The 72,089-nt window shown below is 31.0% G+C and overlaps 4 protein-coding genes and 1 pseudogene across 9 annotated transcripts; 1 reads left to right on the forward strand and 4 right to left on the reverse strand.

Moving 5' to 3' along the window:
* Positions 1-3,268: 3,268 nt before the first annotated feature.
* On the reverse strand, positions 3,269-8,672 carry LOC111276757 (uncharacterized). 3 transcript variants are annotated; one of them, XM_089763500.1, is made up of 4 exons: positions 8,418-8,672; positions 7,791-7,856; positions 7,520-7,664; positions 3,269-6,178 (listed from the first exon to the last, which is right to left on the reverse strand). In XM_089763500.1, the coding sequence occupies exon 4, from the start codon at positions 6,169-6,171 to the stop codon at positions 3,463-3,465; it is 2,709 nt and encodes a 902-aa protein (XP_089619626.1). In that variant the 5' UTR covers positions 6,172-6,178; positions 7,520-7,664; positions 7,791-7,856; positions 8,418-8,672; the 3' UTR covers positions 3,269-3,462. The 3 variants fall into 3 exon arrangements, with proteins under 3 accessions (XP_089619626.1, XP_089619625.1, XP_022718275.2); XM_089763499.1 differs by lacking the exon at positions 7,791-7,856; XM_022862540.2 differs by lacking the exons at positions 7,520-7,664; positions 7,791-7,856.
* A 775-nt stretch (positions 8,673-9,447) lies between these two features.
* Positions 9,448-13,177, reverse strand: LOC111277665 (uncharacterized). Of its 2 annotated transcripts, none has more exons than XM_022864064.2 (2): positions 13,001-13,177; positions 9,448-10,005 (listed from the first exon to the last, which is right to left on the reverse strand). In XM_022864064.2, the coding sequence occupies exon 2, from the start codon at positions 9,975-9,977 to the stop codon at positions 9,660-9,662; it is 318 nt and encodes a 105-aa protein (XP_022719799.2). In that variant the 5' UTR covers positions 9,978-10,005; positions 13,001-13,177; the 3' UTR covers positions 9,448-9,659. The 2 variants fall into 2 exon arrangements, with proteins under 2 accessions (XP_022719799.2, XP_022719798.2); XM_022864063.2 differs by having other exon boundaries at positions 9,448-10,002; positions 13,001-13,169.
* Positions 13,178-16,930: 3,753 nt separating this feature from the next.
* On the forward strand, positions 16,931-20,070 carry LOC111277992 (uncharacterized; annotated as a pseudogene). The gene is made up of 3 exons (XR_016343463.1): positions 16,931-17,715; positions 18,440-19,427; positions 19,531-20,070. The product of XR_016343463.1 is annotated as an uncharacterized LOC111277992 (transcript).
* Positions 20,071-20,201: 131 nt separating this feature from the next.
* AGL87 (AGAMOUS-like 87) lies at positions 20,202-21,776 on the reverse strand. Its single transcript, XM_089763502.1, has one exon. The coding sequence runs from the start codon at positions 21,086-21,088 to the stop codon at positions 20,522-20,524; it is 567 nt and encodes a 188-aa protein (XP_089619628.1). The 5' UTR covers positions 21,089-21,776; the 3' UTR covers positions 20,202-20,521.
* On the reverse strand, positions 20,202-25,326 carry LOC111276758 (Tetratricopeptide repeat (TPR)-like superfamily protein). Of its 2 annotated transcripts, XM_089763501.1 has the most exons (4): positions 23,387-25,326; positions 21,977-22,933; positions 21,810-21,896; positions 20,202-20,954 (listed from the first exon to the last, which is right to left on the reverse strand). In XM_089763501.1, exons 1-2 carry the CDS (start codon positions 25,078-25,080, stop codon positions 22,570-22,572), a joined length of 2,058 nt encoding a protein of 685 aa, XP_089619627.1. In that variant the 5' UTR covers positions 25,081-25,326; the 3' UTR covers positions 20,202-20,954; positions 21,810-21,896; positions 21,977-22,569. The 2 variants fall into 2 exon arrangements, with proteins under 2 accessions (XP_089619627.1, XP_022718276.1); XM_022862541.2 differs by lacking the exon at positions 21,810-21,896 and having other exon boundaries at positions 20,820-20,954.
* Positions 25,327-72,089: the final 46,763 nt, after the last annotated feature.

Raw genomic sequence — 72,089 nt, forward strand, 5'->3', positions numbered from 1 at the left:
CAATTAAAAATAGTTGTTATTGTTGTGTTAGCTCAGGCATAAATATATAATCTAAAAGTAAGAGAATTCATTTAACTCCAAATCTTTGTAAAATTAAGTTTTAATGAATAGCACTGAGAAAATAGCAATAGATTGTAATTATTGTATACGATTATAGTAGAATAGGATATTATAATATTACGAATAAAATTAAATAAAATAATATCATCTATTTTTATGTTTGATGTATGAAATGATTAAGATATGATAATTTTATTTATTGATCAAAATTATTATTTTTTAAAATTTATACAATTAAAATAATTGATATAATTTTTAAATATATAATAAAACATATAAGTTCAATTCTATGAATTAAAAATAATCCTCTCAACTTTTGAAGGATTGAGTTATCTTATACTTAGAAGATAATTAATACATCTCGTAATCCTATCTTTTTTTTAGATACAAAATCAAACATGTTAAAAAATGATAATCATCTTATTCTATCAATCATCCTATACACCACACATAACCTATAATAATTATATATGAAATTTTAAAGGTAATATCATGAATGATCCTTAAATTATAATGAAATATTTAATATGGTACTTAAATTTAAAATTTTTTTAATGTAATATTTAAACTATGATTAATTATGTGGTATTCATCTTTAATGTTGCTAATTTTAAACGATGATACATAATAGACAAATAATCATATAAATACTATCTTAGTTAATAAATTTATAATTGATGTGTCATATTAAAAATTTTTAAAATTTAAATACTACATTAAAAATTTTATCATAATTTAAGAATAATTCATGACATTAACTTAAAATTTAAATGCAAATGAATTTAAAATTATAAAAAAAATGCTTAATTTAAGATTATCAGTTTAAAGTGATACTCATTTTAGTATCAAATATATATATTTTTATCTTAATAAAGATTAAAGGTTGTCTATTTGTAATATTTAATAATTTAAAGGAAAAAAATTGATGAAACGGACATGCCTTAAGATAGCATCATGGGTTTAATGTCATGTTGATATGACTTTTTCTTTTTTCCTGATTTGACTATCAATGTGAGATAAATATTTTTCTACTCGTTAAAACAAAAATTATGGCTTAATTTTTCATGTATTAAACATCTCTCACTCCTTGTTCAATTAGTTAAAAAGGAAAAAAAAATCATCGCTCACTCCTTGTTAATTTTTCAAATATTAACCACCGTTTACCCTCTTTCTATCTAACTTAAAAAGGAAGAAAAATCATATTTCAATGGCCAAAAAATAAATCCATTTCAGTGAAATTTGGTTTAATTAGTTATCGCCATGACGGTAGGCTCTCAATAATTTGGGTCAATTTCCCCATTTTGAAATTCTTTCCATACTTTTTGCTTTTGTCCCAGTTACCCATGAAACTTTTTAATCCAACGATTCCTATGTATCCTGCCGAATCTAACGGCTCGTGATGACAAGATCTCATTTGCATTAATGAGCCGTACGTACGGTTTGCGTAATAAAGATGAACCATCGGTCCGTTGATTGAACTGGTATTGAAAAATAAAAAACCAACTTAATCAGATTTTTTAAAGAATATAATAAAAATCAATATACATTTTTTTAATAATTAAAAATATCTAATCAACATAACAACAGTTAATTTGATCGATTTTGATGGATTTGATAGAAAAAAATTGATTTTTTTATCGTCAATTTTAAATAATAATTTTACAATAATTTTTACCAAGTGAAATTACTGACCTTATAACATTATATATATCATTTTTAAAACCAAATAAAAATATTTTTAAGACCTATTTTTCTATATTTTAAAAATTTTATTAAAAATATGGTTAAACCATTTTCTTTTAACTCATCATTATTTGAACTGAACCAATCAAACTGATTGAACTTCTTTTTCCACCTCAACTATGTTGGGGCCATGGGATTGGAAAACAGGTTAGGACTTAGGGCAGGGAAAGTGTGGACCATTGCCAACTCTAGGGTTTGATTTGTTGAGTTTTATTTAATGCGGCTTAGCCCAAGGTTTTCAATGAAGGGCATTAAAACGAGGGGTGGTTTAAAGCTCAAAGTCAATTAAATTAATCAAAGTTTTATGATTTCTACATGGCTCGGTCATTATTATTGTCAAACATTTACTTTAAAATCATTTGACAATATGCCAAAAAATTCGATTTAAATATAAAATCACAAAAAAATATAAAATTTAACATCACTTAAGAAGTATTTTTAGTAAACAACTGAAACAATTAAACAAGATAATTGAATAAATCTGAGTTTTAATATTAGGTTAAATTAATAACCTAAGTATTTAACTTAAAATTAAAAATTCGTAATTAAAAGATGTGAGTAATAGTACAAATTGAATATGAATGAAAATATGTTTAAAGTTTATTTATTTTTAAAATTATTTGGGATTGATTCGAATTTGATTAAAAAATATTTATTATGTTCGAATTTAATTTATTTAAATAATAAAATATTCACATTCAATTTATATTTGACTCATTTAAATTAAATAAATTCATTTGTAAATATGAAAATGATTCTCAAAAATCAAAAGAAAAAAAAATCCCCCTTCCAAGGAACTCAAAAGGCCCAAAGGCAGCCCAAGTTCTCCTTGCAAAATACATTTATACCAATTTCAACCGGTATCAAGAAAAGGTTTTAAATTTTTGTGGGTTTAGATTTAAGTCATATTGTTTAATTATATTTTAATTTATTAATTAATTATTCAATGATTTATTAGTTAATTATTTAATTGATTATATAAATATAATATTTGATTATATGAATCTATTTTTTTTAAAAAAAATTATATTCTAAAAAATTCTATGATATTGACAATTATTAAATATAATTAAATTCCTTTTTATCTAAACACTAATCTTATTATTAAATAAGAACTATAACAAACAAAAATTACTTTAAAATTGAAATTTAGAAATTTAATGAACAAAAATATCTATTTTTAATTTTAAAAGTAACAAAACTGGTAATTTAATTATCACCATAAATATGTAGACTACAAAAAATAATCTTAAATTTTAAACTAACAATGTTCTAAGCTCCAAGTTCTATCATTTGTACCATATAATAGTACCTAACTATCTTCATGCAAAAAACTTCATGTAAAATGACAATGCATATACGATCACAAATCACTATATCAATATTTTAGCATTAAAATGCGGAGATTCCCCAATATCAAATACCACCATTTAGTATGTACAAAAAATTTTATGGAATCTAACAGTAGAGAATTAAATGGTGTTCAAATTAAAACTGGGCAAAAGTTGATAAATGACATGTATTTCAACTCTGACTTCCTTAACTATTGTCATCAGGTTACACATTTGAACAAAAGCAGCATATCCAAAGCAAACCAAGTTATTTTCCTGACTAGGAAGCTCCAATTTGAAATGTGGATCTTGGATAAACCTAGTGCCATCACATAGCCTGTCTGTAGCCAAGCTGGCCAGGACGCCATCTTCCATCTGGTTTCCTTCTCTTCATGGGTGTGGCAGGCAAAGAAACTGGTTGAAAAGGCTTCATTTGCTCTTCCATCAGCGAATTTCCTGGAGGAACAAACTGTGGCCTTACATTTTCTCCCATGCTTCTATTCTCAAAAGTCACCCCATTATTAAGATCAAAACCAGGTCTTATGATTGCAATGCTGTTCGGCCTTGGCCCATCAGGAATCTGCAAGAAACTTGTGTACCCAGAAAAGGCAGGAAGAGTGCCTGAATCTACTAACTGCTGAAAGACAGTGGGTCTATTTTGGTCTGTTATGCATGGAATGACACCGGGAATCCTTCCAGCTGAGGATAAATAGTCACTAGGCTCAATGCAGCATCCATTACTGTATGGGAAAGCAAAAGTCGGTTGCAGTGGCGGATTTGTTCTACAAGATGCCCTGTCGTGAAGAGGAACTATCTCCTGCATTTGTTCAGCTGTGGGAAGCACATTGCTAACAGCCAAAAGAAATGGTCCAGCGTTACCGTGGCTAAAGACCTGCATGGGACCTGGATCAGACCGGTATGCTGATCCTAGGTTATTAAATCTCTGTTGCCCTGCATTTCCTAGGAAAGAAACAGCAGGAATATCTAAAGCTCGATCTCCTGATCCTAGGGTGCACTGACTTGGCTGGTCACTATTACTACATGCATCTTGACATGTAGGGTTATCATTCAAATCAAAATCCTGAATAGTGTTCCTTGATGATGTTGGTGGAGCCATTTGAAAACAATTGTCATCATATTCATTAGCAAAATTGAGGTCAATGTTCAACCTTTCTGCTTGAGTTAAACTAACCTCCACCAACGAAGTTTTAGAAGGCAAACTTGATTCTGGGACACATTTCTCTTGGAGCAATTCCATATCAAAATCGACTGTAGCAGCAGCAATGTTAAGGTCAAACCCTTTAACCTGTAAACCTTTTGACCAGTAGCCATTGTCATTAGCAGATGGTGCCTGAATCCCCTTAAAATTCTTAGAAAGAGAAGTTGGACTGAATGCACTTGTCGCAGAAGGTCCCTTCCAACCTACTGCATCTTCCAATTGAAATCGGGACAGAGGTAAATAGACAGGAATCCCAGATTTAGCCATTGCAGGTGTTGGCTTTGAGACATTGTATACATGATAAGTAGCAGTTTCATCAACCAACTGCTCGGTGCATTTAACTTCATCAGCCACAATATCTGCATTAAGATCGACTTGAAAGGGTTGAACAATTCTCTCATTGGCAGCTAGATCATCAGAGATAGCAATTATGCTAGATGATTCCTGTCTGCAATTAGCTGCACACGTTATTGTGGATCTTAAGTCAAGTGAGGACTCAACAATATCTAAGTGCATCTGTTGCTCTGCCATTAATGTTTCTTGATCCACTACCTCTTTATTGGAATGGAAACTATTGTAATTATCTCGTTCAGCACAGGACGGGATTTCACCTCCAGTTTTTGTAACATAATTTTCCTTATCTAGAGCCAGAGAATCAGCATTCAAATGAACAATTTCACAACTTCCCCCTAGCACACAAGATGAGTTTCTTGAGGCCTGCCTATCTAGCTCAACCTCTTGCTCCACTTCCCTTGCAACCCTCCTTGCTACCTCAAGTGCATCATCCAGCTCATAGCAATGCTCTGCCTTATCTTGATTAAGAGGACCTGCATACTCAGTCATAGGCAGACTGGATTTCAGAATATCATCTCTCTCTACAATGACAGACCTATGATCTGTGATTACTCCCAACAGCCTGTCACCACTTGCTCTAACATTGTCAGAAGCTTCTAGAACACTATCCAAATTGTTCATTTTTCCCGGTAAAAGAATGGTACCCAACACATCTCTACAACAATTTTGCATAGCCAAATCCAATGTGGAACTACTTGCTGCAGGCTCCTTTGATCTGCACTTTAAGCCGGTACAAATGGAAGTATCAGTGATATCAGTTTGGCAACATTTTGATGGCTTGTCATCCACTGATGTTTCCTCGCAGCTGTCATTTGAAGAAGCTGGAAAGATTGCACGTGTAAAGTTAGAGGAGGAAGACTCTGTTTTCAGCTGCTTGTTATGGTAAGTACCCTGCACAATGGACTTCAATCTATTTTCCTCAGCGTTTAGCCAAGCTGTCCTTCCATCTGACAACTCATTTTCATGCTTGTCAGGGGTTTCTCCAGCCTCAGAGCTAGTATCATTCTTCATGGAAATGTTATGCGAACAATTAATAGCTACCATGGAGTGTGAAGATATATCAGCATCCTTTGAATTTCTTTCATTTGCAAGAACATTACATGGAGACATCACCATCACAGTTCCTTTTGCGCAACTTTTATTCATGGAAGCTGAATCACTTACCCATGAAACAACAGAACATGGTGCATTCAAACCATCTGTATTTTGTCTGGCACATCCAGTGGCAGAACCATTATCATAACTCAAACACTTTCTTTCAGTCTCAGGCAACTTTGCAGCTTTGCAACTCTTAGTTTCATGATCATGATATGGCCTTTTCTTTTCAAATCTAGCAATTTCATCAGGAAATGTTCCAAGGCCAGATAAGCTACTTGCCCTCAGTTGAACGTCTTGCAGCGCAGAACACTTGAAGTGCTGGATATCCTTTTCAATTCCACATGCTTCTAGATCATTCTTGTCCATCAGTAGCCTAAAGAATACACAAACCAATTAATGTCACTGATAAATATCACCAAAGCAGTAGTTTAACAACCATTAACTTTAGCAGAAGTTAAATCAAACGATTATTGTCCAAAGAGAATTCAAACGCCAATATCAAAAGAGCCTTGAACAACCAAGCAACATGTCATAACAAGAAGCTGAAAACTAGTAGATTTGCTAGATATAATATTTCAAAGTCCGCAAATCTTTTTGTGGAGAGATCCATCTTAACAGCCCCTACAAAGGTCAGAAAGCTTTTCGGTTGTTTCAGTAGGCAATTAATTCCCAAAAAAGAATGCAACTCCAAATTAGTAATATTGAAAACAATTCAGTCATCTATAGACTAAATTCAAGTCATTTATCTAAAATCTATAGCTTTCAATTCAATGAATATATAGAGAACTTCATTTAGATAAATTAAGTGAAAGATGGCTAGAGGTAACGTGCTCAAAATGAAAACTACACACTTATCCCTTTAAGTAAAAGGTTAAGAAGAAGCACCATGCAACTAACAAATTCCACAGAAGGAGAAGCTGAAATCATTGACTACTTTAACTATCTTTAACATCGATGCACATACATAACTAAACAAGACAAGCACCTAAACTAATGGGCTAAGTTAAGACATTGTTTAACACCAAAAATGATCTAATCATATTTCCTAAAAGAACAATTAGAATCGCCCACATAAAGGCTTCCATCTTAAGATAGCACCCCAACAAGAAACAAAAGACAAAGCCTTTCTCCATAATGTTGGCCAGCTACAAGGATCAGATTACACAATCGTTGCTCCATTTAAGACCATATCCTGAGCAAGATCACTAGCAGCAAGGTCCATTTTTATTCTTTTGTGATGTCTTCTGTTGTCTCTAAGATAGCATTATACCAACTAGCAGTAAAATATTATTAATGTCCATTGCCTATTTATTATGACAATTGGATTTTACTAGAGAGAATGTCAATCAATTGCATTTAACTATGGCACTGTTTTAACATCAATAATTTCAAAGAAATTGATCCTCAATTTTACAGTTTAACATAATCATTCAACCAGGCCTCATTATAGGGTCTTTAGAAGATAAACTAACAAGATAATATAAATTGCTAAAACACTTTACAGCATTAAAAAAGTCAGAAACATTTCAAGAAACATGGATACTAATACGGAAAGTTCCCTTTCAAATACAATTTATATAAAGTAAAAAAAAATGATAACATAGTAAGAGATGTGGACTAATAGGGTAAAAATAACGTTTCAAATGTTCTGCAACAGCATACAAAGAATGCCATAAGATTAGAAAGATGGAATAACATACAGCAATAAGCATACCATCATTATTCTAAAAAATTTTCAGCTTATAGTTACAATAATGATAGACTATGGCCAAAAATGCTCTCCATAATTTATCCAAAAAGTCTCCTGCACAATCCAAATTGTCACCCTGGTTTTATTCTTGCATCTTGAATTTTGAGCTCTGTAGGATACAATAAAATCTCAATTAAACTCTCTCGCATAGGTTGAAGTTTCACATCTTAGAAACTAAAACACAAAGGATGAGAGTGAGACTCTATCCATCTACATTTCTCCATTTTCTTCGTACCAAAACAAAGCTAATGGGATAAACAATCACAAAACCATAGCCTGACGCCCCGTCATGACCTGCAAACTATAACTCTAACTAAGTAAAAATAGCAAAACATTCAATGTGAAAAGGAATTGCACCAAAGCCTGAATAAAGAACAGACAACAAACTTCAATATCAACAAAACTTTAAATCGCATTGTCACCAGTTTCAGAGGAAGAGAATAAAGCCACCATCATTGTCCTATGAGATTTTAAATGGAAAAAACTATCTAAAATGTTCAAAATAAATGATAATGCCATATTGTTACCAAGTCAATGCAACTCCAAGTTATAGATCTTACATCAGTAAAACCCAGGGAAAGAAACTAAAACTGAGAAAAGGGTCTAGGAAATTTCTTAAAAAAAAAGATGAAAAATGTCCATTAGACCAAAAAATCTACTACTTAACACCTTTTCCTCGATATTCTCGAGAACCAAACAGAAAGTCAGACCAAAAGCAAGTGAAAGATAGCCAACCCACGCATAAACCAACTGGAAACAAGCTCTTACCAATTCCGTATTAAGATTGAAGAACACAAAAACTCCAAAACCTTTTAAAGATGCAAGATATAAAGATTTACGAAAGCAAAGCAAACAAACCAACCTGGCGCTGTTGTTCAACGACAAGACCTAATCGTATTGGAAAGCTTTATGTGGAATAGTGAGGACAGGGTTTTTCATAGAAAGAAAGACCCATTAACAAGTGTCCCTTTCTCTCTGGAGCTTTGCTTTGCTCTCTTTCTCTTTCTCTTCTTCTCACTCAAAAGAGAAAAAAGAAAACAGAAGAAAAGAAGGACCAGCCAACCACCTCCAAAACGGATCCCCAGTTCTCTCTCTTCCCCCAACACATGAGAGATACAGTCACATGACACACCAAAAGAAAAATAAAAAAGGAGTGAGGAGAGAGATGGCCGGGCCAAGGGGGAGGACTGAGGAGGAGAGTAAGACAAAACAGACAAGAGGTTTGTAATGGGACCTCTGGTGATTGTGTCATTCTTCACTGATGAAGGTGGGCCCTACAATACCACAATGTCCAGCTGGGTCCCCCCTATCTGTCTATGGTTGCTGTCGCTTGCTCAGACTCCCCGAGTGTCGTTCATTCTTGTTATTTATTTTGTCCCCTCCCCTCCTTCGAAATTGTTTCCTACGTTCGTGGGAATAAATGTATGGTTTTTTTGTTTTAAAACAAATTAGAGGAGACATTTTAGTAGATGTAACATGTAAAATTTTAAATTTTGTATAATTATATTATATTTTATATAAAAATTAAGTATTATAATTTATATTAATATTAAAATATAAATTTTTTTTTAAAATATATATAATTATTATTAAAAATTTTACATTATATTATTTTAATATTTATTTTATGTATTATACTCATATCATATTATCTTATCATATATGAAATTATTAAATCTACTTTACCAAACCAAAGCAATTGTTAGATTTTTAAAAAAATTATATTACGTTTAGAAACCTTTTATCAAGATAAATTGTTGATAATAAAAATCATACTTAAAATTTATAAATTTGAGTTGAATTGACGAATTCATCTTATTAGTTAGCTTTTGACATTTTAGCATTATAAATGTTCATATTTTTTAAAACGATTCCATCAATCAATCAATGAATGGTTACCAGAAGCTAAGATTATAAATTAAAATTTTATTTTACAAAAAGCCTGATTTTGGTATCTGTCATCATAGATAAATAAAATTCAGCCTTCCACTGTAGGGGATTGTGTTTTAAAAGAATTGCAATTGAAATCCAACATGACAGAATCCTTGGTAATGCATTCCCATTCTGAATGTAATTGGAAAAGAAACTAAACTTAAGCATATAACTACTTGGGCGTTTTATCAGCAGATGTAGGAGCCTTTCTAACAGATGTAGCAGACTTTCCTGATTCCTCATTTTCAACAAGCTTGCGGAGTCTCTCTTGAAGAGCTCGCACTCTGTCCTCAGTTTTCCGAAGTTTTCTCCATCTATACATTGTCCAAAGTGCCAAACCACCATAAACAAGTGTATAGGATGCCCACACATAAGGATAAGTTTCAGCATGCTCCTTCATTTTCTGATATCGTTCCTGCACCAGTTCCAATAAGGTAGCTGGTGGAGTACTTGTGGTTTCCTGAGATCCTTCTCCTTGCTGAGTCGCCATTTTTGGCCTTTTATGCTATCAAAGCCTGCTAAGTGAGCAAATGGCAGAATGAAGGTTTTAGATGTTATGTAGCAAATACAATACGATAACATAAAAACAAAAGAACATGAAGAGAAAGCAGAACTTTTAACCTGGTTCCAGGAATTGGGGAGTTACAATGTTTAAAATAACCTGATATGGCATTTAAAATATACACATTCACAATCAAATGCATACTCTGTTATAATCAAGAGTTCAACAACTACTTGGCAGGATATCTTAACAACTTAAGAGAGAAAACTAGATGGCACATTTTAAGTACAGACTAGATATACAATCAAAACCAATAGAACCATTATAACTAAACTAATGACAACATCAAATCCCTTAAAGAAAACTAGATCAATTTAAAAATCTCTTTCAAGTTTTATTAGGTAAAGTCCATTCAGCGACACGTATAACATATTGCAGTTTACCAATGGAATGTCAAATACCAACAGCTGGAACATAAGTAATAGAGTGTGGACTCACCCTGCATTATGAATAAATTCTTTCTGAGTTGAAATTCCAAAATAAAAAAAGACTAAGGAGCGTTTGGTTTGCGGAATCTTGTATTCCAGGAGAAAGTGTAATACCCAGGAAATTTTGATATTCGAGGTTTTGTTTGATTTTTCAGGGCATCTTGTATTCAGATTCATTCATTTGGTTAGGAGGAATCCATGTTTATTAATTCACGTATAATTACTATAATCTCCTTGATAAGCTATAGGCAACCGTTTATTTTGTTTTAATAATAAATACCCAAAACAACAAATGATGCCTTTAGTAGCACAAGAAAACAAAGATTTTAATTGACAAGTTTTATAATTTATAATATAATTTATAAAACATCATCAATTAAGGTGTTTCTTAATATGAACACCTTAATTGACACGTTTTATAATTTATAAAATATCATCAAACAAGGCTTTTGTTAACAGGAATGCCTTAATTGACAGTTTTATATTCTTTAAAACATCATCAATTAAGACATTTGTTAATATGAACACCTTAATTGATACATTTCTTATCATTTATAAAACATGAGAAGACATTTGTTAACATGAATATCATCAATTAAGGCCTTTGTTAATATGAACGCCTTAATTGATCTTTTTTTTAATTTATAAAACATGATCAATTAAGGCGTTTCTTATTATGAATGCTTTAATTGATCTATTTTTATAATTTATAAAACATGATGTGTTTGTTAATATGAATGCCTTAATTGATGTATATATATTTTTTAAAACAAGATCAATAAAGGCTTTCATGAATGCCTTAATTGATATATATATATATATATATATATATTTAAAACATCATCAATTAAGGCATTTGTTAATATGAACGCCTTTTTTAAAACATAGATTAGACATTACAACATGGAAGAACAATTAGAGCACGGTCTTCAAAAGGGAATACAAATTTAAAAAATGTGGCAATTACGGAGTTTCATGGAAGAAACGCCGTAATTGATAATCAATTAAGGTGTTTTTCCAATGAAACACCCTAATAGCCCCATGAATCTATTTAATGCCTTAAGCACCAACTAAGACGTATGTAAAACAAAAGCGCCGTAATTGAATTAAAAAATAAAGTAAAACTGAGTTCCACACTTGCTTTTAAAAAAGGTAACACATCTGTGACAAAATTTCTATTCAGGTCAAATTTGAAAAGATGGGCAACTTTCCCCTTGGAATCTTAAAATACCATAGGGAAAAGTGGATTTCTGATTTTGAGACTTTGGGTATTGTTAGGAATATGATAGTTTCCCCCGTAATCGGATAACCCTAAACTAAACGTGGGAAACAAATACCCACCATCAAGATTCTAAAGAAAAATTTGTGGATTCCCCCGAAACAAATGCACTCTAAGAAATTAACACAGTAAAGCTGTGACAGCCACGTTCAGAGCAAATGAAGAACAAAAAGAAGTCAAATGGATAGATGATAGAGATGATTGTTGTATTAGTGGGACAATTAATTTGCAACCAAATACAGTTTAATGCTATAGTGGGGGGTTTTATGAGCTACGGGAAAAGGATAAGAAATTAGCTGAGTAAGGCTGTGACATATTCAAAGCAAAATAAGAAAAAAGAAAAAAAAAAGAACTTCGGACAGATGATTTTTGTATTAGTGAAACAATGCTTCATTATCAAATACGGTTTAATGCTATAATGAGGGGGCTTTATGTACCACAGACAAAGGCACAACATCCTAAATTCCTCAAATTGCACGAGGGATGATGCAAATACAGAAAAAATAAAGAGAACTGCATTACCTAATGTATTACAAAGATTATGCATAATCTAATATCTATCATAATTAATCAGAGTATCATCAAAGTTTCCTTCACTTTGGCTCTGAGTTTTTGTACATTTAACAGTAACACACGAATAGGATTTAATCTGCTGTACATTTGAACTGGTTAACATAAGCATAGCATCCATATGACTAGGAATGATAGGATATTTTGTTTTCAGTTCCTGTGGAAAGTGAAGAATCCTCAAGAGTTAATCAAACACAATTCCAAACTATCAAAACGACCCAATTAAAACCTCCCTAAAGTGGCAATGACATGTGCAGCATTCAAAGTCTCATTCTTTTTTTGTTTCTTTATTCGACTTTGGAAATTAATTTCCATTAACCATATCAGTTTCCTATCTCCATTTTCCAACGTTGTTCAGAAAATAGAGAAAAGGAAAACAAGTCCAGCAGAGTATTTTTGGTCTTTACAACATAAGTTTCAAGTAAACAAGAGCCATAACACAAAGAAGACCTCAAGATGGAGTAATGGCAGAAGCTAAAGACAGATATATTGGAATAAATGACGAAATCTAAACTGGGTTTTCTTCAGATTTGAAGGAAAACTTCGAAAAGATACCCAAAATGGAGATAAATTCATATATAAAATAATGGAAACAAAGAAAAAAGAGATTCTGTTCATATCATAAGGAAATCGATGCAACAAAGAAATTTTACAATCAAGTAAAAAAGCATTACCTTTACACCAGGCAACCTATAAGAGTGGAGGTCGTCGTAAGGAGAGGCGGGAGTCGACCACGGAAACGTAAGCCGGAAGTTGACCACGATATAGACCACCAGCGCTATCAAAGTGGTGGAAATGGAATAACAACGATTGAGGGTTTAGGGTTTTAATAACTCTCTTAATCGAACGATTATAAATGGACCCTTAAAGATCTAAAGTCCAATTTGTGCGGAAATAAATGACGATTTAAATGGGCTTGAATCCAGTAAATGCCGAAATTTAAAAAAAAAAAAATTTAATTTGATTTGCTGCTTGATAAACCGAACAAATTCAATCATGAAAATTTAAGCATTAAATTTGAAATATGATAATTATTTGATATATTAATGAAAATAAAAATATAATATTTAGTCAATTTTTTATTATTTTTATAAAATAAAGATATGATTTCATAATAATTTTTAATTAGTAAAATTTAGAAAGGAAAATTATCAAAAAGGGTAAACAAACTCAAACCTCTAAATAAAATAAGAATTGACACAAATCTCCTCCCAATTTTAATTTGATCTTTAAAATTTATATTTGATATACCGAAAAAAAATTTTAAAACATTAAAAAATAAAATTTTTAATGGTTTTATTTTTTTTATTATGCTCAATAAATTATTTTTTAAATCACTTAATGGAAGATTTTTTAAGAAAAAAGTGTTACAAATGTCACTACTTAATGTATTAAGCTAATCTTATTTAAGAAAAAATTATTTAATTACATTAATATATTATTTCATTTTAACTATTTATCTTTTCCTTTTTAACTTTTATCAGTTAAAAATAAGTATAAAATCATATCTTTTATATTAAAAAATAATTAAAAATTTATAAAATATTTAATTTTCAATATCATAACAACCCACTTTTATATCATACTTTCACTACTTAAATTTAACAAAAAATTCAGTACATATTTTTCAGGACTTAATTTGTTTAATTTATCAAACAAAAAGTTCATTAGTGATTGGATCTCGATACACATTAATAAAAATTTGCCACGTCAGCCAACCTTTGTTTTTTCCTTTTTTTTTAACAGTTAAATCTTTATTAATGCCATAATTTATAATGGGTATTGTTAAGAATCTTTAAAATATTATCAATTAACATCACTTTTTTTATATAAAATAAATGTTCCCATCATTTGTTTTTTTAAAAATAAGACCATTCATTCCACACCGTAAACTAGCTTACTAAATTATGCTATACTAAGATGTTCTTTAAGCTGCATTATAAAGATCCCAATTCCCAAAAAGAGTGGTAGATATTGGATATTGACCATCCAACTACCTAATAATATATATAAGCATGAAGCATTCCTATAGTATTAGATACAACAAAACAATTCAAATAGGAAAAATTAAAAGAATAAAAAAAAATTAAAATTTGATTTAAAATTATAGTGTTCGATTTGATTTGAATTATTTTTTTTATTTAGTTTAAATTAAATTTAAATATTAAATGTATTTATTAGATTCGAATTGGGTTTCGAATCGAAAGATAAAAAAAAAAATCGAATCAGATCGAATTATATATATATATTTAATTTTTATAAAATAAAAATTAAATTTATATCAAAATTTATTTAAATATATTAAAATTTTATATTAAAATAATATATAAAATTTAAAAATTAAAAATCCATAAGTTGAATTAAACCGAACAATCTCGTTTGATTTGATTCGTATCGAATGAAAGCTTAAATTGAATTTAAATCAGATTTTAAAATTTATAATATTATATAATATCTGAAAAAATCGAATCGAATCTGTTTTGATCATTATCACCCCTAAGATTAATTGGCCATCTTGATCCAAAATTTGTAGTAGATGGGAGCGAAGTTGATTCTATTCGTTTAGGTTTAAATTTTATTATATGTGGGTGAAGTTTAATTTTATGTTCAATATGCTTTATTATGTTATAGTTTGTTGTTTAATTTATTTATTTATTAATTATTTAATGATATAATACTTAATTATAATTATAACTTATATATAAGTAATTCACAAAAAAATCATCACCTGGGTTGAACTCACCAGCCTTGCTAATTTGTACTTTGCATTGAGGTAAATTGCCTCTGTTGTCATTAGTTAGAATTGTTCAAAATTCAGTTTCATTTAAATTATTTGAGTAAATTAATTTAATTTGATTAATCAATCAATTAAATTTTAAAATTAATAAATTTAATTTAATTGAATTAATAAAAATAAAATAATTTAATTTTATATAATTTAATTCGAAATTAATCACGTACGTGCACTTATTATAATTTACAAATCTTTCCTTCATTAACAAACAGCAAAGAGTTTTTGCGTTTCTTGTTTCCCAACAACAACAAAGAAAATTCCTGCTCTCGGGATAAGGGAGCTAAGGCCGTTCCGCCCTTTTCATTTACTCTTAGATTCTATATCTTAAAAATATCACTTATAATTATTATAATATAATTAATTAATTATAATTTAAAATCATGTAAAATTCATCAAAATTTTATATGAATCTACACTCACAAATAATAGACCTCAAATAATTTATTATTATTATTAAACAATTGTAAGAATATTATAAAAATATAGGGAAAATACTTCCAAAATCATCATAATTATCTTTTAACAAAAAGGGAACTAAATAAGATGTAGTTGCCTCCAAATCAGGGGCGTGGCATAGAAAAACAGCAGAATTACGCTTGAGCCATATTCCCTCACAATCATCCCTTACACAACCAAATTCCAAGACACTCAATCAAATAATTAATATTTGAGTGCATTGAAATCAGCATTCAAAGAGGCAAACCACACCCTAATTGCTAATGGGCATTGAATAAATAAATGATCCATTGTCTCCTCCATCATCTTGTATAATATGCACCAATAGTCAGTCCACGGCATCCCATCATCATCTTAAAAATTTGTAGTTGGAATTTGGCCTCATGCTCAATAAAAAAACAGAATGATGAAAAAAGCAGTGAAAATAATAAAAATAAATAAAAAAAGTAGTTGAATTCTTTTAGATCAATCTTTGTGTTATGTCTTGTGATTAAATTATAATATACAAACATATATGATTATGATTCAAACCGATACTCTAAAATATCATAATTTTGAGTTGAAAACCTCTCTTTAATTCTTTTGAACCGGAAAAAAAAACTCGACACTATAATCGTTTAAGTATTTGGTCTCCAACGGTATTCGTATAATAATTCTATAAAATTAATAAATAATTAAAATTTGTACATAAAAATTTTAGATTATTTATCTTTTATAAAATTAATAAATTATTAAAATTATTAAAATTTATGTCGAATTATATATTGACTTCTCAAGTTTTTTATTTATTATATTATACTATATTCTTCCTAAATTATTTGAACGGTATTAACTTTTACGGAATTTAAAAAAAGCTTTAATTTTAATGTATTTAATGTTCAAATTAAAATTTTTTTTTATAAATTAAAGTTTTATGATTTTTAATGTCAAAAAATTAAAAAAATCATAAAAATATTTTAAAATATAAAAAAAATAAAAATTTTAAATGTTCAAAACATTTTTTGAGACATCCAAAAAAAAAATAAAAAAAGAAAATGAGAAAGAGAAAGGATTTGATTACTAATTTATTATTTATTTATATTAGAATTTAAAGCTTTTAAAAGGCATTTTAAAAGAATTAATTAGTTAAAAACAATTATAGTAATGCAATTACTCAATTTTATTTTAGCATTATGTAGAGTTCATAAAAAAAATTATATAAAACTCATTTTTAAGTGATAGACTCGTATATAATTTTTTTATTATAGTTAATTAATTATAATATTATAATAAAAAAATTATAAGTAAAATGCTTCGTAAAATAATAATGTGATAATAATAAAATGTTATTTTTTTAATCTTAAGCTTCTAAATGTATAGTTAAAATTATGTTGAAAGGGTATTAATTTACTTCGAAGAAAAAAAAAGGTATTTATAAGGACGAAAATGTCCAAAATACAGTGCAGTGGCTCTTCTCAGGCGGTGGAGAAACGACCATCCATTGGTGCCACGAAGGCACGACGAACCGTGATCCAAACAGCAAGATGTAAATTGCACAAACAAGGTGCTTCATTGCGCCGAACCATGGCTCATGGCATCGATTCAATCCAAGCCAGGCCAAAGGGCATCGGGCTAAAGCTTCTATGGCTTTCTTTCCAACAATGCTTTAGGAGCTGATCTCGAATTTTCTGTTCTTTACAGGTGAAGTTAACAAGGTCAACAAAGGCCTGAAATGCAGCCACGTAGAAAACAACGTGGTCGAGTCAGTGCAAACGCGTCAGTTTCTTGATTGCTCCGTGCAACGTGGACTTTGTTTCTTCAACCTGAAGCTTATCTTTGAATTCTTAAAATCTTCATTTATTTTATACCAAGAACATCTCATAACAACGAGGATCGAGAAAAGATAATGAACATTTTGGCTTTGAGTCTAGTAGTGAGTTCACTGACAGCTGCAGGAGTATGGTCGCCAACCCCACAAACACAGAGGGAAGAAGCTGTAGTGAAAGAAGGCCATAGAGTAATAGTTGTTGAATATGATGAAGATGGCAAATGTAACACCAAAGTCTCAATCTCATCCCCACCGCTACGGCAGCATACAAAGCGGGGGGAGTGTTTTGGCAAGGAAACTATCAAAGAAGCCGCATCTGCGCTTCCAAACCTGTTGGGTTAAAAGCCTCAAATCCAATTACACACAGCGGAAGCGAAATCAACTAATAAATTAAACACACAAGAGATAACAATTTAACGTGATTCGATCCAATTGACATACGTCTACAGATGAGAAAAAAGATTCACTAGTTGTAGAGAATTACAAACATACATCAAATCATCAATCTCACTCAACAATCAATACTCATAAGACACTTTCAATCTCCTCTAGTCCTAGAGTATTTTTAACCAAAACAAACACAAACCCAAACCTTTGTGCACTCATTCAACATAACCAAATACATATCCATATGCTCCCATACATCATACCTATGTAGACCTTCTCAGTCTCTTCTAGTCCACTCACAAACAAACATACACACCCATAAGACGTAGAGCTCCAACACTCCTATGGAGTGTCTATCCCACAAAACCCTATAACTCTCTTACATATTTTTCTCATACTTAACCCTGTAGACTTCACCTATTTATAACCATATAAACTTGCCCATTAAGAATCTCTCTCCTCTTAGAATTCTTCTCCTGTAAGTCAAACTTACCTATTAAGAATCCTTTTTCTTTTAGAATTCTTTTCTTGCAAGTCAAACTTACCTATTAAGAATCCTCTTTCTCTTGAAATTCCTTTTTTGCAAGTCTTCTTGTCCATCAAGCAATATCTGACAAATCTCAAATAAATTTCTAACAAATTTTAAACAAATCTCTTATGGGATTTGAGTCGATATTCTCAACAAAACCTTGGCCAAGGTATTTCATGAGGAAAAGCTGGCCCCGGAAGACACTCCCCAGGCGAACCTGTCTGTGATGCTTTTAGGAAATGCACTCACACCATCGCCACTGCCTTTGCTAAAGCCAAAGACAAGGTTTCAGAGACTGCACATGAAGCTAAAGAGAAGGTTAAAGACAAGGTTTGAGAAACCGCACATGAAGCTAAAGAGAAGGTCAAAGACAAGGTTTCAGAGACCGCACATGAAGCTAAATAGAAGGTTTCAGAAACCGCACAAGAAGTTAAAGAGAAGGTTAAGGGTACTGCATATGAAACCAAAGAAAAGGTCGCAGAAACAGCATATCAAACAAAGGGAGCTGTGGGTGATGCTTTAGGCAAAGCAAAAGAGGCCGTAGAACAAAAGGGACAAGATGCCAAAGAAAGCGCGAAAGAGTCCATTGATATGGCCAAGGACACTGCGAAAACAGCAAAAGACACAGCCAAGACGATTGGAAATCATATAGTGACAAATGTATCAGAGCAAGTGGAGAACGCAAGGGAAAAGACCATGGAGCAAGCAAAAGAGGCAAAAGAGAACACAGAACGAGCTGCTACAAAGGTTCAAACTAGTGCAAACAAGCTCTTTGATGGGATGAAGTACATGAGTTCCATGGAGGCATTGAATTCAGTGATGGGTATGGCTGACTTGCTGGGATTAACTACAGCTTATGGGATGAGTGTGTGGGTTACGTTCATTTCGAGCTATGTCTTGGCAGGACTGCTACCAAGACAGCAGTTTGGGACGGTGCAGAGCAAGATATATCCTGTTTACTTCAGGGCTATGGCTTATAGTATAGGGTTGGCATTGTTGGGGCACTTTCTGGGGCAGAGAAAAAGATTGATCTCAAGCAAGCCAGAGTTGTTTCAAGCTTTTAATCTTTTGACATCTCTTTTCATGGTTTTGGTCTATGCACTGTATTTGGAGCCTAAAGCCACAAAGGTAAATTGCTTAATTTCTTATGCTCCTGATTACGTATTGCTTGATATCCCAGCCAAATCTGCTTCTTTCTGATACTTATATGTTGGATGTGATATTGTTGTAGGTAATGTTCGAGAGGATGAAAATGGAGAAGGAAGAAGGCAGAGGAAGAGATGACTTTGTTGCGGAGGGAAGCAGGGCCACTGAGCCACCAAGTTTTACTGATCCTGCAGCTACAAAAACCAGGGAAGCCCCCTCACCAGCACCCACCGGTTCAGAACAGGAAATGGTCAAGTCAAGAATCGTTAGCCTGAACGAGAGGCTGAAGAAGCTAAATTTCATCACTTCTTAACGTTCTTACTCTAATGGCTCTCACCTGGCATCTTGTGTACCTTGGCCAGCGCCTAAATTTCAACTGTTGATGCTATAGAGAATTTCACTGCTGTCTTGTAACATAATTGGTTGCTTAATATCAGTTCTAAGCTCTTTTTAAATATTTACATCTATTACAGTTGGGTTTTGTAACACTTATTCAGTGTGAAGTAAATGTTCTTGTATTTTTTAGTGAAATTTTCTGTTGTGAAATTTGTTGACAAATTTCTTTTTCTATTAAACTTAAATTTCACTCTTCAACCCAACTTGTTCAAATTACTGAAATGCTTGAGTTATGAGCCTAGGATAGCTGAATCATAAGACAGCAATTTCAGGACTAAATTCTGCAGGTAGCAATATGAAGGAATGCAGATAAAGGTGAAACGTAGAGAAAAAAGGATAAAGAATTTGGCAATGCTAGATAATTATTCTGAGAACACTACAAATGAAAGCAGTTTAAACTTTATTCATGTAGAGCAAAAGAGATGTTTCTTAATCAAATTAGCAAAAGTACTCTTCACATTTAATCTTATTCGAAAAAGCATGTATTCCATTCGACATTGCGGATTCAAAACTATGCTATGGCAGAGTGGGAGGGAGACTCCACCACGTCAAACTCCCATCACATCACGCTGAGCCTACACTCCCATCACACACCCTGGCAAATGAACTCCCATCACGTTGCCAAATGAACCTTAAACCTCAAGTATGCTTTACTTTTTTTTCATTTCCTACTAACATGATTAGACTTTAAACCCCTTACTCTCAATCTTATTGGTGACAAACTTAATATCGTCCTGCAATAGATGAACCAATTCTTTCAACTGTTCTAAGTTATTCAAATCACAGTTAGTCTCACCTGCCATGTGTTCAGCCAAAACAAGTTCCATCTCCAGCTCTTGGTTTTTCTTTCTTTGCTTCTCCAATCTTTCATTCAACTGCAATATGCTTCGACTAAGAAAAACGTGTCGGTCCATCATATTCTTATCTCGTTTCTTTGCAGGTAAATTCTTGAACTTTTCAATAACATGAAATGCCTCAATTTTGGAAGGCCAAACATCCGGTTGTGTATCACAAGAACTGAAAATTATTGCACAAGCAGCAACACCACACAAGGTTGTCAGTTCATTCAGCTTCTTCAGTAGCCCAGCCTTCCTTTTCTTTAGAGTTACTTTCCTGACAGATTCATTAGAAATCAACTCATGCTTAATCTTCTTTCTACCCATGGTTAAGAATGCAGAGAAGGAATAAATGGCACACACATTCTTCTGGAAAATTATAGATACAGAGGCATGCATGGTCATTACCATATATGGTTAAATACCATATATGGTAACATTGTAACTGAACAGCTCATGGTTTTTTATGAGCAAATTCTAAAGTAGGGACACTGGATAGTGATAAATGGAGAAACCTTTCAAACAGAAAAATTTTGAACAATACTTATGAATTTACTTGACCTAAACCATAACTGTTTCTAATTGTAATTATATGGATGAATATATGGCATGTAATTTAAAAGGACAACTATGGAAAAATTTCCAACATTTATTATGCAATATGTGCACGATAAGTTCTGACCTTGATTGTCTACTCCACTGCATATACATGCTCAATGACACAAGTATAGACATGAACAAAATTTTTGTTGTATTATGTTCACAAATATTTAAGTTTTAATTTTTCTAATGCTTATAACAAGAGAATATTGATGGGCATAGTAATACTAAGAATAAGACGGGAAAAAAAAGGTAAAGAATGGAAAATATCATGACAAATTCAGTATATTTGGCAGCATTTTACAGGGAACCACCAATAACAGTATTTCTATACTACCATTATCCAACTCCATGGCTTCTTTTATTTAATGCCGATTTTAATAGGTGCATTATGAGTGGCCATAACAAGTGAAACGGAATAATATATGCTAGTGTTTAGTGTCTCACCATAAATCTTTAGCAGGGGTTCAGTAAAAGGAGGGCAATCGTCTTAGACAAGATAACTACCAGTGACATCAAAAAAGCAGATTACCTGTTATTAATCACGTTTGTTGTAGTGCATCTTGTGGTTAATGGAAAATCTTTTTTCCTTAATAAGTATAATCTCCCATTTTAGAAACTGAAAAGAAGCAGCTAAACTTTCTCAAGAAATATGTATTTCCATATAAGAGAACTAAAATGTTGAGGTTTGATGCATACCTTTTTTTCTATTCACTTTGCGTTTAAAAGTTGCTTATCTCTTTGGCAGCATTCTGTGTCCAAACAGCTTTTTCTTTTCTGTTTCTTAAATTTCAAATGATTGCTTGCAAGTTTCATATTTCAATTCCTATAACTGATTCTCCAATTCAGAGCATCATCTCTCTTCCAGATTCATTGCAAAAACTAAACTGTTTCAAGGCAGCAATCCAACAACCTAACCTCTTGCAGCTACTAGTAATCTCTACAAGAAGAATAACCTTCTAGGAAAGGACATAGAAGCTATTGGATCTCAGGGAATTATCTCTTATTTCCACCTTTGACAAGAGCTTCAATTGTTATATGACAATCAGGGCAGGCTCTTAAATATTCATCATCCTAACAGGAGCTAATTTTGTAAAGCTATAAGTCCAAATGTAATTGCTAACATCACTGAGCTCCCTTTGGGTTTTGCTTAGTTGCACTAGAAGCAATCCTTTCAGCAACAAAACCAAATTTCCTTGTCTTCTCCAAAATTTCTTCCAACCTTGATAGATTACTTGACTCATAGGGTGAGATATATCAACTACAGAAAAGAAATGAACTGTGTTTCCAACCTAAATCCAACTCAGACCAGGTTTCTTCTTAACACCTCGTTGTTGCATCAGTTCTCTCACACTTGCAGCCAATGGTTCTAAAGCAGCATCAGCATAGATGTTGCGAAGAAGAACATAGGATGCAGCCTCTTGGGGTTCAAGCTCAATTACTTTCCTTGCAGCACGTTTCCCAGTTACAGTGTCCTTATAAACCCTGCAAGAACTCAACAAGGCTCTCCAGATAACTGGATTATCCTTGAAACTTGAGGTGAGGATGAAGTTTTCTGCCTCTGCTAGCCTTCCAGCACGGCCAAAGAGGTCAACAACACAGCAATAATGCTCTACACTGGCTTCAACGTCATAATCCTTCATGCTTTCAAAGTATCTGCATTTACTCAAAAGGTAAATCATATAGTTATAATGAATAAAAGAGAAGAAATAAATAATCAGCTTGCGCAAAAGCTCATAAAGGAGAATGGCATTGACAAACAGAATACTTATGGGAGAGAAAAAGCAATTCAAGAACAAATAACATAAAAGAGGAAGTTAAGACTCCAAAAGTAATGCATATATTTACAAGTTGTCCATCCTCTCCCTAAAACGAAGTGCTATTTTATATAAACTAAATCAAACCCCTAGCTTACTAAAGTTAGTTTTTCATTTAGGTCCAAATGCTAACAGTTTCCCATTGCAATTATAAGGTAGCATGTAGCTGTAGAGGTGATTTGATCTTCAAAATTTATAGATGCAAGCCAACCCAATGACCCCTCACATCCTCATGCACACACATCATATGTACAAATGCACTTAGAAATGATAGAAGGCTCCATTGACATACTGTAATCCTTCTTCGACAAGCCCTCCATAACTGCAAGCAGATAAAACTCCTGTGAATGTGATATGATTAGGCAAAATACCAAATTCCTTCATCAATCCAAAGAGATTTAAAGCACCCCTAGCACATCCATGTTGTGCGTAGCTACAGATCATCACTGACCAAGAAACCACATCTGGATTCTCTGTCTCTTGAAACGTCAGATCAGCGGAGTCCATGTCACCGCACTTTGCATACATGCAAATCTGTGAATTTTGAACAATTCTGAAGTTCCCAAGGCCACTTTTAATGGCATGCCCATGAACCAGCTCACCCAATCTTGCTGTTGCTAAATCTGCACAAGCACTCAACACGTTTGAGGTAACGAACTCATCTGGTCTTCCTCCAGATGCCAGCAGTTTGTAAAACAGATACAATGCACTTTCAAATTGTCCATTCTGAACATAGCCAGCAATCATGGATGTCCACAAGACAATATCTTGCATCGGAGTTGATCTAAAACATTTCAAACCATCTTCAGTTGATCTCATCAAGGAATACAGTTCAATAAGTGCACTTCCAATGAACTCATCAGACTGCAAGTTATATTTGCATACTTGAGCATGAATTTGCTTGCCATAGACAAAATCTTCAACTGCATTACAAGCTTTGAGCATGCTTGAGAATGTAAATTTTGAGGGCTTCAAACCTTGCGTCTGTATTTCAAAGAAAAGGCCACAAGCTTCATTTGCACATTCCTTGCTAATGTTTTCTGCATCAGTAAATCCAGATATCATGGCATTATACATGACAATATTGCGGTTAGGCATGATTTTAAAAATTTTGATTGCATTATTTAGTTCTCCCTTTTTTGCATACATATCAAGCAATGCTGTCCCAACAAAAATATCGACATCCAACCCAAGTTTCATTAGACATCCATGAAGCATTTCCCCATACATTATCCCTATATCAGTGTTTGTACAACAAGCCTTTAAGACACTTCCCATGGTATAAGTATTCAAGTTCAAGCCATTTCGATGCATGCTTATTAATAGTTTCAACATCTCTTCCTTTTTATTCATACGAACATAACCTGCAATCAATGTATTCCACGAAACCGCATCTAACTCCTTAGAATTCTCAAACAAAAACCTTGCCTGATCAGCACGTTCACATTTGAAATACATATCGATTAATGAGTTAGTCAAATATGCTTTCTCAACCAATCCACGTACTACAATCAAGCCATGAATTAACTTCCCTAGTTTGAGATCCCCATTTTGAGCACACACATGTATAGCACCAGCATAAGTGAATTTATCAAGTTTTAGACATGCTTTTCTAGCTTCAACAAACACTTGCATGGCTTTATCAAAAGCACCCATCTGGTTATATCCAGAAATCAAAGAATTATATGAAACGAGATTTGGCTTGGACATTTTGTCAAACAGTCGGTGAGCGACATCCATTTCACCAGCTTTGGAGTACATATTTAAAAGATTGTTTAGCAAAAAAAGGCATGGCTTGAAAGCAGATTTGATGATTTGGGTATGGGCAAGTTTGCCGTGGAGCATACAACCAGATTTGGTGGAGTTTTGGACGAGTTTTGTATAGGTAACAGAGTCGAAAGATTGATGGGAGTAAAATCTTTCATAAAATGGGCTGAAAATAAAGAACTTTGGTAAGCCAGGGAGCTTCGTTTTCTCAAGAAGCATGGTTGTTAAATGTTCAAGTTGCCCTTAAAAGACAGAGGCCAAATCGCTAAGTAACACAGCATGTTCTTTTACACGACTAAGTTGTCGGATAAGAGTTGAGACATAAGTTAACGGCCAGCGTGATAAACTGTAAAACTGACATCGATAAAAGATTCTCGAGACTTTGACTGGAGGTGTCAGCGGCCGGGCAACGCTCATGCTTGCGGATTCATTCCGATTAGTTGCGAATTAAATTGGATTGATTCAATTAAATTATTATATTAATAATAAGTTTAATTAATTTTAAAATATATTTAAAAATAAAATACATGCACCCTTATTAAAAGTGGCAAAACGAGCCAAATGAGATGGCACCACACGAACTTATATTTGGTACGATATCGTAATTGGTCGAATTGGTTCAATATAAAAAATATAGATCGTGTTATGCACATTTTTTATTAAAAAACTCTCACTCCAATATTGTCTATAACCCGATAACAATGAGTCTTATTATGTTAGCTCATGGGTCATCAAATAATTTTTTAATTTTTTTACATTAATTTTTTAAAAGGTTGAGTTTTTTCTTTTATATATATATTATTTTAGTGACAATATGAAAAAATTGGAGACATGATTTATATGATTTATTTTAAAATGCTTATGTTCATGAAAAAAAAAGTTTTTTACTATAAATAAATAAATTTTACAAGTTTTTCTTCAAATGATATAAATTATTATTATTTTTTAACGATAGAATTTTTTTTTTTGAGTGATATGTGACATCCAATCAATTGATCTTTATAAGTTTTTCTTTTTAAAAAAACTAATCAATCCCTTTAAATGTGGATTGATTATTTTATCTTATCATAACAAAATAGAACATTTTATTAGAAAATGAATAGATCTTTTTAAAGAATTAATTGATCATATTGTTTTTTGACAAAGTATCGGTCATGTCATGCTAGGTGTTATGGTCCACACCAACTTATGAGGTATTATCTGTTTAGACCCATTAGACCTTACGATTTTATCCCATAAAAAGCGTCTCATAAGTTGAAAGTGATGTAAACATTTATATCCCAAGACTAATTTTAGTACACAATTAATGTGACATTTTTCCCACTCCAACGAGGGTCTATCGACATCTTCCCTTCCCCAATCCAATGAAAGTACACCGTTCTTGATACGCATATCGCTAATTTTACATCATTAGTATCTTAGAATCAGCTCTGATATCAAATGTCATGATTTACACTAACTTCTGAGATATTATCTGTTTCGGCCCATTAAGCTTTAATATTTTATCTCACAAAAAATACCTCACAAGTTAAAGGTGATGTTAACACTTACATCCAAAGATCAACTCTAGTACATAGTGGATATAGGATTCGTGACTCTTCACTAAGACCATGACATTGGGCCTGTGTTATGGGCCAACCTTGGCCAATCATGAGCTTGTGTCTTGTCAACCTGTGGGCCTTAAAATACTTAGCCCAGCACGACATAACTAAGAGAGTTAAGCCTGGCTCGACATGATTATTATAATAAAATAAGTCATGTTGGCATAACCCATTATGGGTTAGGCCATGTTGTGTTAAGGGTCGCTCACCTGTTTTACTACCTTTAATCTTTACTATTAATTTTACAAATATACGATCCATTTTCCCTCCTCCATATTATGCCACATGGCTTTAACTTAACTTTTTTTTTTTTTTACTTTTTTTTAATTTAATTTTTAAAATTTTTTATATGTTTGATGAGAATAAAAAGATGAATTAATGTTTGTCATCGGATATAAGATATAATTCACATTGCATTACACAAAATTTGATATATAGTGACATTTAAAAAAACATCAGTAAAATGTCAAAATCCTTAGTATAGCACCATAAACCCTACATGGACGGTCAAAATGTGTATTCTGATAAATTTTTAATCTTCAGTATATCTTTTGTCGGTATAGACCTATACTAACGATTTTTAAGGTATTAAAATAGCTTACAGAGATATACCAACGGTTCAAGACCATCAGTAAATGAATATCTATTGGTATAACATCTGTTGTGTGTTCCACCATTTATACCTTTTAGTCACGGTTAACACTCGTTAGTATAGACTTGTATGTTTTAATTTTTCTTGCCTATACAAACAGTTAATGGTCGTCAATATAGACTTTCCTATATTGACGCTTAAAGCTTGTCAGTATAGATTTGTATGTTTTAATTTTTTCACCTATACCGATGGTTAGTGCTTGTCAATATAGATTTACATGTTTTAATTTTTTTTATTTATAACGACGGTTAACGTCTTTCAGTATAGACTTGTAATTTTTCTTACCTATGTTGACGCTTAGCATCTGTTAGTATAGAATTGTATGCTTTAATTTTCTTACATTTATCGACGATTAGAGATTATTAGTATAGACTTATATGTTTTAATTTTTTATTATATTTTAGTGACTGTTAATATCACCTGAAATATTCCAATGATCAATTGTATCAGTATAAATGTTAAGACATTGGTAAATTTATTTAAAAATTATATTTTTAATTATTAATATTAATTTATTTTTAATCATAATATAATATGTTTTCATATAAACAAAAAAAAAAAAACTCAATAAAGTAAAATATATTTAATAACATTAAAACTACAATTACATTATTTATAATTCACAAACTTACTATAAGTGAAAAACCAAAGTCATTGTACCAAGTTTGACAAAATAAATATCGATAAAACAAACATAGATAAAGAGTTACACCACCTCACCCTAAAAAATACAATCATAAGTTTGCACCACCAGACATCTAAAGACTTTTTGATCACTTTAAAACTTCAATATAACTCTGAACAAGATAATCTTAAAAAATCTGTAAATAAACAAACAATTGCAAAACCACTTCAATAAGAAAAAACATACATGCACCTATTACAAGCCCTTTCCAAAACCAAAATATTTTAATTCATACAAAATATCACAAGTTTTACAAAAGTCAACAAGTGTAACTACATCATATAACTAACAAGCTCAATGAACCCAACTCTTTAACAGTATTCAATATACCAATCAAGCATCACAAAACACAACAGCCTTATTTCAACAATGTACATAACATCCAAAACAAAACTAAATCCCCCTACAAAATGCTCCGAGTAAATAAACAACTTTTTAAAATAGATGATCCCATCATAGATTTCTACAAAGAAGCATCTGCATAGCATAAAAAAATCCAATTAGAATTCTTGTAAATTATCATATATATATACAGAAGGTAAAAAAGTAATCATCCATTCATATACCAGTAGAAATAATTTATAAACATCTTATTCATTCATATATACAGAAGGAAATTATCCATTTATATACCAGTAAAAATAATTTTATAAGCATCCTATTCATTAGTGTAATGCATGAATGAACAAGAAATAACCTAATTTGCACGTGTAATCTCTTTATTCTTTTAGTTTAATTCCAAATAATAACTTAATGAAACCAACCTAAGATTATGTTAGTCAATAGAAGTATCATTAAACAAATATTGTTACTATAACATTCAAGTTTATGACTACAAAGGATGCTTACATCATAAGGAAGCCTTTTCAAAGAAAAAAAAAAAAAGGCAAAAAAACCTTCTCAAGGGAAAAAGAGCAAGCTTTAAATCATAGTATAATTTAATGATTATGGTAAAGACAATAGGTAATGTTTCAAGGTCACAATTACATGATTCAAAACCTAGATTCAAAATTGATTTTGGCATTCTATCTAAGAAACAAGTATCAAGCAATGCATTTCTACATATATATAATGTGATGACGAGTTTACTGTTTTCATTTTCATTAGGTTGATTACTTGAATTTGAAGAATGATGGTTTTCATGTGGGATTTTTAAAGCACTACTAGCATCAGGAACCTAAAATTAATTTAAAAGAAATTTCAATAAAGTTCAAGATTCATGAGCAAGATGACAATTTACATATATATAAACTAAAATAGATGTTATTGTTACAAGAAAATGAAAGATTAGTGGTTGTTTTGTAGCTGTGTTTCATTTATAAACACCGCTAGCTTTCGTGTTTTTATAAAACTTAAGATGTTTTTTTTCAAAATGCCACTAAATATTTAAATAATAGTGTTTGTACTTATAAATGTCACTAAAGACAAAAATTAGCAGCATTTATCAACTAAAATGCCTTGAATAATCCTGTCTAAAAAATTAGAATGATGATTAAAGGTATTTTTGGTAAAAAAATACCTTAAATAATCTTTTCATAAAAATAGATAAGGGATTGTTAAAGGCATTTTTGGTAGACAATGCCTTGAGTAATCCCCTCATAAAAAATATGGATGATTATTGAAGGCGTTTTTTGCCAAAAACACATTCAATAATTCTATAAAAAAATTAGAAAGGATTATTGAAGGTGTTTTTGGTCAAAAACACCTTCAATAAACATCCTGTCAAAATTTAAGGGGGGTGGCCTTAAATTATCTCTGTATTGAAATTGGAGTAGCTTTATCGGTTAGATTATACAGTTGTTAACCATAAGATCATAGGTTTGATCCCTCATTTTAGCATTTTTTAGGTTTTTGAAGGGATTATTTGTAAGGGATTATTCAATGCTTTTTCTAGCAAAAAACGTTTTTAATAATCCATTCAAAAAATTTTGAAAAGAGATTATTGAAGATATTTTTGGTTAAAAACGCCTTCAATAATCAATACAAAAAATTTTAGAAGAGATTGTTGAAGGCATTTTTAGCTAGAAATGCCTTCTATAACCCCATTCAACATTTTGTAAGGGATTATTCAAGGCATTCTTTGGCTAAAAATACCTTCAGTAATCCCATAAAAAATAGTTTAATTATATATGTGACGTCAGTTGTAGGTTTATGCCAAGAAAATATTTAAAGTTAGTTGTAGGTTTGTGCCCAGAAAATATTTGGTTTATATATGTGATACTATAAATTATATTTTGAAATTTATATTACAAACATTGTATATTGACCACAAATCCAAATTTAAAATTGATAATGTTGTCATATAAATATACTTTTCTCAAATAATCATACTTAATATATGTGTATTCATATAAGCTGCCAATTGATATAAAATAAATATATACCAATAATATTAAACCAATAGCCCAATCTAGAGACTTAAATTATCCATTCAACATGGCATATTAAATACATTATAACAAATGAAATGCATATATTTACACCCGACCTACAATCTCTAACCTCAAGGTTTAGCAAACGATAACACATACTCACCACTTTTTACGGACTTTATCAAGTTTTTTTGTCATGAAGCTTTCTTTACTCTCTCACTAAAAAAAAATCAGAAGTAAATGTTAAGAAACGCGAACATAATTTAGCCATTTTTTTGAAAATATAATGATTTTATGAAATTAATACTAACATTGAATGATGTGGTTATAAAATTATATAATACTATCTCTCTCATAAAATGAAGGACATAATATCCACATTCAATATATCCCAGTTGACAAGATACTTGAAAAATAAATTTAGTGAGTTCAGGAAACATGTATCTAAACAAACTTAGCATAAAAGAATAAATTTCATATTTACTAGTAATGACACCCAATTTATCTTTGTTTTCTTACCAACTACTGACAATACCCTAAATTGAAAAGAAAAAAATTACTTAATATAAAAATAAAAGTAATTATGAAGAAACATAAGATAATATAATAACATGTAATACCTCTTTATAAAATTTTTAATATCGGGGTTAGGCATCACTATTGGTTAAGCCAAATTAAATAAGTATGGTGTTAAGGAATTGCCATCAATCACAATAAGCTATCAATGACGACTGCAAAATAATAAGAATGATATATTTAGATTAGGCATCATCTCAGATTCGATTAAGGTTGGAATAATTATTTGTATGAATATAACTTATGTAGCATTATATGAGAGCAAATAATAATCAGCCTGTATTTTCATGCATTCAATCACTTGATAAGTACGAAAAATGATTGTGTCACTCTACTCACTAATGATATTGGGGTCAACGAATCTAAATCGATGGGTCATTTCTCTCACTTTTATCTCTCTATATAGGAAGCTGCACGATAACAATAAACAATACTAGTTATTAATACACCATAATATAGATTAATAAATATTGAATTTGCATATTTAAATTTATAAGCTAACCTCATATAAGCAATAATATCAGCAGCTGATATTTCATCTAGGTTACAAAATTCCTAAACCTCATCCTTACCAATGTAAAAAAGTGATGGTTGATCAAATAACCCATCTTCAGACTGAACTGTAATGCAGTTTACTTCGGATAAATGATTAAGTGAATAATTAGATAACTCATCAATGGTAACCTGAGCATGGGTCATACTTTGAGTTCCAACATCCTACTACAATATATAATAAAATATAAGTATTAATACCAAATCAATAAATATAAAAAAGAAATAAATATTAAGTGAATAAATAAAATCATACTTCATGACTGGTATCGAAGGTTGGGTTTACTGCCTGACTTGTAATGGAAGCTTGTCCTAGATGGATGATGCTATTGACTAACCTACAAGAATGCTAAGCTGCATTGCTATCAACATCACCTCCAAAGTCACAAATTATTGCTGTTGGTCATTCAGGCATTGTTCTTGCTCATCAAGTCTTTGCTGTTATTGTTTAATGATTGCTTTATATTGTGCATTAGTCATTTGAGGCATTTTTTGTTGATTACTGAAAAACTTTGATGGCAACACAAATTTACCAATGCTATAAACTTGATCATGTCTCTCTTTGACACCTAATGCCAAAGACAAGGGATTTTCACCATACTGGGTTACCAGTTTATCGAATTTAACTTTACTAGTATAATCATCCTGAAAGACAATAATAAGATGGGCCGTAACAACAAATCTATACAAACTAGTATACAATCATGCATACAAGCATAAAGCTAATCATACGTGATATAATGAGCAATTATACATACAATTTTTTTAGTCATTTTTTGTTGCTTCATCTACGAATGATCTATCCTTTCGTAGATGTCCTTATTTCCACACATCCCATTTGAAAACTTTAGTGCCAGAGCTAGCTGATTCCTAATAAATTACTGCAATATAAGAATTAGAATTCACTAAACGAATGTTCATAAATATTCATTTATGAGTACAAAACAAGTGTATGAATACTTACAAGCTCATATTTGACATTTGAATAATCCTTTCTCGATGTCCAATGGTGATATACTTATTTAGCTCGAATATTCTTTTGTTGTTCTTTGATTTTCTAGAAAAGAAAGAAATTATGTATATCACATATTAAGATATCAAATATATTACATAAAATCTTATAAATAATTTTTTGTAATGGGTATACGTACTAAGAAATCTTTTGATAGCCGATCTTAACAAAAGTCACCCAATCATCATAACTTATAACATCTGCATATGACATAAGTGAAACAACTAATACATTACCATAATCAACGAGTGGTAAAATATATTGGGTTGTCAATCTACTTTTAAATTCTCTGAATACTTTTTTAGCTTATGCAATACAAGCTTTTTACACTCAATTGGGACATCAAACCATTCCTAAAAGATTTAATACAATTAGTATGAACACATTGAATTTCAATTAAATGATCATTTAACAAATTTTATGAAATAGTTGAATAAACATATCATAACAAACTTCTATATACGATCTTTTAGATCGTCAAGAACTCATCGCCAATTAGGGTATGTAATTGAAATGCTATGATGGATGATCGCTCCCATATGAGTAGCCAACTTGGTAGCTCCATCAAACACAGGCTGCCTACTTTGATTGAAGTGGAAATGAATTTTCGTTTTAGTCACTTCAATTTGTTTATTTCACCCCTTTTTTTTGTTTTTTTTTGGCCGACAAATGAGTCTTTTTCATGTTGAGTAATAAGAGAAGTATGTTGTTCGGATTCCATAATACCTACGATTTTGATTAAAATTATACGAAATAAACCAAACTGTCTATCTAAATTTCATATAGTACGTAATAAAATATAACTAATATCATACTATAGTTACTACACTAATACATGTAAATCATCCTCAAACCTATAATATTTTACGAGTACAAGCCATACAGTGATTCTAACCTTAAATAAGAGTTCCATGCAAAACAAATGATGAGTAAAAAATATAGATAAATTCCATAATACTATTTAGTAAACCATAATATTTAAACCAAATTACGTAGAAACACCATACATGCAATGAAAGGTGCTTTTTACACTCAAGTGATGGTGGAATGAATAAAAATATATAGAGAGTAAGGAACAAAAAAAATACCTATATCGAAGACTATAAATAATACAAAAAATAAATAAAATAAGGACATACCGATAAACAAAAAAGTATGCAACGTTGAGTTGTTGAAGGTTGACGACGACAAGAGAGATAAAGAAACCTAAAGGCAAACTAATATTTTTTTTGGGATTTTGGTTTGTTTGCAATATTAAATGCAACTTTTAATTGTTCTTTGTAATAACAATTTCGGATTCCAAAGTTCAAAACGGGAATGAATATAAAATATAATCAGTGAAGGTGTTTTACCAATAAAAATACTTTCAATAATCCCCTTTAAATTTTTATCAGGAGATTATTGAAGGTGTTTTTCACTAAAAATGTCTTCAATAATTCGTTCCAAAATTTTAAAAGAGATAATTGATGGTGTTTTTTTTTTAAAAATACCTTCAATAATCCTCTGATAAAAAATTAGACGAGACTATTGAAGGCGTTTGTGACTAAAAATACCTTCAATAATCACCAGATAAAATATTGGAGGGGATTATTAAAGGTATTTTCTACAAAAAAAGGCCTTTAATAATTTCTTTTAAAATTTTATAATGGATAATTGAAGGTGTTTTTGACTAAAAACGCCTTCAATAATCCCATGATAAAAAATTAAAGGGATTATTAAAGAATTTTCTACAAAAAAATAACTTCAATAAGTTTTTTTTTTAAAATTTTTTAGTGGATTATTGAAGGCATTTTTCACTAAAAACACTTCAACAATCCCCTGATAAAAAATTGGAGGGGATTGTTGAAGGCGTTTTTTGCAAAAAAAAAAAAAAAAACCTTTAATAAATTCCTTTAAAATTTTTCAATGGATTATTGAAGGTATGTTCTGCAAAAAAAATACCTTCAATAAGTTTTTTTAAAATTTGTAGTAGATTATTGAAGGCATTTATTAAAGGTTTTAAATAATAAAAAAATGCCTTCAATAATTTCGTCTAAAAGTTTTAAATGGATTATTAAAGGTGTTTTTTCAATAATTTCCTTTAAAAATTTAAAAAAGATTATTAAAGGCATTTTCTTCAAAATTTGCCTTTAATAATTTCTTTTAAAAAATTTCAAGAGATCATTGAAGGTATTTTTGACTAAAAACGCCTTCAATAATCCCATGATAAAAAATTAGAGTGATTATTGAAGGCGTTTTTTGTAAAAAAAATATTTAATAATCCCTCGTCCAAAATTTAGATGGGATTATTGATGGTATTTTTAGTCAAAAATGCCTTCAATGCCTTCAATAATCTCCTTATTAAAATGTAAAAAGATTATTAAAGGCATTTTCTGCCTGAAACGCCTTCAATAATCCTCCTAAAAAATTGAAGAGGATTGTTAATTGAATACTTTGTTTCTCATAGAAATTGGAATCATATGCCTCCTAAATCATTTTGTAATTTTAAATAATGTTAAATGTAATTTTTTAAAACTCCCTCCAACTCGAAACATTAAAAGTTAGTAGCTTGTGTTTGTTGAAAAAGCCTCTATTTGTCAGATTTATGAACGTTTTTCTTTCAAACTCCACTAAAATTGTCCCTACACTTAGCGTATCGAATCCCTAACTTTAAGTTTTAGCTTCATTAATCTATTATTTCTCTTTCCATACCAACTACAATTTACTTTCCCTATCCTTAAGCTTTTACTATTTGAGCTTTATTTTTTGGAACCCTATTTCTATTATTTCATTATTTACTCTAGCGTTTACTTCATTATGCTATTCATTTAGCTTTTGTAATTTTCATTATAATTTTAGGTATAAATTTTTTTTTTAAAACCCATCTTTCTCAAATACCTATTTGAAACCCATTATATCAAGTAGTTGAGAAAATACTTGACAACAAGGAGTTGGAATTTTGTAAATGGGATGGTGACCTTTCCTATCTGTTACAAATTATCAAGGATAAGCTTAATAAATTTATTGAGGTAACTTCTTATGGTGCTTCATAACTGTAGTTGAAGAAACTGAGAAATCATTCAAGTATTATAGGGAAATCTTCGACTGATATTGTCATAGTATGCATAACTGCTTTGTTATTCTAGTCTTCTATAGGTATTGGTATTGTTATTATTTTTGGTTGAATACATAGTATAATTAAGTATTTGACATGTTCATTTTCATATAATTTATTTATATAATTTTGGTCTAATGATGTAGCAAGTACTAAATGAATAAATATTAGATGCAAAAGTCAAGATTAAGTCAAAAGTACCAAGATGGAGTGAAAAATTTTCTTAATTTTGTATTTGAGAATGCTAGTGAAGATAATATGATAATATGCCCATATTTAAAATGTGCTAAGATCGAATAACAATTGCATGAAGTTATTTTAGAACATTTAATTTGTAGTAGAATTATCTCGAGATATGTTAATTGGTATTTTCACAGAGAGTCTATATCATCGAGGTTTTCGCTTATAGTTCCTTCAACATTAAGGGTTCTCCAATACCAATACGATCCTATTAGACAATATGATATTGAAGACATGTTGCGAGATACTTTTAACATTCATAGCTAATATTTCCATCTTCCGTCTCCCCAAAATGATGGATTTAATGAGTTAGATGTTGAAATAAAATGAATTTGGTGAACATAAGATACGTGTAGTTGACCAACAACCTAGTGAAGAAGCATCAAAGGTTTATAGATTGCTTAAGGATATGAATGAAGAATTTTATAAGGGATTTAAGCATTCAAGGTTATCTTTCTATGTGCATTTTTTCACTTGAAATACTTATATGGATGGACGGGAAACTCTTTAACTTTATTGTTGGAGTTTATAAAATAAATGTTTTCTTTTGCAAAAATCTCTGAATTTTGTAATGATTCAAAAAAGATGATCAAGGATTTGGGTCTTGGATATAAGAAAATTCATAGTTGTCCTAATGATTGCATGTTGTATTGGGATGATAAAAAAAAATAAAAAATCTTGTCATTTGTGTGCTAATTCTTGTTGGGTGAAAAAAATCCTGATGAAAGGTTGAATGTGAAAGGTTGAATGAGGATAATGATGAGGTCAATGTAAAAAAAAAAAGCCTATAAAGGTTTTACGATATTTTTTATTAATACTAAGACTTTAACAACTGTTCATGTCTTCTAAAACTGTAGATTTTATAAGGTGGCATCATGACAAGTGAACAAATGATGGATCATTGAAGTATCTTACAGATTCTTTGACATGAAAATCATTTTATTTTAAGATTTTGGACTTTGTTTCTAATCCTTAAAATGTTATGCTAGACTAGCATCTGATGGATTCAACCCATTCAAAATGATGAGTATTTCTTATATTACTTGGCTAGGTATATTGATTATGTACAATTTACCATTATGGATTGTCATGAAGCAACAATCATTTATCTTGTCTATAATAATTCTTAGGAAAAAAAGTTTAGGTAATGATAGAGACATCTACTTATAACCTCTTATTAAAGAGTTAAAGCAATTATGGGAAGACGTTAAGACTTATAATGCATAAAAAAAATAAAATTTCAATATACGTGCTACTTTATTATGGACTATCAATAATTTTTTTGCTTATGTGAATTTATCTGGTTATAGCATAAAAGGTTGTTATGCTTGTCCATGTTGTGCTGCACAAACATGTTCAAAGTGGTTACATAATAGTAGGAAGTTTAGTTATATGAGACATCGTTAATGGTTAGATGATAATCATCGATTTATACTTAAAAAACATCTCTTTGATGGAACTGAAGAGTTAAGGAGATCATCTTTACCATATACTAGGCCTAATATCTTATCAAAATTAAAAGATATAAATTTCACATATGGAAAAATGACTCAATCAAGAAAAAGGGTGAAAAAGATCTTTGAAGGTGTTTGGCCTCCTATTACTGAAGTTGGTGATAATAATACTCAAGTTAGTGATTGTGATATTCAAAGTGATAAGAAAGAAGATGAAGAAGATAATCCCAATGAGTCAGAGTTGTGAAAAAAAGTATATTTTTTGAGTTACCTTATTAAGAATATAATTTATTATGTCATAACCTTGATGTGATGCACATAGAGAAGAATGTTTGTAAAAATTTTATCAGGACAATTCTCAATATGAATAAAAGATCAAAAGATGACTTAAAAAATTGTCTTAACCTAGCTGATATAGTGATTTACCTTAACCTTTATTCGAAGTTGCTTCCTAATGGAAAATATCGATTGCCTCTTGCTTGTTTTGGGATTTCTAAAGTTGAAAAAGATGTGTTTTGTAAAGTTTTAAAAAATGTAAAAGTTTCATATGGCTATGTGTCAAATATATCGAGATGTGTGAATTTGAAGTAAAAACTTTCTTCATTAAAGTCACATGATTATCACATTATGATGCAAGATTTATTTCTCCTTACTTTACGTTTATCAATGTCAAAGTAAGTCACTTTAGTGGTAATTGAATTGAGTAACATATTTAAAGCTCTCTGTGGGAAAGTTTTAAATGTGGAAGAGCTTGATAAACTTTAAGATCGAGCCACGATTACTTTATGCCATTTAGAGAAGATTTTTCTTCCAAACTTCTTTACTATTATGATTAATTTGGTTATCCACCTTCTACATAAAGCAAAAGTTGGTGGACCAATTTATTATCGATGGATGTATCCTATCAAAGGTATTATTTGTTAATAGATTGATTAGGTTGTTAGTGTTGATCATATCACTCTAGTTAAAAAGATATATGATAAATATTTTATGCCTTAAATTTTTGGAGAGGTTAAAGTCTTATTGTCATAATAAACGCTATCCAGAAAGTTCTATTACTTAAGGATGTTTAGTAGAAGAATGTATGATATTTTTTTTTCATTATTTGGAAGATGTTGAAATGAGATTTAATAGACCATCAAGAAATTTTGATATGCAACATATTGACTTTGCCTACAGTTATCTTTTTGAAAGTTTTGGACAACAAATAGATAAAGCTGAAATGACGGAGTTAGATGATAAATTTTAGGCATAAGTATATCGATATGTGTTTTTCCATCAAAACTCAATTGAATTGTTTTGCACATAAGTTCTTGCAAGGAAATTATTCATTCCATTGAGCATATATTATTATTTTTTTCATATTGTTAATACTTTATCATGATGCTTTGTAGTGAGTATAGAAATAATTTGAGAGCTTGTGCACATTATCGATGATCAAACCCTTGAGAGCTTGATAAATTGTTCACTGAAAACTTTTATGAATGGTTAGGAGCAACTGTAACTACTGCCATACTTTTTATTATGAGAAATGTACATAGAATGCTTAAGGTATAAATAAAATTAATAACATATATATATATTTATTCCACTATTATAGGTTTGGAGTGGAAAGCTTGTTAGTGAAAAGGTGAAGTGTCTTTCATAAGGGTCGAATAAGATTGTGAAATGATACAAGGGTTTCATCATCAAGGGATTTAAATTTCACACTAAATTCTATGAGAGATTTAAAAGTACACAAAATTTAAGAGTTGCTGTTACTTCATTAATTACTAGCTATGCTAGTGCTAGAGACACCAACCTTTGGAGAAAAATATTGACTATTATTGCAGGATTAATAACATGATTGAGTTGGATTATTATGACAGGTTGAAAGTTATCTTATTTCAGTGTAATTAGGTTGATGTGAATAGTGTGAAAGATATTAAGAAAGATCAATTTAGATTTACAATTTTGAATTTTTCTCAATTAATTCACACCGAACAACAACTCATTGATGAACTTTATGTTTTTTCCTTTCAAGTCAAACAAGTTTTTTATTTTGAAGACCCCAAAGAATTGGGTTGGTTTGTTGTTCTTCAAAACACATTTAGAGACTTATTTGATATAGGGTCAAATGCCAAAGATGATAATGAACATGGAACTTAATATTTTTCTTTTGCTAAATAAAACTTAGATAAAAATATCTCTAGTACCTCTGCTCAATGGGTCTGTGAAGATGTTAATGAAAACATTTATGAACCATGATGGATCATCAATATTTTGTAGTTCGAGTGTTTAAAACATAATGTAATAAATGCTTGTATGTAATTTATGTCGCATTTGCTTTTATTTCAATTATTGTATTATAAGTCATACATTATCTTTTGATTTAATTAAATTGATATGTTCTTTGTATATCGTTGGTTATGATTTCTTAGCTTCTCAATGTCTTTATATATGTTTTTTACATATGTTTTTTTATATATTTGCTTTAATGATACAGCAAGTTACAATACGAAGGAGTAGATTGAAAGGAATACATATAAGATATATTAGTTTAGAACTATTTGCGACACTAGTTGATCTTGGCTATAGACTGAATCTTTTGGAGGGGAATATATGTACTATCGACTCTAACTCAGTTACTTTTAACCCTTCAACTGATATTAGATATGATAATATAGGATGTACAAGTTTAGATAGTATCCCATCAATTGATTCTGCTTTTAATTTGAATGCAGGTATCATAAACCCTATAATTAGATTTTGATTATAATGATTAAAGTATTGGTAATTTACAAATTGAATTTTTATTTTTTGCAATTGATAACAATGGTCAATGGAGGACCAGAGGCCAGGCAACTTTGAAGGAATTGTTTGCATTACCTCTAAACGAACGTATTGTAGTATCTACAAACTCTGATAGGCAATCAATTGGTGAACAGTCTCAACTATTGGCTGGATTTTTAGGCATGATTGCCCGTAATGGAATGAAATTGCCTATTCATTATGAAATATGGCATAAAGTTCCAGCTAAAGTTAAGGCCAATGCTTTAAAATTTATTGAGGTGTTCATATAATTAATTACATATAAACAAAATTAATTATTTTAAATTTGGTTTATTGATTAAAACTTTTCTTTTTGTGTTATTACAGGCAAGATTTGTACTTGAAATACCAACTTCATTTGTGCTTAAGTCATTGGAAAATAAATGGAAAGACTATAAGCATAATTTGAAGAAAAAGTATTTCGATCGAAATAGATCAAAATACTACTGTAGAGGCCATAATGGAAAATGTATCCCGTAATGTGATTAGGTGGCAATATGAATAATTAGTTAGATTTTGGTTCTTAAGAAAAGGAGAGCTACTAATTTATAACTTTTAATATTAGTTTTAATCATAAAGATGTGTTATGATTTAAGTTAGTAATATTTGTATTTCTACCATATATGCAATTATTTTTTTTGATAGAAAAAAGAACAAATTGGGATTGGTAGCATAAAGCAACAAAAATATAGCCATACAAGTGGATCAAAAAGTTTTGAGATAAAGCAAAAAGAAATAGCAAGTTTATGATATTAAACTTATCCAAATGAATGAACTTGGTTTCCATTGTTGATATATGTGTCGTAATTTGTAATTTATGTCTGTTTACAACCTTTTGTGCCCTTACAAGGTACTAATGCAAATTTATAGTTATAGTTCTATTTTAATAGTTTTGATAGTTTTAATACATGATATTAAGCTTATCTAAATTATTAACCTTAGTTTTCACAGTTGATATGTATGAAAAAGTTATTGTTTACATCTATTCAGGACATTTTGTGCCGTTAATAGGTAAAAATACAAATTTAGACAAATTATTTTATTTTAAAAGTTTGGATAGCTCCAATACATGATATTAAACTTGTCCGAATGATTGAACTTGGTTTCCACAATTGATATGTGTGAAAAAAATTATTGTTTACGTCTATTTAAGACTTTTTATGCTATTAAGAGGTAAACATGCAAATTTGTTGTTATTGTTCTATTTTAACAGTTTACATAGCTTCAATACATGATATTAAACTTGTTGGAATAATTAAAATTGGTTTCCATAGTTGATATATGTGAAAAAGCTAACATTTACGTCTGTTTAGGACATTTTATGCCTTTAAAAGACAAAATACAAATTTGATATTATTGTTCTATTTTAACAGTTTGGATAGCTTCAATACATGATATTAAACTTGTCCGAATGATTAAACTTGGTTTCTACAGTTGATATGTGTGAAAGGCCCAAATGCTTTTATTGTTTATGTTTGTTTAAGACTTTTATGCTGTTAAGAACAAAAATATAATTTTACAATTATATTTCTATTTTAACAATTTAGATAGATTAAATACATGATATTAAACTTATTCAAATTTTTGAACTTGATTGACAAGCTTGATATGCATGAATAAGTTTACGGTTGATATGTATTTAACAATAACATATGTTTTATATAAGAAATTGAGATGGGTGAAAAAATTAGACATGTGGAACCTTTTCAAATAACCCACATAAAAAAGATGGATCTCACCTGAATATCGAAACATAAAAAATTATGGTAATTTGTTACATATGTTTTATACAGAAAGTAAATATTTACTATTTAAAACATATTATGAATTAATCATTAAACTTGATAGTTTTATATGATTAATTTATAGGAGAAAGTAAAAGAAAAAATGACTGTTGAGATTGAAGTAGCATCTGATAGTTTTCTCAACATGCAAGAATTGAAAAATTAAATTTTCACAGAAGTAGCTGGAAAAAAAAGACATGGATGGGTCCAAGGCCTTGGATTGGGTCCAACACCATTTACCTACTATGGACGTAGTTGTCAATAATTTACATTCTTAGCAAGTTAGCCTTCGCGAGACATTTTCATATTGAGGGAGAAGTTGCAAACCATGCAACAATGTTTCCAATAAATGAAAGCAAAAAGAGAACATGAGCATGCTAAAATTGAATAAGAACACGCTAGAATGGACCAAGAGCATGCAAAATTTTAGCAGTTGCATGATCAATTCGATACTCTTATGAATTTTGTGCAATAACAATTTTCAAGAACTATTCTAGGTGGTCCACTAACTCAAGTATTATATTTAGTAACTATTTATATTTTTTTAATATAAAAATAGCTTATTATTTAAGTGTTAAAACTTGTATGATATTATTTAGTAAGTTCTTGAGCACGCTAATAACCAAGGTGGAAAAAATCCTTCATCAACTGGTAGTATTCCATATCTATGCAGTCATTAATTTCATACATTTTAAATTTTTTGGTTAATATACTAAAATAATTTGAATGTTACTGCATGTATTATTAAACTTTGTATTACATGCATATTTGAATAAATTAATTCAGTGTATGAAATTAAGTTTGTTTTTATTTCTTTTAACATTTTTATTTAATGATAATAATAAATTTAAAAAGAAATTTTAAAAAAAGTAAATTTCTTAATTTTACGACGTTTGTATTCAAAAATGCTGCTAAATTCAAAATTTAGTGGTGTTTGCAGCATAAAATGCCATTAAATTTAGTGGCATTTGTAGCATAAAACGCTACTAAATTTAGCAATATTTTTCTATACACATGCTGCTAAATTAAGAGCTTTTTTTATACATATGCAGCTAAATTAGTGGCATTTTTTTTATACAAATGAATCTAAATTAACGGCCTTTTTCTAATAAAAACGCTACCAAATTAACGGTGATTATGCTTACAAACACCACTAAATTTGTAGCATTTCATATAAACACCATTATTTTCTTGACGCGTGTATAGTTGATGCTCTTAGTAGTGTTTTTGGCAAATGCCGTAAATATTTTAGTGTAAAAAAAATGTCACTAAAGACCTAAACTCATGTAGTGTATGTATACCTCTCTATTCACCATGTGAGTAATAATATTCAAAATATCTATATTTTCATTAGGAAATTACTTTTAAGTACCGATAAGATAGTATTTAAAGTTTATTTCAAGTCTTTAATTTCAACCTTCAACTCTTGTACCTCTTTCTTATGCTAAACCAATTCAGAAGATGAAGGACCATATTATTTAGATGAAGTAGATACATATCCATGCAATGAACACACCCTTTTCTCTACAATCCTTTAACTTTCGAATAAGCATCATCTTTTCATGAACTCTCTTCAGAATTCTGAGCATTAGTTTCACTCATTTCATGAGTTCTTAAAATTGTAAACAAACATTTTGGTATAAAGAAACTAAACATAAGTAAAAGCAAGTAATAACTAAATTAAATACCATAATTTCAGCTACCTTGCCATTCACAACACTTCCATCTTTACGTATACGAGAAATAATATACACTTCAGCACGTGATGGTGGAATTTCATTAGCTTTTTGTTTCTAAAAAAGTACAACATTAATTATTGTAATGACAAAATCGAACACATAAAAAGTAAACTTCATATTCATTTAACTGAGTGCAACAAGGAAAATTGATATATGTACCAAGGTTTGAATGATTCTCGAGAATGATTTTATTCCTATGTAATGAGACTCATCTAATTTTGAGCAATTTGTTTTATTTGTCTCACTTTATTCTTTTAAACAAATGAATGATAAAAGATATATTATAATAACTTTGTAATTATTATCATAGTGTTCAAACAAAGTAAATAGTATATTTTGTAAACATTTACCTTTGCTTTATTAATTAACCAATGTGTAGCATGAAATAGGAATTGACTTTTATCTACTCAAGAATCATCAACCTTTGCAGCCATTTCCTCTGGTGCCTTATATTCATCATAAAATTTAGACTTCATTTCGTTCTTCCATTACCTCCACTTAGTACCCATGTTTTTTAGTGCCAAAGACTTAATTTTTTGAAATATTTCTTCATCAATGAGCTCATCATAATTAGATTTGTGAAATTCCAACTTTGACTATAATTTGAATGAGGTACTTGGAAAGAAAATGTTAATATATATTATTGAATTACTAATATTAACTAGAAACTAAAAGATTATTGTCATGGCATTAGTTAGCAACTAAAAAATTATCGTATTGATACCTTTAATGTTTTTCACATTTCTTCCTTTTTAGCATCTGACATTTCATGGCAATTTGTATAATTAATTTGTGCAAAGGTAGGCATTCTCACTATGCTACCAATGAATCGAGTTAAGAAGTAAGATTCATTACTGATAAGTATAGCATTATCATTAACCTTAATAATAACATGCTCCCCTTATTTCAAATCCCAAATATCAACCATACGTGTAGGTCTTCAAGCTTTTTTATGTTGAACATTTTCTACATAGAAAAATTACATGTAAAAAAGTAATTAAATTCATTAAAAAATGTAATTGTACAACATTATAACATATAAAGAATTGTACTAACATAATATAGTGTGTTTATACCTGAATTATGTTCAACTTATTCATTTTGATCTTTATTATTTATAGATTAAGAAATTGGTTCTTAAGATTCTTAGAAAGGCTCATATTATGAAGCTTTTATATCTACAAGCACATGTTGTTCTTCAGATTGTGTTTGCAGTTGAAAACTGGAGGCACAATTTGCTCTAGTAATATTCATTTGTCTACATTTTGCCATTTTAAGTCTAATAATACACAAAATATACTAAGTACAATATAACAGAGAATTTGATAGTGGCAAACCATATAAAGTATAAAGTAAAATTTAATATATTACATGATCACACAAAATTAAGTAATTCAAGCTAGTAACAAAAAACAAAATATTAGTGAACTCTGTCTTACATTGTAAAACCTTAACAACAATTTAAACTATTACATAGAATTAAAAAATGTCCTTCCTATTATGTTCATCTATGTGATCTTCTTTTACAAGCTCATTTTCCGTCTTTGGTGTGACCTCTATTCCTTCATCATTAACTTCACTTCTAACCTAATTTGAAGTACCATATGTGCCATGAAATTCAACATGGATTTTTCCATTTTCTTGCTCTTTATATAAGGATGATTCATTACCCATATCAAATACATCTCTAAGTTTTGCATGCTTGACAAGAATGCAACCATTACGTCTTTCATCCTTCATGTAGAAAAACTTTCTTAGCTTGTGATGCCAAGATAAAAGGATCATGCACAAAATTAGTTCCACTTTGAGCTAGATGTGAAAAATTCACAAGAGTGAAACCAAATTTATCCTTCTTGCAACTTCTATTTATATCAATTTAATTATATTTAAATATCACAACTTTCATTCTACCATTATAATTTAATTGAATGATGTCTTTTAAAATCTCATAATAGTTAGCTTCCCTTTCAATAGGTTGTGCATCTCTTGTACTTGCATAACTCATCATCTTGGTTGTTACAATAACCCCACTATTTTGAGTTTTCTAGTATCTCTCACATGCCTTGGTATGAAATCTAAAACCATTAATGATATAATCAGTATATTTCTTAACAATATTAGTTGGACCACGAGCAAGCCATCTAAGTTTATCTGTGATGTTTACATCTCATTGTTGATCCAAATTGGCAACCTATCCATTTTTATATTTGGTTAAAATAATAATCTAACTAAAAAAAAATTAAATTACATATTCCAAACCATGATGTACGACTTACATGATCATGAAACCAATCATGAAAAATTTTACTTCATAACTTTTGTATCTCATATGGCGTAAGCCGAGGAGACGGATTACGCCTCTTAGGAAATTGCTAAAGTTTTCTACATGAAAAAAATTTTTAGAAGACTATACAATATACTATAAAAGAAAATTATCAAGTATAATTTGCATGTAGATAAATGATCTTACTTTATAAAAATAACAACCTTAATAGAATTAAATAGCACATATTGATGTGCTTAAACCAAAGTTATAGTATCAAGTATAATTTATGAGACCTTTTTAAACTTGTTTACATTAAAACATTTACATTTTAATGTTCAAAATGGTTTTCCTATAGTCGAAAGAATGGATATTTCTTCCTCTACCAATGGATTCTTGTTTTCATTTCGAATGGGTCAATTAAAAATAGTTTTTATCCCATCAAAGTATCTTGAACAAAAAGTTATGCATTTATTTGCTAAGTACTTTTCTGTAATTGAACCTTCAGGACAAGCTCTATTGCGCACATATGATTTAAGAGTAAGGAAAAACCTATATAAATGGAAGTTTAATAGAAAAGATCATTAGAAAACATCCTAGTTTAATTTTAAGTAAAAAAATCTATAACACCTTAAGATATATCTTTCAATAGGATATATCCACTGATAAATGACTGAATCGACAATTTTTGCTTTATTTTCCAAATGGATAACTAAATGTACTATTATTATGAAAAAAGATAGAGGAAAAGTCTTTTCCACTTCAAATAAAATTGATGTAGCTTGAGACTCAAGTAATTCAAGCTTATGTTCTTTGAGAACTTTAAAATAAAGTTCTTTAAAAAAGATACACAAATCAATAAGAACCAAGTACACCTTATCAAATAAAAACCATCGTATTGCTATAGGAAGAAACTTTTGCATTAGGAAATGACAATCATAACTTTTGAGCCTTAATTAGCTTTCGTTGTTTAAGTTGGACACAATGTGAGATATTTGAAGAATATTCATTTGGAGTTTTATTTTCTAAAGAATCTTTAAAAAAGAATCTTTTGCAATTAAGCTCATTTGATATGAAACTTAAGATAAGTATTAGGTGTTAGTGCCAAGACGAGTTTTGGATGAAGAACACTCATTATACCCATTTTTGCAAGATCAAGTCATGCTTTATAGTTATCCTTTATCTTCTTTCTTGCCTAATCAATGTGCCAAGAATATTATCACAAACATTTTTTTTATATGCATCACATCAAGATTGTGACGTAATAAAAGATGTTCCTAATAAGGTAATGTGAACAAAATACTTTTTTTTCTTCCATAGCCCATCTTCATTACCATTCCATTATTCCAACTGTCTCAACACTTCACTCTCGGATAGTGGTGAATGAGCACTTCTAAATCTCAACTCCCATGAGTTTTTATCATTCTAAAACCTATGATTAGGTTGTAACCACTTACAATGGCACATGTAACAATACTTTCTACCATGTTGTAACTACATAGATACAATGTCAAATCTATAGTAAAGACATACATACTCTCCACTAGTACCCACCTAGAGAAATTGGCATATGCAGGGAAGTCGTTAATAGTCCAAATTAATACTGCACACAGTTGAAAGTTTTAATTTTTTGAGTCATCAAAAGTCTAAACACCAACTTTTCAAAGTTCCTGTAACTCTTTTATCAAAGGTTATAGGTATATATCTATATTGTTTCCAAGACTTGTTGGACCAGGAATAAGTAAAGAAGGAATAAAGTTTGATTGTTTCATGCACATCTATAGAGGCAAGTTATAAGGTATCAATATAACAAGCCAAGTGCTATGTGTCACACTAATAGTTTTGAAAAAGTTAAAGCCATAAGAAACCAATCCCAAGCAAAGATTACGAAGGTCAAAGAAAAACTCAAGATATCGAGAATCTAATTCTTTTTAAGCTAAAGAATCAACATGATGTCTTATAGGTCCATCCTTAGTATGCTTATATTCATGCCAAGTCATCAAGGGTGTTGTTTTTGAAGACATGAATAACCTTTATAGTCTTGGAATTAAAGGAAACCAACATAAAATCTTAGCAGTTTTTTTCTTTATTTTTGATACTATATCTTTGGGATCACTTTCTACATCATTCAAGCTCTCTCTCTACCTAGAAGTGCCACATTTTGAACTTATTTCTTCATTTGCCTTATCCTTCCAAAACAACAAGCAATCATTGGGACAAGCATGGATTTTTTCATATCCCAAACTTAAGGCAAAAATTATCTTTTTCAATTCTTGATAACACCATGGAATGCAAAAATTATCTTTTTCAATTCTTGATAACACCATGGCAATGTATTACCCTCTGGCAAAACAAGTTTCAAAACCTCTAACAATGTATTGAAAGATTTATTTGTCCAACCATTAAAACACTTAATGCAGAATAAATAGATTACAAAGGAAAACTTTGTGAAGTTTTTGCAATTTGGATATAGTTTTTCCTCTGCATCTTTAAGTAAACCATAAAATTTGTCATTATCAATTCTATGACCATGGTGTTGCTCTACACTAGTATCTCTAGCTTGTATGTTATCCACATCAATATTTATAGCTCTTTTAGCCATCATATCATGTAATAAATCATGAGTGTTTGGACCTAACCTTCTTTCATTGTCATTAGTTGTTCCAGTAGGTAAACATGCATCCAAGACCTTTTCGTGAAATATCTATTGGACATATCCTTTAAGAAAACCGTTACATATTATATGATCAAATGCATCTCTTCGACAAACTCTAAAGGTGTTGACAGATTTAACACAAGGATACCAAATTTTTCCATCTTCAAATGATATTACAAAGGTAAAGTCTAAAAAACTAGTGACTTTTTTTATGTGTTCTTCACTGGCTCTTGACGTGATATTTATGCACGCTTTATCCATAGAATGTAAGATAATTTGCCCTAGTAATAAAATTATATTTAATTTAAAAACTCAAATTAAAACAATAGCATTTAATTGAAACAGTAAATAAAATTTGACTATGTAAGCATAATGTCACATTTCATTAAGAATAATATTTCAGATATACCTTTATAATTAAAGTTATGAAGTTTCAGAAGAAGTACAACCAAGATCAATTTTGATTAAATAAGCAAGAGAGAGGTAGAGGATAGAAGAAAAGTAGCTCAAAACAAAAACAAAAATATTTGAACTATATCACAATTGCGAAATGACAAAATCTAGGCAACTTGTAAAAACTATGTAGAAATGAAGGATGTTTGCAAGGAAAACAAAATTTTAAAGCTTGAAAATTTAAACAAAGATTTTAGCTATAAAGTTAAAAAGATCAAAGGCTAGGGAAAGTGAGACAAGATAAGCTTCAAGCGAGGTAAGGACTAAAAGGCAAGGTAAGGATGGTGGGAATAAAATTTTTACTACTTTCGTTTTAATAAGTTTAGATTTTTTTAAAAGGTTTTCATTCCCAATACGTGGGAGCATTAGGTAAGGACGATGGATTATTGAAGGCATTTTTTGCTAAAAAATACCTTGAATAATCTATAGAAAATCTTGGTATTTGGTTATTTAAGTAGGAGATTATTAAAGGTATTTTTGCCCAAAAAATGTATTGAATAATCCATAACAAAATATTGAATGAGGTTATTAAAGGTGTTTCTAGCCAAAAATACCTTGAATAAATCTTGAATTATTGAAGGTGTTTTTAACCAAAAATGCTTTTAAAAATCCTATTCAATTTTTTGAAAAGGATTATTCGAGACGTTTTCTACCAAAAATGCCTTCAATAATCTTCACCTATTTTTTTGTGATCATTCAAGGCATTTTTATGATTAAACGCTTTGAATAATCTCTTTCAAACGTTTATGATGAGATTATTGAAAGTGTTTTTACCAAAAAAAAATGCCTTGAATCATCTTTAATAAAATATTGAATGGGGTAATTGAAGGTGTTTCTGGCCAAAAATACCTTGAATAAATCTTATATTATTAAAGGTGTTTTTAGTCAAAAATACCTTTAATAGTTTCCTTCAATTTTTTGGAGGAGATTATTTGAGGTAGTTTCTGTCAAAAATACCTTCAATAATCCTCACCCATTTTTTGGGGATCATTCAAGGTATTTTTATGATTAAACGCCTTAAATAATCCCCTTCAAGCATTTATGAAAAGATTTTTAAAGGCGTTTTTACCTAGAAAACATCTTAAATCATCCTTAACAAAATATTAAATGTGGTAATTAAAAGCATTTTTGGCCAAAAACACCTTGAAAAAATTTTGGATTATTAAAGGTGCTTTTACCAAAAATGCCTTAAACAATCCCCTTCAATTTTTTAAAAGGGATTATTTGAGGCATTTTCTGTAAAAAACGCCTTCAATAATTTTCACCCTTTTTTTGGGATCATTCAAGGTATTTTTGTGATTAAACGCCTTAATAATCTCCTTCAGGCATTTATGATGAAATTATTAAAGACATTTCTGCTCAAAAAATGTCTTGAAACATCTTTAACAAAATATTGAATGGGTACTTGAAGGCATTTTTTATAACAAATGCCTTGAATAAATCATGTTTTATTAAATATGTTTTTGACCAAAAATACCTTTAATAATCCCTTTTAATTTTTTGGAGGGGATTATTCGAGGTATTTTTTTGTCAAAAATGCCTTCAATAATCTCTTCTTATTTTTTTGGGATCATTTAAGATGTTTTTGTGATCAAATGCCTTAAATAATTCCTTTCAGGCGTTTATGATAATATTTTTAAAAGCATTTTTGTCTAAAAAATGCCTTGAATAATTTCTAACAAAATATTAATGGGATTATTGAAGGTGCTTTTGACAAAAAATGCATTGAAAAAATCTTAAATTATTGAAGGCATTTTTGGCTAAAAATGCCTTTAATAATTCCCTCCAATTTTTTGAGGAGATTATTCAAGTCATTTTTTGCCAAAATACCTTCAATAGTCTCTTTTTTTTTGGATCATTCAAAGCGTTTTTATGATCAAACACCTTGAATAAACCCTTCAGGTGTTTACGAGGAGATTATTAAAGGCGTTTTACCCAGAAAATACCTTGAATAATCTTTAAAAAAATATTGAATGGGTAATTGAAGGCGTTTTTGACGAAAAATACCTTGAATAAATCCTGAATTATTAAAGGTATTTTTGGTCAGAAATACCTTTTATAATCTCCTCCAATTTTTTGGAGGGATTATTCGAGGCATTTTCTATAAAAAATACCTTCAATAATCTTTTCCCATTTTTTTTTAGATCATTTAAGGCATTTTTGTGATCAAACTCCTTAAATAATCCTCTTTAGGCATTTATGAGGAGATTATTGAAGGTATTTTTGCCTAGAAAATACCTTAAATAATCCTTAAAAAAATATTGAATGTGGTAATTGAAGGTATTTCTAGCCAAAAACATTTTTAATAATCCCCTTTAAATTTTTGGAGGGGATAATTCGAGGTATTTTTTTGCCAAAAATGCTTTCAATAATCCCCTTTCATTTTTTTGTGATCATTCAAGGTGTTTTTGTGATAAAACACCTCGAATAATCCCCTTCAAGCATTTATGAGAAGATTCTTAATGGCATTTTTACCTAGAAAACGCCTTGAATAGTCCCTAAAAAAAATTAAATGGGGTAAGTGAAGGCATTTCTGACCAAAAATACTTTAAATAATTTCTAGATTATTAAAGGCATTTTGACCAAAAATACCTTAAATAATTATTGGATTGTTAAAAATGCCTTTAACAATCCCTTCTAATTTTTTAGACAGGATTATTTTGTGGCGTTTTCTACCAAAAATGCCTTTAATAATCTGTGGTTTCTTTTTTATTGAGATTATTCAAGACATTTTTGCTAAAATTAAAGGGGATTATTAAATTGAGGGCTTTTTTTTGCTAAAATGCCTTTACTGATCACTTTTAAAATTTATTCTCATGTCTTGAACTTTGGAATTCCAACTGCTATTACAGAGAATGATTAAAAGCTGCATTGTAACCAAACCAAAACCCCTAAACCCATTTAGTTTGCCTTTTGGTTTCTTCATCTCTTTCATTATCGCTGACCTTCAACAATTGAACATCGTCGCACCTATCTTTTTATCGATATGTCCATATTTTATTTATTTTTTGTATTATTTATATTTTTTAATATAGGTATTTTTTCCTTACTATATATAAATATTTTTTATTCATTCCATCGTCATCTTAGTCGTCCAGTCTCTTTTCCTTGCATGTATGGTGTTTTTTTGTAGTTTGGTTTAAATATTGTGGTTTACTTAATGGTATTATGGAAATTGTGTGATTTTTACTCATCATTTGTTTTGCATGGAACTCTTATTTAAGGTAGGAATCACATTGTGACTTGTACTCATAAAATATTATTGGATTGAGGATGTTTTACGTATATTGGTGTAATAATTGTAGTATGATTATTATGTACTATGTGAAATTTAAAGAAACAATTTGGTTTACTTCAGATAATTATGATCAAAGTCACAGATATTATGAAATCTGAACAATATACTTCTCTTGCTATTAAAATGAAGAAGACACACTTGTAGTGAAAAAAAGAAAGTAAGGGGATGAAATAAACAAATTCAAGTGACTGACATGAAAATTCATGTTGACTTCAATTAAAGTGGGCAGCCTGTGTTTAATGGAGCTGCCAAGTCGGCTAGTCACATTGGAGTGGTTGTCCATAGTAACATTTCTATTACGTACCATAATCGGTGACGAGTCTCTGATGATCTAAAAGATCATATATGGGGTCGGTTGTGATATGTTTATTCAACTATTTTATAAAATTAGTTAAACGATCATTTAATTGAAATTCAATGTGTTCATACTAATTGTGTTAAATTTATTAGGAACGGTTCGACATTTCAATTGAGTGTAAAAAGCTGTGTTACAATCAGCTAAGAAAGCATTTAAAAATTTTAAAAGCAGATTGACAACCAAATATATTTTACTATTCACTGATCATGGTGATGTCTTGGCTATTCCACCTTTATCATATTCAAATGTTATAAGTTATCAAGATTTGACGAATTTTGTTCAAGATTAGCTATCAAAAGAATTCTTGGTACGCATACCCATTACAAAAAATTGTTTATAAGATTTTATGTAATATATTCAATATGTTACTATGTGATTTATGTAATTTCTTTCTTTTCTAGAAAATCAAAGAACAATAAAAGAACATTCAGGCTAAACAAGTATATTTCCATCGGACATCAAGAAAAGGTTATGCAAATGTCAAGTATGAGTTTGTAAGTATTCACATACCTGTTTTATACTCATAAATGAATATTTTTAAACATTCATTTAATAGATTTTGATTCTTATATAACGTTAATTTATTAGGAATCATCTAATTCTAGCACCGAAGTTTCTAGATAGGATGTATGGAAACAAGGACATATACGAAAGGATGGATTATTTGCATATGAATCGAAGAAATGACTAAAAAGATTGTATGTATAACTGCTCATTATATCACGTATGATTGCCTTTGTGCTTATATGCATGACTCTATACTTGTATATATTTGTTATTACGGCCCATCTTATTATTGTCTTATAGGATGACTTTGCTACTAAAATTAAATTCAATGAACTGGCAACCCACTATGATGAAGATATCTTATCTTTAGCATTAGGAGCGAAAGAAAGACATGGTCGAGTTATAGGGTTGGTAGATTTATGTTGCCATTAAAGTTCTTTAGTAATCAACTCAAAACCCCTTAAATGACGAATGAACAATATAAAGTAATCATTAAGCAACAACAATAAATACTTGATAACCAAGAGCAATACTTGAATGATCAACAACAATGACTTGTAGCTTTAAAGGTGATGTCGGTAGCAATGCAGCCTAGCATGCCTGTAGGCCAGTCGGATAGCATCATCTAGCTAAGACAAGCTTTTGTTACAAGTCAGGTAGAAAACCCAACCTCCTGTACTAGCCATGAAGTATAATTTTATTTATTCACTTAATATTTATTTGTTTATTATATTTATTGATTTGGTTTTAATTCTTATATTTTACTATATATTATAGCAGTATGTTAAAACTCAGATGATGACCATTGCTCGGGCTGCCATTGATGTGTTATCTAATTATACACTTGATCATTTATCCGAAGGAAACTACATTACCGTTGAGTCCGAGGATGGGTAATTTGATCATCCATTAGTTACTTACCTTGGGGAGCTTAAGATTAAGAAATTGTGCACCTTAGATAAAATATCAACCATTGATATTGTTCTATATGAGGTTAGGTTATAAATTTAAATATGCAAAGTCAATATATATTAATCTATATTATAGTGTATTACTAACTAGTATTGTTAATTGTTATCGTACAGCTTCCTATATAGAGAGATCAAGGCGAGATAAATGACCCATATATTCAAATTCATTTACCCGAATTTCATTAGTGAACAGATGGCACTGTCATTTTTCATGGTCGTCATGTGGGTCAATGCCTACAAAAACAGGCCAATTATTTTTTAGTCCCATATAATACTGCGTACGTTATATTCATACAAATAATTATTTTAATCTTACCTGAATCTGAGATGATGTCTAATATGAGTATATCATTCTTATTATTTTGCAGTCATCATTGACAGCTTATTATGATTGATACCAATTTTTTAACGTCATACTTATTTAATTTCACTCATCCAATGACGAAACTTAACCCTGATATTCAAAATTTTATAAAGAGGTATTACATGTTATTATATTATCTTATGTTTTTTCATAATTACTTTTATTTTTGTATTAAGTACTTTTTTTGTTCAATTTAGGGGAATATCTGCAGTTGAAAAGAAACCAAAGATAATTAAGTGTCATTACCGGTAAATGTGAAATTTATGCTTTTATGCTAAATTTGTTTAGATAAATATTTCCTAAATCCACCAAATTTGTTTTTTAGATACTTCATCAACCAAGATATACTGAATGTGAATATTATGTCATTCATTTATGAAAGAGATAGTTTTATGTAGACACCCAATTTGGTCCAGGCTCGGATCAATTGGGCTTGGTCCAAATGGGTAAGTCTGTATATTTTTTTTCCTTCATTTTATTTTTAATTTTTATTTTTACATTTTTAATTTATTTTATTTTTATTATTATTATTTTATATACGTATATATATATATTTTCTTTTCTTTTATTATTTTTTTTTTAGGGATTTATGTATTTATTAATATGTATATATCTTTATTATTATTATTAATATTATTTTATTATTTTTTTTCTCTTTTTTTTGTTAATATTTATGTAATTATTTGTTATTTAATTTAAATTTATCTGTTAATTTATCTGATTTATTTTCGTTTGATTTTCTTTTTTATTTTATTTTATTATTTTTTTTTATTTATCTGACTTGGATTGGAATTCAATCAATTAGAGTCCAGATTGGACTTAAAGATTGAATCCCCGTCCAAAGAGGAATTGGGATTGATCAGAAATTCCTGATCAATCCTTATAAAAGGGACCTCCTGGAACAGAATGAAACACAAAGAAAAAACGTGAGCAAAACTACTGATTTGAGAGATAGAAGAGTATAGAAGGCTAAGAAGTATTTTGGGAGTTAGTAGGAATTTTTTTTGAAGATTTTTGGTGATTTTTTCTGGGAATTTTTGAAAAATTTCAGATTTCGGTTGAATTTTTCGATGTAAATTTTGGTCAACTTTGAAGTTTTCGAAGAGCTGCCCAGTTTTCGACGAGCTTTCCCAGAAACCGACCACCTTCCGACCAACTTCCGACAAACTTCTGGCGAAAAATCCAGATTTCGATGAAATTTTCCAGAATTCGACGTATATTCAACCGGAGTTCTTCAGCAGTTTAGAGAGAAACGGAAGAGAAGGGGAAGAAGAGAGAGAGAGGGAATGAGCTTTCTGTCAAAAAACAGAAGGAAGAGCCTTATATACCCTCTCAAAATAACGTCATTTTTGCCTTAAGTGACCTAGAGGATCTGCGTGTTTTACCGAGATCCGACCCGATCCGAGCGTCGACCCACTTCCTGACCCACGCGTGTCTGCCCCCTTTCGAGCGGAGTCGAGTCGAGCTCCAAAACCGCTTCTCCGAGCCATTTTTTCTTCCTTGAGCCGAGCCGAGCCAAACCGCCCTCCGAGCCGCTCTAGTTTTTTTTTTTAATTTATTTATTTATTTGTTTATTTTATTTATTTATTTATTTATTAGATTAGGTTTATTTAATATTCTTTTTATATTTATTTTATATTTATTTTTTTTACTTTCCTTTATTTTTTTTATTTTATTTTTTTCTTTTCACTTTTATTTTGTTTTATTTTTTTTCCTCTAAATATAAAATTTCAAAAAAAAGGATTTTTGAGGAAAAATTGAAAGTATCAATTTTTCTTAAAAATAAAATTAAAAAAAAAAAGGTTTTTTTTTTAGGAAAAGTTGAAAGTACCAATTTTCCTTGAAAATCAAAGTTTCCAAAAATATTTTTGAGGAAAAGTTGAAAGTAAAGTTTTTTTGAGGAAAAGTTGAAAGTATCAATTTTTCTTGAAAATCAAAGTTTCCAAAAATATTTTTGAGGAAAAGTTGAAAGTATCAATTTTTCTTAAAAATAAAATTTCAAAAAAAGTTTTTTTGAGGAAAAGTTGAAAGTATCAATTTTTCTTAAAAAAATAAATTTAAAAAAAAATCAATTTTCGAGGAAAAGTTGAAAGTATCAATTTTCCGTACACAAGAACAATCATCCTTTCATTACTTTTTATTTTGATTTTGATTTTGATTTTTCTTTAAATAATCCGACGACGGAGCCTCTACAAGTAAAACAGTAGTTTTTCTTGCATACTCTTGAGGTGAGGGAATTTTCTCAATTTTTTGCTAAAAGTATTAGATTCAATTGAGAATAATTTCCAATAATTAATTACTCGGTAAAATTTTAAGGCTCATTGGATAACACAAATTTTAGCTGGTACCATCTTTTGATGGGCATCATGAGGGTGCTATAACTTTCCTCACATGTAATCGAACTCCCGAACCTTGTTCTGGTTAGTAGACCTGAACCTATTCTTTTAGGGACCCTTAAACTTAGGTGTTCCCTCAAAGGATAGATTCTTTAGGTGGCCAATCACACCTAGATAAAAAAGATTGGTGGTGACTCTTAAAAGTCAATGTCTAACGATAGATCTCCGGATCTAGACGTTATGATAGCTTGGCGACTCCACTGGGGACTTTGAGAGTCAAGCCAGTAAATAATTTGTGTTATCCAAAAGCTTAATAAAATTGAACCTTTTTGTATATATGTATTATTATTCATTCATGTTTATTTACTTTATTAATTATGTCATTCATGTGCATGTGCATAACATAAGCTCTATACCCGAGCTCTGTCCCTCTAGGAGAGAGTAAAGTACCTATTGCTTTCGTGAGGTCTAATGCCTCCACAGTGGCTAGCGAAATACTCTCACTCAAATTGAACATTTTCCGCTTGTAGCCTGTAATGGGTGAAAATTAGGGTGCCTTATTAGTCTGTGATGGACAAGGATGTAAGGAACAATTTGAGGACCTTTAGACTTTAACCCTAAAACCGCATATAGTGAACCTTAAGAGTGCCTAACCTATAGATAGAGCCATCACTCTTCCCTTTTAGAATTGACCAAAAGCATAGGATTCATCCCTTTTACTTTGTGTGATGTTTAAATTTACTTAGTTATTTGTTCTTTTTCTGGGTATACTAACCTTTTTCTTATTTATTTTGCATTGGTTCATATGCATATCATAAAGTTGCATAAAGAACATTTGCTTGAAAAATGATCTTCAACAAATTTTTTTCATGGACGCCAATGAACGCTTAGTTTGTTCTTCATCAGTATTAGCACCCTGTGGGACACCCAATGAAGTAAGGGCCCTGTCAGAAAAGACTCAACTGAAGATGGAAGATTGCTTGCCAATTGGGTATGATTCTACTATGTCTCAAAAAACATCTATCCTCCTTAAACAGAATAATTTAGAAAATTTGGTTGATATCTGGAAGAAGATGAGTCCGTCAAAACAAGAGCAATTTTGTCAAAAATATGAGCATATAGCACACCTTCTAGCAGTGGCTATTGATGATCAGCTAATCAGAGCTGCAACACAATTCTGGGATCCTACATACAAGTGTTTCATCTTTAATGAAGCTGATATGACTCTCACCATCGAAGAATATTCAGTCTTGGTAGGTTTGCATCTCAAGACTCCTGACAAGATATATGTCAAAAAACATAAGTCAGGATTTCGTAAAAGTTTGGCTCAACTCATGGGGATAGACAAGGAAGTTGTGGATTCTCATACAAAGAAGAAACAAGAACAGGTTTGCCTACCTTGGAAGTTCTTTCATGAGTTTCTGATGCAACATGCCAATGAAAAATGGAGGTTAGACATATTTACCTTGGCTATATATGGACTGGTAATCTTTCCAAAGGTTTTGGGACATATTGAGATAGCGGTGGTTGATTTCTTTGAAAGTGTGATCAATGGCTGTAATCCTTCAACAGTGATATTAGCAGAAATTTTTAGATCTTTGAGTTATTATCGTCGGAATGGAGGATGCTTCATAGGATGCATACAGTTATTGTACTTATGAATGAAAAGTCATTTTGAACAAGGAAATGGCGTTTTCTGGAAGCTTTACATCCGTAATCATTTTCCAATCAAGGAATTGTGTGAAAGTGGGTGGTCAAAGCGGAAGTCTAAACAAGAATGGATAATTTTCTTACAAAAATTAGAAAGTGCTAGGGTGAGATGGTTGGCCCGATGGATGAATCGTGAGCCTATGTTATACCAATGTGGGGATAACACAGTGGTTCCGCTTCTGGGTTTATGGGGAGTGACGAATTATGCACCACTCCTAGTGAGAAGGTAATTGGGGGGAGAATAGTTCATTCCTATGACTTATGGGCTTCATCAGTTAGATTTCTCTTACAGTAAGCCTAAAGCATTTCAGAGGATGAATGAGATGATCAAAGCATGGAAAAATCCCCAAAGAGTGAGTCCTGGACCATTTATTAAAAAAGTCACCCCAGGTTACTTGGTTTGGAGAACAAAGAGAAGACAAGAAATGGTATTCACTTATGAAATCTCTCAACCACCAATAGAAGAAAAACTTGAAGAGACACCATTAGAGTTAGAACTGGCAACAAAAGAATTTGAGTTTGAAAAGATCAATTTAAAGAAATAGATTCAGGAACTTCAAGAAGAAAAAACCCAGTGAAAAGGTAGAGTCGAAAGTTATGAAGTTAAAGTTTACAAGATTGCTAGAGAATGTGATACAACTACTGAAGATCTAGCAAAGTTACACTAGGAGCATAAGAGGCTATGTGTGAGAGAAAGGGCCAAAGAGATAACCATTGTCGAGCTGACTAAGGAAAATACAAGATTGAAACAAGAGTATGTCGAGTTGAAAGAATAAATTACTGAAGCACAGGTAAAAATTAATATGCTAAACAGTTATTTGAACAGGCTAAGTCAAAAGTTGGATGAACAAGGAGATCACATCGCTACATTAGTTAGGGAACATAGAGAATTATCATATCAAGTCTGGTGTGATAAAAGAGAGAACCTAGGAAGGCAGAAATACATTAAGCACTTAACAACCCAAATCTATAAAGGGGTATGTAAGGCAATAGAGATGGTGGAAGAGGTAGAGGCATTAAGACAAGTGGTGCCCCAATAGGAGAACATGGACAGCGTTTGTTAAACTTCATAGAAGAAGCCAAGGCCCAGTATGAACAGATCAAACAATTTTATGATTATAATTTTAGGATGATAAACTCAATGTAGATCAAAGTTTTTTTAGAATAAATAAAATTTTTTAGTTGAATACCGTTTTAAGGTAAATGTTCTTTACATACATGCATTTTTCATTCATTGCATTCTCATTCATTACACTTAACAAAGCAACCATGTGATGATCATGCAAATTTACTAATTCTAAGATATGGTACTCGAGGTCCCAAGATAGCTCCATCTAGTGAAAATCCTACCCATTGATACAACACAAGATCCAGAACAAGGTAAATGAAGGAGAAAAATTCCCATAAATTTGAAAAGATAGAAAAAGCACAAGAGAAGATTGAAAGTGAGCTAAGCAAGATTCTGGAGGCTCTTAATAATATGAATAAAGGAAAATGAGTTACAAAAAATACAAGCCAGCAAGTTCCCCCATTATAAGAAGTGGTTGACCTTTTGTACCCACCAAGTTTTGGCCCACCTCAGGCCTAATCTGTCCAAGATGTCCCGCCATAACACTTCGCATATCCAACATATCCTGGAATGCCATCAGCTTTTAACCCAGGACAGTATAATAGCTATATAAATCCTGTCTTCACTGAAAAGGCAGTAGAACTAATTCTTGATCTAGATGATTTAAAAGAGAAGGAGAAGGAAAAGATGAGAGTGAAGTTCAAGAAAGTTCCAAGATTAGCATGCTAGAGCAAAGGCTAAGGGTTGTGGAAGGATTTAGCTTTTATGGGTCGGTTGATATTACTGGGCTCTGCTTAGTTCCTGATGTGGTTATCCCCCATAAGTTCAAAACACCAAAATTTGAAAAATATGACGGTACAAAGTGCCCCAAAACCCACATCACCATGTATTGTAGAACGATGGCAGCTCATACGCATGATGAAAAACTATTAATGCATGTTTTCCAGGACAGTCTTACTGGCTCTGCGGCCAGATGGTATGTTCAGTTGGATAGAACTCACATTCGCTTTTGAAGCGATATGGCACATGACTTTATCAGTCAATATCGACATATCATCGATTTGGCCCATGATCGTTTGTCTTTACAGAATCTGGAAAAAAAGGCAAACGAGTCTTTTAAAGAGTATGCACAGAGATGGAGGGATGTTGCTTCTCAGGTACAACCTTCTCTGACTGAGAAAGAAACTATAGTGCTATTTGTTAGCACTTTAAAACCTCTATATTATGAAAAAATGATAGGGAATGTAATAAAAAATTTTATTGATATGGTAATCTTGAGAGAAATCATTGAGAGTGCCATAAAAAATGGCAAGCTAGAAGGAAATGAAGCATCTAGCAAAAGAGTCCCGAAAAAAAAAACTAAAGCTCAAGCGGTGAGCTTTGATAGACAGCAACTTAGAGGTTATTCACCCTACCCACCACCAGAATATCTGTCATATCACCCCATTGTAAATAACACTTCATTTCATCCATACCAACCATTTACACAACCACCATACCCCTAAACATATCAAGCCCCTCATAAACCCCAAAATACCATGTATAGTCCTAACATTCAACCTACCTCAAGACCCCAAAATCGTTCAACTAACCCCATTGGTGGCTTACGGAAGCAAGGAACCACTCGTGAGAAACCCATTTTTGACCCAATTCCAATGACTTATACGAAATTATATAAGGAGCTCTACAACAGTCATTTGATTGCTCCAAGTAAATTGAAACCCCTTAAGCCACCTTACCGTAAGTGGTATGATCCCACCACCCACTGTGATTACCATTATAGGATTACTGGTCACTCTACCAAAAATTACACTACCCTGAAACACAAAGTGTAATGGTTGATCAAGGATGAGATGATTTGCTTTGATACTGGAAGGATGACTGCATCGAATGTTAGTGGTAATCCTTTACCGGATCATAATGTGAATGCTATAGGTGAATAACAAGAGCGCCATGTGAAGAAGGAAGTGACAGATATTAAGACACCTCTCAGCCAACTGTTTGATATTTTACGAAGAGTAGACATGATACAATTGGTAAGTCTACACAGCTATCATGAAGCATATATAACTGGTACTAGTTATAAGTATCATAATGGGGCAATGGGCCATTTCATTGAGACCTGTGAGCAGGTTCACCAAGAGGTGCAAAAACTCTTGGATTTACATTAAATGGAGGTCTGAAGAAAAAAAAGATTTGAAGAATGTTGAGGTGCACATGACTGATAGGCCTGTAAAATTGTTTTCGAAACCAGTGACAATTCAGTGTGAGAACAAACCAAAGTCAATCATAGACAAAATCTTTCCTAGGCTGATAACTTTTAAAGTCTCGACTCTTTTTCCATATAAAGATGATAAAGCTGTACCCTTAAGATATGGATGTAACACTGTAGTTCAGGGATAGAAAGAAGAGGTCTCCAAAGTCGATGCTTCCAATGTTACTGGTGTAGGAGGTATTACTTGAAGTGAGAGATGTTACACTCTAGAAATGTTAGAGAAAGCTAAAAGAAAGAAGGCTAAAGAAGGAGAAAGATGAAATAATCTTGAAACAGAACCTGAAGAAGATCAGCCGAAGCCAGTATCAGAAAGAGAGATTTGTTAATTCTTGAAGCTGGTAAAATATAGTGAGTATTCAGTTATGGAACAGTTGAATAAAATGCCACCTCGAATCTCATTATTATCATTGTTGTTGAACTCAGAGCCACACCGAAACATCCTATTGAAAGTGTTGAATCAGGCATACGTGGCACATAATGTATCTATTGAATATGTGAACCACCTGGCTGGAAATTTAGTCATGCCAAATGACATTTCATTCAGCGATGATGAGATTTTTTTAGAGGGAAAAAGAAATGCCAAGGCTCTACATATCACAGTCAAGTACAAGAGCCATATTATAGCCAAGGTCCTTATCGATAATGGCTCTGCTATCAACGTCATACCTATGTCAACTTTGGCAAGGCTACTCATTGATTATTCTCACATGAGGGATAGTCAAATGATTGTGAGAGCCTTTGATGGACCAGAAAAGAAGTCTTGAGAGATATTGAAATGCCTTTACAAATTGGGCCATGCACTTTCGATATAAAATTTCAAGTGATGGATATCTTTCCATCCTACAGCTGTCTGTTAGAAAGACCATGGATTCACATGGCAGGAGCTGTGCCTTCTACTTTGCACCAGAAGATCAAGTTCAATGTAAAAGGTCAATTGGTAGTGGTAGTTGGAGAGGAAGACATGCTGGTGACCCAACCATTGAACACTCCATACGTAGAGGCTACCGAAGAAGCATTGGAATGCTCCTATCGATCTTTTGAATTGGTCAATTCTGTAGGTGAAAGATTTCAAAATCAACCTTTTTCAAATATAGTGGTGAGCCAAGTCATCAACAAAGACTGGTATCCAGGACTTAGGCTAGGCAAAAACTTACAGGAAATTAAAGAACCTCCAACAATAATAGACAACAACGACAGGGTAGGCCTAGGCTATGAGATGGCAGAGTGGGCAGTCAAAAGAAAGCCATCAAGGAGGACAACAAGACTGATGTTTATTCCACATTTGTATGAAACCTTCAGACCTGAAGGATTCATGTACCCAGATACAAGAAAAAATATGGAAAAAATTTTTACCCAATTAGCCATTAATGCTGTTGAAGATGAAGTGAAGGTTAATCAAGAGGAGTGGGTTCACCTTTGTCCACCAGATTTTGAGCTCAATAATTGGAGTGTCGTCAAGATGCCTTCAACTTTTGATTTTGATGCAATGTAATTGTAACATCCCAATAGCTATTGCCCAAGGCATTGGGGTGATCTTTTTTGTTCGGGCCATTCATCATTTATTATTTTTAATAAACATTAGGAAGTATGCATTTTCATTCATTTCTTTTTATGTCTTCATTATTTCCATCTTTCTAAACACATTTTGCCAACATATCCCATTTCATTCAATTTCAGGTCTTTAAATGAACATGAGGATAATCATGATAACAATCAAGATGTTAGCTTTGAGAATTCAATTAACACTGATGAACTTGACAATGAAGAGAATTCTGAAGAATATGTTATGCCTTCAGACCTAATGAGGATGATTGAACAAGAAAATAAGCCAATTGAGCCTCATCAGGAGGTAGTGAACTTAGTGAATCTGGAAAATGAAGAGAATAAGAAAGAGGTCAGAATGGACACTTCACTTTTATCAAAAAATAGGCAACGATTGGCAGACTTACTTCGAGAATTTGTAGATATATTTACTTGGTCTTACCAAGATATACCAGGGCTAAGCATAGAGATAGTGGAGCATAGATTGCCCCTAAAGCCAGAATGTAAGCCAGTTCAACAGAAACTGAGACGGATGAAGCTCGAAATGCTACTAAAGATTAAAGAAGAGGTGAAGAAACAATTTGATGCAAGTTTTCTACAAGTGGCTAAGTATCCAGAATGGGTAGCCAATATAGTCCCAGTTCTTAAGAAAGATAGAAAAGTACGAATGTGTGTAGACTATCGGGACTTGAATAAGGCTAGCCTAAAGGATAACTTTTCTTTACCTCATATTGACACACTGGTAGATAACACGGCTAAACATTCAATTTTCTCTTTTATGGATGGTTTCTCGGGGTATAATTAGATAAAAATGACTGCAGATGATATGGAAAAGACTACTTTTGTGACCATGTGAGGAACCTTTTGTTACAAAGTCATGCCTTTTGGGTTAAAGAATGCTATGGTAACATATCAAAGGGCCATGGTAACACTCTTCCATGACATAATGCACAAAGAGATTGAGGTGTATGTAGACGATATGATTGCAAAGTCTTGTGAGGATGAAGATCATGTTACTAGCCTCAGAAAGTTATTTGAAAGATTAAAAAAATTTCAGCTCAAATTAAACCTAACCAAGTGCACCTTTGGGGTAAAGTTAGGAAAGTTGCTAGGCTTTGTGGTCAGTGAAAGAGGAATTGAAGTTGATCCCGATAAGATACGGGCCATCCAGAATTTGTCACCTTTCAGCACACCAAAAGAAGTTCGAGGTTTTTTGGGGAGATTGAACTACATTTCTCAATTCATCTCTTAGCTTACTTACAAATGTGATCCCATATTTAAGCTTCTCCGTAAAGATAATCCTGAAAAATGGAATGAAGAATGTTAAGAGGCGTTTGATAAAATTAAGTAATATTTATCGAACCCTCCGGTATTGGTGCCACCTGTTTTAAGAAAACCTTTAATCTTATACTTAACCGTATGTGAAAATTCAATGGGATATGTGCTGGGGCAGCAAGATGAGACTAGCTGAAAAGAGAGAGCTATTTACTATCTGAGTAAAAAATTCACGAAATATGAATCCAAGTATTCTTCATTGAAGAAAATGTGTTATGTATTAGCGTGGACTGCCAAAAGACTCAGACAGTATATGCTCTATCACACTACATGGCTCATAACGAAACTGGACCCTATTAAGTATATTTTTGAGAAGCTGTCTTTGTTTGAAAGATTCGCTAGATGGTAAGTAATGCTCTCGAAATATGATATTATATATGTAAGCCAAAAAGTAATAAAAGGGAGCGCTATAGCAAAATTTCTTGCAAATCGTGCTACTGAAGAGCATGAGCTGATGAAGCTGGAATTTCCTGATGAAGACTTATGACTATTTCCCAACTGAAAGAATGGGAGCATGTGGAAAAATGTTGGAGAATGTACTTTGATGGAGCTGCTAATGCCTTGAGGCATGAAATTAGATCAATTCTGATTTCTCCAGAAGAACAATACTGTCCCGTAACAGTGAGGTTAAATTTTAATTGCACAAATAACATCGCTGAATATGAGGCATGTGTCATGGGCTTGCAAGCTGCTATAGATAGAAGAGTGAAAATATTGAAAGTGTTTGGAGACTCAGCTCTAGTTATATATCAGTTGAAAGGAGAATGGGAGACAAGAGATTCAAAACTTGTTCCATATCATAAGTATATTCTAGAGTTGGTGAAACAATTTGAAGATATCCAGTTTGATCACTTACCTCGAGAAGAGAATTTGATTGCTGACGCATTGGCTACTCTGGCTGTGATGATTCGAATTAATGATAATACCGACATTCAGCCAATCAAGTTAGATGTTAAGGATATACCAACTTATTACTCTAATGTAGAGGGAGAAGAAGATGGAAAGCCCTGATATTATGACATCTTACAGTATGTCAAGAATCAGCAGTATCCAGTTTAAGCAACAGAAAATGATAAAAAGATCATCCAAAGATTGGCTATGAGCTTTTTCTTGGATGGGGATGTCCTGTACAAAAGAAGCAAGGATCAAGTATTATTGAGGTGCGTAAATGAGACTGAAGCGAAGAAAATCATTAAAGAGGTGCATGATGGAATATGTGGGGCACATACTAGTGGACATAAGATGGCAAGGTAGATCATGAGGTAGGATATTACTGGTTGACTATGGAGAATGATTGCATTGATTATGCTCATAAATACCATAAATGCCAAATATATGCTGATAAGATCCATACTCCACCATCTGCTTTACATGTTATGGCACCACCATGGCCATTTTCAATGTGAGGCATGGATGTCATTGGTCCAATTACCCTAAAGGCTTCTAACCGGTACATATTCATTTTTATAATGATAGATTACTTCACAAAATGGGTAGAAGCAGCATCATATGCAAATGTGACACATTCTGTGGTTTGTAAGTTCATAAAAAAAGAGATCATCTGTAGATATGGACTTCCGAAGAGAATTATTTCAGACAATACTAAGAATCTAAATAGTAAGATGATGCAAAAAATATGTGCTTAATATAAGATCAAGCATCATAACTCGACACCATACCGTTCGAAAATGAATAGGGCAGTTGAGGCAGCCAATAAGAACATAAAGAGGATTTTAGAGAAAATGATCGAGACTTACAAAGATTGGCATGAGAAGTTGCCATTTGCATTGTATGCATATCAAACGTCAGTTCGCACCTCTACTGGGGTAATCTCTGATTTATAAGATGGAAGCTGTACTACCAGTAGAAGTAGAGATCCCCTCTTTGAGAGTCTTAAAAGAAGTCGAGTTGGAAGAAGCTGAATGGATTCGAGAACGTTATGAGCAGTTAAATTTCATAGAAGAAAAGAGATTGACCGTGTTGTGCCATGGTCAGCTATATCAAAGAAGAATGATAAGGGCTCATGATAAGAAGATTCGACCCCATTGCTTTTGAGAAGGAGAGTTGGTTTTGAAAAGAATTCTCTCAATCTAGCACGATAGTAGAGGAAAATAGACTCCAAATTGGGAAAGACCGTATGTGGTGAGACGGGCTTTTTCGGGTGGAGCGCTGATACTAACTGAGATGGATGAAAATGATTTATCCCATCCTATAAATTCTGATGCTGTGAAGAATACTATGCTTGAAAAAAAATGAAAAAAAATGAAAAAAATGAGAAAATGAAAAAAAATGATGAAAAAATGAGAAAACGAGAAAAAAATGATGAAAAATGAAAAAATGGAAAAAATGAAAAAATGAAAAAATGAAAAAATGAAAAAAGAAAAAGTGAAAAAGGAGGACTCAAGGCGAAAACCCTAAAAGGGCGGTTTGAGTCATAGGGGGTTTGTCTAAGTTGAAAACCTGAAAAGGCAGCTTAGATAAGGAGAATACAGCATCGAGTTTAAAAGTCCGCTGATATGGGGGCTAGCAAGTTCGAAAGAGTTCTAAGTTGTTAAATACATCAGAGGGTTGAGTTTTCAAAAAAGACTTTGAGATGTGTTATCATGATTATCTGATTGTTCATTTTTTGCTTTGTCCCCATACCTATCCTTGTAATTCTTCCCTGGCTGAAATTAGCCAACATTTTGCTAATAAGAGACATTTTATTTCATTCTTTGTGTCTTTTTCTTATGACTGTTTCTCAACATTCAAATTCTTTTCTTCTTAATACCCCACCATTGAAGAAATGTGCAAATACATTCTTACTTTTTGAGTTTAAAATAATGATTGATGAATGAATAACAACATGAAAGATTTTTATATTACATTGAATAAGTCAAAAGTGAAAAAAGCAGAATTGAGATGTTCAGCTCCTGATTAGGACATTGAATCTGGGAAGAGATTTTTTACAAGAAGAATGTGAGTGGAAGAGACAATTAAGAGCTACACTGGTTCGATCTTAGAAGAGCAGTGTAATTGGATCTCTGAAGAATCAAAAGGCTTGATGCCCAAGAAAAGCTTGAGAAACTTGAGTACCATACATTAAACAGGAATTAATTGGCCAACATTTGCATAGCATGCATTGAAATTCATATGCATTTGCATAGCATACACTACTTTTAGGAAAGTATAGTGTATAAATTCAAGAAGCAGGGTGTTCCAACATCCCACATAGAGAAGACAGATATGAAGATATTTTGCAAATTTGAGAAAAAACTTGTCAGGTAAGTTCCTAATCCTTGAAATAGGATGTCTTTGGGTATCATGGTTGATTTATAAGTCCTTTGGGCATGGTCTCCTAAAATTTCTTCAAACACAACTTTCAACTCCTTTGGACATGATTGTCAAGGAGTAATTTACTTTTCAAAGTTGTGGTGCCTCTATTTAGAGGAGCAATTTACTTTTTCAAAGTCATGGTGCCTCTATTTAGAGGAGCAATTTACTTTTTAAAGTCGTGGTGCCTCTATTTAGAGGAGCAATTTACTTTTTAAAGTCGTGGTGCCTCTGTTTAGAGGAGCATTTACTTTTCAAAGTCGTGATGCCTCTGTTTAGAGGAGTAATTTACTTTTCAAAAGTCGTGGTGCCTCTATTTAGAAGAGCAGTTTATTTTTTCAAAGTCGTTGAACCTCTGATTAGATGAGTCATTTATGTTTCTCAAAGTCGTTGAGCCTCTGATTAAAGGAGCCGTTTATGTTTCTCAAAGTCGTTGAGCCTCTGTTTAGAGGAGCTTTGATCAAAAACAAAAAAAAATATATAAAAACAAAAAAAGTAAAAAGGTCAAGTTGAGATTTGATTGGGTGTTTATGTCTTTGCGCAATTTCTGTTTCACAGAAAATGTGCAAAAAAGGGCAGCTATAGACACCCAATTTGGTCTAGGCCCGGATCAATTGGACCTGGTTCAAATGGGTAAGTCTGTATATATTTTTTTTCATTTTATTTTTATTTTTTTAATTTATTTTTATTTTGTATTTTTACATTTTTTATTTTATTTTTATTATTATTATTTTATATATGTATATATATATATTTTCTTTTCTTTTATTATTATTTTTTAGGGATTTATGTATTTATTAATATGTATATATCTTTATTATTATTATTATTATTATATTATTTTTTTCTCTTTTTTTTTCTGTTAATATTTATGTAATTATCTGTTATTTAATTTATCTGTTAATTTATCTGATTTATCTGATTTATTTTCGTTTGATTTTTTTTTCTTTTATTTTATTATTATTTTTTATTTATCTGACTTGGATTGGGATCCAATCAATAAGAGTCCAGATTGGACTCAAAGATTGAATCTCCATCCAAAGAGGAATTGGGATTGATCAGAAACTCCTGATCAATCCCTATAAAAGGGACCTTCTAGAACAGAATGAAACACAAAGAAAAAACGTGAGCAAAGCTACTGATTTGAGAGATAGAAGAGTATAGAAGGCTAAAAAGTATTCTGGGAGTTAGTAGGAATTTTTTTAAAATATTTTTGGTGATTTTTTTTCTGGGAATTTCTAGAAAATTCTAGATTTCGGTTGAATTTTCCGGTGAAAGTTGAATTTTTTGACGTAAATTCCAGCCAACTTTGAAGTTTCCGGTGAGCTGCCCAGTTTTCGACGACCTTTCCCAGAAATTGACCACCTTCTGGCCAACTTTCGATGAACTTTCGACGAAAAATCCAGATTCTGATAAAATTTTTCAGAATCCGACGTATAATCAACCGGAGTTTTTCAGCGGTTTAGAGAGAAGCAGGAGAGAAGGGGAAGAAAAAAGAGAGAGAGGAAAGGAGCTTTCTGCTGAAAAACAGAGGGAAGAACCTTATATACCCTCCCAAAATGGCGTCGTTTTTGCCTTAAGTGACCTAGAGGATCCGCGTGTTTTACCGAGATCCGACCCGACCCGAATGTCGACTCGCTTCCTGACCCGCGCGTGTTTGCCCCCTTCCGAGCTGAGCCGAGCCGAGTCGAGCTCCAAAGTCGCTTCTCCGAGCCGTTTTTTCTTCCTTGAGCCGAGCCAAGCCGAGCCGCTCCAGATTTTTTTTTAAATTTATTTATTTGTTTATTTATTTATTATTTTATTTATTAAATTAGGTTTATTTAATATTTTTTTTATATTTATTTTATTTTTATATTTATTTTTTTTACTTTCCTTTATTTTTTATTTATTTTATTTTATTTTTTTCTTTTCACTTTTATTTTGTTTTATTTTTTTTCCTCTAAAAATAAAATTTCAAAAAAAAAGATTTTTGAGGAAAAGTTGAAAGTATCAATTTTTCTTAAAAATAAAATTTAAAAAAAAAGGTTTTTTTTTAGGAAAAGTTGAAAGTATCAATTTTTCTTGAAAATCAAAGTTTTCAAAAATATTTTTGAGGAAAAGTTAAAAGTAAGGTTTTTTTGAGGAAAAGTTGAAAGTATCAATTTTCCTTAAAAATCAAAGTTTCCAAAAGTATTTTTGAGGAAAAGTTGAAAGTATCAATTTTCCTTAAAAATAAAATTTCAAAAAAGGTTTTTTTGAGAAAAAGTTGAAAGTATCAATTTTCCTTGAAAATCAAAATTTTCAAAAAAATATTTCTTGGGGAAAAGTTGAAAGTATCAATTTTTCTTAAAAAAATAAATTAAAAAAAATCAATTTTCGGAGAAAAGTTGAAAGTATCAATTTTTCCTGCACAAGAACAATCATCATTTTCTTTCTTTTTATTTTGATTTTGATTTTGATTTTTCTTTAAATAATCCGACGACGGAGCCTTTGCAAGTGAAACAGTAGTTTTTCTTGCATATTCTTGAGGTGAAGGAATTTTTTCAATTTTCTGTTAAAAGTGTTAGAGTCAATTGAGAATAATTTTTAATAATTAATTACTCGATAAAATTTTAAGGCTCATTGGATAACACATATTTTAGCTGGTACCATCTTTTGATGGGCGTCGTGAGGGTGCTATAACCTTCCTCACACGTAACCGAACTCCCGAACCTTGTTTTGGTTAATAGACCTGAATCTATTCTTTTAGAGACCCTTAAACTTAGGTGTTCCCTCAAAGGATAGATTCTTTAGGTAGCCAATCGCACCTAGATAAAAAAGATTGGTGGCAACTCCTAAAAGTCAATGTCTAGCGATAGATCTCCGGATCTAGACGTTATGACATTTTATATAATTTCATGATCACACCATGCAAGATTAGTATTAATTTCATACAATCGTAATATCTTTTAAAAAAATTAAATTATATTCTCGTTTATTAACATTTACTTCTAATTTTTTTATAGTGGGAGAGTAAAGGAAGCTTCACAATAGACGAACTTGATGAAGTTCATAAAAAGTGAGCTAAGTATGTATTATCATTCACTACACCTTGAGGTTGAAGATTGTTGGTTGGGTGTAAATATAGGCATTTCATTTTTTATAATGTTTTTAACATGTCATGTTGAATGGAAAATTTAAATTTCTAGCTTAGGGTATTGGTTTAATATTATTAGTATATATTTGTTTTATATTAATTGGCAGCTTATATAAATACACATATATTGAATATGATTATTTGAAAAAAGTTTATTTATATGGCGCTGTTATTAGTTATAAATTTACATGTGTGGTCAATTTATTGAAATACACAATGTTCATAATGTAAATTTTAAAATGTAATTTGTAGTATCACATATATAAACCAAATATTTTTTGGGTATAAACCTACAATTGACTTGCATTTATTTCCAAACATGCTTTTCAAAATGATAACAACTATTTTCCCATTTTTTTAGTTAGGTCAAATGGCTTAAATTGAAGGCATTTCTGACTAAAAATATCTTAAATAATCCTCTTAAATTTTTATGAATGGATTATAAAAGGCATGTTTGACCAAAAACACATTGAATAATTCCTTCCAATTTTTTAGATAGGATTATTGAAAGCGTTTTTGACCTGCAATAATCTCTTCCCATTTTTTTTGGATTATTTAAGGCATTTTTGTAAGAAAACACCTTGAATAATCTTTTAGGAAAAATTGAATGGGTTAGTCAAGGCGTTTTTGACTAAAAACGCATTGAATAATTTCCTTTAATTTTTTATGATAGGGTTATTAAAGGTGTTTCTGGATAAAAATACCTTGAATAATGCGTAGATTATTCAATGCGTTTTTGACAAAAAACGCTTTCAATAATCCACGAATTGTTCAATTAGAAAGGATTATTCAAGGCATTTTATGTAAAAAAAAAAAACACATTCAATAATCTCGACCTTTTTTTAAAGGAATATTCAATGTGTTTTTGTCCAGAAAATACCTTAAATATTTTCTTGCAAAAAATTGAAGGTGTTTTTTTTTACCAAACTTCTTGTGATCATTTTTAAAATTTATTCTCGTTTCTTGAACCTTGAAATTTCAAACTACTAATACAGTGAATGATATTTTATTTTATAAAAAAATTTTGCAAATAACATAAAAAAATATTTATATGAATATAAATATTACTGTATAAGTAGATTATTTATAATT

This window comes from Durio zibethinus, chromosome 7 (genome assembly GCF_047325235.1).
Source record: "Durio zibethinus cultivar Kanyao isolate XHJ-2024 chromosome 7, ASM4732523v1, whole genome shotgun sequence".
NCBI classification, from domain to species: domain Eukaryota; kingdom Viridiplantae; phylum Streptophyta; class Magnoliopsida; order Malvales; family Malvaceae; genus Durio; species Durio zibethinus.

Excerpts from the sequence above, each read along its gene's own strand:
- LOC111276757 (XM_022862540.2), bottom strand. The coding sequence starts at position 6,171 with ATGGACAAGAATGATCTAGAAGCATGTGGAATTGAAAAGGATATCCAG.
- LOC111277665 (XM_022864064.2), bottom strand. The coding sequence starts at position 9,977 with ATGGCGACTCAGCAAGGAGAAGGATCTCAGGAAACCACAAGTACTCCA.
- AGL87 (XM_089763502.1), bottom strand. The coding sequence starts at position 21,088 with ATGGTAATGACCATGCATGCCTCTGTATCTATAATTTTCCAGAAGAAT.
- LOC111276758 (XM_089763501.1), bottom strand. The coding sequence starts at position 25,080 with ATGCTTCTTGAGAAAACGAAGCTCCCTGGCTTACCAAAGTTCTTTATT. Across the intron at positions 22,934-23,386 it reads CTTGTCGAAGAAGGATTACA|ATACTTTGAAAGCATGAAGG; the intron begins GTATGTCAATGG and ends GAGTAAATGCAG.